At 40.1% G+C, this 72,089-nt stretch overlaps 1 protein-coding gene and 1 long non-coding RNA gene across 4 annotated transcripts; both read left to right on the top strand.

Moving 5' to 3' along the window:
• Positions 1 to 4,331: 4,331 nt before the first annotated feature.
• Positions 4,332 to 7,684, top strand: LOC122224808. Its single transcript, XR_006204945.1, has 3 exons — positions 4,332 to 4,536; positions 5,878 to 6,017; positions 7,018 to 7,684. It is a non-coding gene; the product is annotated as an uncharacterized LOC122224808 (long non-coding RNA).
• Positions 7,685 to 33,313: 25,629 nt separating this feature from the next.
• Positions 33,314 to 67,840, top strand: MDM1 (Mdm1 nuclear protein). Of its 3 annotated transcripts, XM_042947112.1 has the most exons (15): positions 33,364 to 33,608; positions 34,645 to 34,759; positions 38,305 to 38,672; positions 39,999 to 40,133; positions 44,622 to 44,789; positions 47,459 to 47,562; positions 47,644 to 47,743; positions 52,662 to 52,691; positions 53,037 to 53,212; positions 54,486 to 54,788; positions 55,545 to 55,657; positions 55,747 to 55,856; positions 63,160 to 63,412; positions 65,676 to 65,735; positions 67,008 to 67,840. In XM_042947112.1, the coding sequence occupies exons 1-15, from the start codon at positions 33,591 to 33,593 to the stop codon at positions 67,118 to 67,120; spliced, it is 2,166 nt and encodes a 721-aa protein (XP_042803046.1). In that variant the 5' UTR covers positions 33,364 to 33,590; the 3' UTR covers positions 67,121 to 67,840. The 3 variants fall into 3 exon arrangements, with proteins under 3 accessions (XP_042803048.1, XP_042803046.1, XP_042803047.1); XM_042947113.1 differs by lacking the exon at positions 52,662 to 52,691 and having other exon boundaries at positions 33,366 to 33,608; XM_042947114.1 differs by lacking the exons at positions 38,305 to 38,672; positions 39,999 to 40,133; positions 44,622 to 44,789; ... (8 more) ...; positions 65,676 to 65,735; positions 67,008 to 67,840 and adding an exon at positions 37,812 to 38,048 and having other exon boundaries at positions 33,314 to 33,608.
• The last annotated feature ends 4,249 nt before the right edge of the window (positions 67,841 to 72,089 follow it).

The following is a 72,089-nucleotide window of genomic DNA, read 5'->3' as shown; positions in this document are numbered from 1 at the left end:
GGGAGTGGCCAGTAACTAGGAAGAAAATTAGAAGAGAGTGCATAAATAAAGACTAAAAAAAGGGGGGGGGGGCACCTGGGTGGCTCAGTTGGTTAAGCATCCAACTTCTGCTCAGGTCATGAGCTCATGTTCAAGGGTTTGAGCCCTGCATCAGGCTCTGTGCTGCCAGCTCTGAGCCCACTTTGTAACCTCTGTACCCCCCTCTCTGCCCCTCCACTGCATGTACTCTCTCTCTCTCTCTCTCTTAAATAAATAAACATTTGAAAAAATAAGAGAGAGTGCTGTGCTCAGTAGCCAAGGGTAGAGGGTAGTTCAAGAGAAAGGAGTGCCCCCTCTCTCATGTATATTTTTACATAGGATATGTACATTTTTACATAAATATAGGGGCTTTTTCATTTATCATGAACACCACCTCATGCCCTTAAAAAAAAACCCTTCTACCTTCTAAAATATTAAAGTATTCCATGCCTATGGATGGAACCTACCAAAGAATACTCTTGCGTGTACATCTTGTATTCCTTAGATTCAATTTCTGAAATGGAATTACTGTAGATATGAGTATCTTTAAGGTTTTTGATACATGTTGTCAAATTACCTTTAAGAAAGGGTGTACCAAGGCTACCACTGTAGCAGCAAATGAAACCAAGTACTTGGCAATCACTGCTACCATTAAAAAAAATCTCTAGCTCTCTCTCCCTCTTCTGCGCTCTCTCCACATATGTATAAAATACTATCTATTCCTCCCCCCCCCCCGCCCCCCACCATTTGCATGACCTGATTCATTGAAGTTGAGCATGAGGCTTCTTGTGTGTAGTCTGAGTGATGACTGAGTTGATCCCTGCCCTCAAAACCTCCTTAAGTATGAAAACATGAGTATAAACATCATCCAAGTCAGCCATTCAGGGCAAGAGGGCTGGGGGATGGGGGAGAGGACTAAAGCTGGTTCTGAGCCCTTTTCTCGAGTGAGGGGTGCAGTAGATCTTGTCAGTAGTACTGGAGTTGGTGGGGTTCCCACAACTTGGGATGCCTCCTCCCTCGCAGCCTGACTTCCTGCGGGCGGGGCCTGGGAAAGGGCGTGGTTACTGAGAGGCAGAAGTAACTCTTCAGAAGCGCTGCAGTGGGAACCCAGATGTGCTGGGTAGTGGAGTCTCCGTTGCCCTGTGAACAGCCCAGATTGCTCAACTCAACAACAAATACGAGCCAGAGGGACGCAGGCAAACTGTGGCACACACAGTGTCCCTTGCTGACTGTGTGGAGCCACTGCAGTTCTGACAGGCCCGGTCCCTGCGTGGAGACCTTAAAAATCCTGTCTCGCCTTTCTGGTCATCTGCCCAACTGAGGCAGAAGGACCCTGCGTGTTGCGAAACTGCGGCAGGGCACGGCCTCTTTCTGTTGGTGTGCAGCATTGCAAAGGACTATTGCACCACGCTGTTATACTACAGATGTGGAAATTGTAGATACTGAGGTGATAGAAATCTTAAGAACATGTGGGGCATAAAGATAGGCAGAAAATGTGGATTGCGGCAATCTTGTATGTAATATTTCTCATTTCACAACTATGCCAATTGGAACAAGTTATCTTTTAAAAAAATGCAACCCAAAGGGGGTAAAAAGGCACCATAATCCTTTGCTTTCTAGATGGCACCAACACTTGTAATATTTTCTATAGTAGTTACGAAAGAATTCCTGAGAGACTTACAATCATGTAAATTATCACAGGCCCTAAATCCAAAGGAAATCATTCTGTGAGAAGCTAAAAATGAAAATGGAAAGTTTTCAATAGAAGTAAGACTGATATCCAGTCTTTTCAGATCTTTTACTTTTTCAATTATAAAATAATATATTTTTGTTATAAAACATTCGACTAATGGAGAAGGGCAAAAGTAAAGCTAGTCTTCTCTTGCTCCCTCAAACCTCATTCCCACTCTCCAGTGGTTTGGTATGTATTTCTCCAGAACTTTGTTCCTGCAATTACAAACATTCACATAAGAGTATATCACATGGCCTATGTATGGTATATTTATCAAACTGCTTGCATATAGTGTTCTATAATATGTACCCAAATATATCATTTAAACAGTAAAATTATGCTATACAAATTATGCAACTTGCTTTAAATTTTATTTAAATGCAATTTCTCTTTGCCTCTTGGCAGGCAGTTTAGTTTGATCTTTGCTTTATTAAAAAAAAAACCAAACTTTTCTGAGCCAAAGATTACCAAATTCATTCATTCAGCTATTATTTCTTGCCTACCAACTAAGTATCAGGCATTGTTCAAGGTGTGGGGAATAAATGAAGTGATAGGAATCCTTGCCCTTGTGGAACAGACACTTTAGTGGAGGTAGGTAGGCAGTGAACAAGTATAATACATGGTGTGTCAGATATGCTAGCAGGGCGTGTAAGGGTTTTGCAAAGGTAGGACAGGACTCAATGAAAAAGTGACATTTGTGTGGACATCTGGAGGGGAGTGGGGGAACGCCAGGCAGATGTCTGGGGGAAGGGTATCCCAGGGAGAGGGAATAGAAAGTACAAGAGCCCTGAGGAAGAAGGGGCTCGGCTTGCTCAGAAACAGTGAAGAGGCAAGTGTGGCTGGGGAATGGTGAGGGCAGGGAGAACAGAGGAGGTGGCTGGAAAGGACTGTATGGGCCTTATAGGCCATTTGGAGGCCTTGGGCTTGTAGTCTGAGGGGGAAAGGATGTCAGTGGGGGTTTTGATCAGAGCACTCATAATTTGATGTAGGTTGTAACATGATCCCTCTGGCTGCTGTTGAGGGTGGACTCTGGGGGCAAGGGCTGAAATGGGGAAACCAGTTAGGAGGCTCCTGAGACAATGCAGGGGAGTGAAGGTGAGCTTTGGGCCAGGGTACTGGGAGTAGAGGTGGTGACACTGTGGATTCTGGATACGTTTCCAATGTAAATGCAACAGGATTTGTTGATGGATCAGATGTGGGGTTAAGACAAAGAACAAAGTCAAGGATGACTTATCAGGACAAAGCAATGCATGGAGTGTCCTAATGACAGATTTTCTAATTAGCACAAGAAATAAAAACAACATAAGAGTATGGATGACAAGGGAGACCAGAACATGGAGACTGGGAGTAGCATTATGGACCTCCTTTCCTTTGCCTTTGCCTCCACATATCATGTGCTATGCCATGTATGTGTCTTGTCCATACTAGCATTTCTCAGCCTCTACCCTGAGAAACTCCCAATGGCGGAGGACAGTAACCTATTATTACCAGCCGTCTGTGCCAGTGCCCAAAGCTCATAATGCTTCCCACTATAAGCTAGGCATTACTTTAAAATGCCTCATATTTAAAAAAAATAATGTCAATGTTGGAATCTACTCCAAAATATCTACATGTTTGTGTTAATATACTCATTACTTATAAAGTAAAATTGCTGGTCTTGTATGATGGGTCCCTGACATACATCAAGAATCTCTAAGGAGACTATAAGGTTTTAAGAGGCTGCAGGTCAATGCCATTCCCAGTGTATTCCCAGGGGTACAGCCTCCCCAAAAGAGCTCACTTATTTATAAACTGGCTGATTCCCGACACACCTACATGTCCAGGACCATGTTGTATATGTGTGTTGAAGAGCAGGTGACAGGGGACGGGTACTTAATGCTCTTCTCACCAGCTTGGGCTTTTCCATGTCTACACCACAGTACAGGCCTTTCTTACAAATGGAAATACACTTCCTCCCCCCTTACCTTACAACATTCTACCCATCTTTGGCTTTTTAACCCTTTGAAAGCTTTCCTCAGATTTCATACCCTATTCATGGTAACTAATGTTATCACTTCAAGTGATAACTCATTCCAATTAATTCCTAGAACCCTGACTTTCTATGGGGAAGTATAGTATACGCGGGGAACAGCAAAACTTTGGAGTCAGCAAAGCAGAGCCTTGGAATTACATTTACTGAAGTTTTAACCCAAGGGCTGCCATTGTCTATCTGTGTGATCTTAGGCAACTTTCTTCATCTCTAAGTCTATAAAATGGCGTTAAAAGCAGGCCTGGCAGTATGATTAAGTGAAAACCATATATGAAGCACCTTGCACAGTGTATAGACATTTGATAAATGTTAGTTCCCATTCCCCCTTCACCTCTTAATTTGTCACCTTTAATATTCTACCCTTAATGGTTTTACGTTTTGAATTGTTACATGTTCTATCTCTGGAACTAGGCAATAAACTCTTATAGGTTAGAAACCACATTTTGTATTTCTTGACATCTCCCCAAAGCATCTATCATGGTGCCTTGAGCATGGGAGATGATTAATAAATATTTGCTGATAGACTGATTGATGGATTTCTTGACAAGGTTAAAGCAGAAGGACATTACTGCTCTCTGGAATCAAGCACAGAGCAATGAGCTCCAAAAAGGAAAATGAGCCTCAGCATCCACAGAGGAGGGTCACTGCTTAGTGCCTCTGGGAGACATGCTGCTGATGGATGACGGATGCCGGACGGCTCCGCTGTGTGGGTTGCAGACCCTGCTGCCTAGCTACAGAATGGTTACCCAGCCAGACGGTGAGATCCTGATAACCCTGCCACACCAAATTCATTTAGCAAAGCATTTCAACAGGCCGTCACTGGGGTACGTGGACTGATAGACTGCACAGCTGTTATTGTGTGCTTACAAGGGAAATTAGGAGTAATTAATGGGTTGGGGATCAATAGCAATATTATATTGCTGTGAATGATTTAATTTTCTGGGTTAAGAGGGATGCACAAAGATAGAATAATAGATAAAAACTACTACATTTCTTGGTTTATATAAAAGTTTAAATTTTTAGTTTCTCTTTACTTTTTGAAAAGATAATGCACATACGTGGTAACTCAGTACAAAATGGTATAAAATGGTTGTTCTCCAGAGGCAATCACTATTGTCTTGGGTGTTCTTCCAGAGATGATGCCCTGTGTGTATGTGTGTGTGTATGTGGTTTATGCGTGTGTGTGAGGGGGCCTTAGCTGGAAGTGTTCTTCTGGGTTTTTGTTTGTTCGTTTTTAGCTACAAGTAGTTTTAAGAATCCAAGAACTTCCGGCCAGTCTGGTATGTCTGTTTGGCTCATCCCTAAATCTCTGGTGGCAAGCACAGTGGCCAGCCCATGCAGTCCAAAATTCATGGTCAATAATTATTTGATCAGCTGATTATATCTGTTTTACTAGTTTTTAAAATGATTTACACTAGCCTTGTACATCTTTATTGTGAATTAACAAAAGACATACAATTTGACATGTCTAGGAAATAGAGCATCTTAATTCATTCTAATGTATTGGTATAATAATATAAAATCACTGATGCAGAAACTGCCTATTTAAATATTCTCCATTGACTGGAGGAGCTCTTTGGAAATATGTACCACCTGAGTTTAAATAAGGATTGGCTAATAAGCAAAAAAGGAGATTAAAAAATATTTCAGAACACACATGCAAATTAGTGTGGTTATTAAAAGTTGTTACTTTGGGAGGCTGTATACTTTTTAAATTGCCTCTTTGTGTTCATAAGCCACATCGCACTGTGGCTGCCACTACTTCTGTTATAGCCATCGCCACTACAGCCAATCCTACTCTTTATTTAATAAACAGCGTGTATCAGCACCGTGGAAGTATTTTACAGGCATTATCTCATTTAATCACATAGTAATATTGTCAGGTAGGTCCTAGTATCATCTACCTTTTATAGATGAAGAAGCTGAGGCACATAATGATTTCATCACTTGCTTATATTCACAAAGCTAATGAAATAGTGGAATGGGAATTGGGGCTCAGCTTAAAACCAGAGCACCTACTTCCAATCAGTACTTCAAAGTCATCTCATTTCGGACCAGAAATAGAATATTCTTAGTGACTATCCTTTCCTTTTGCCAGATTTAGCTCCAAATGACTTTTGGTTCTATCAACAAGTGAAATCCATCTTCAAAAAGACTGATGTTTTGTCAGTACTGTGGCTTTTCAAAAGATATGTGTCGGTTGCCAAAATCAATTCAAAAAGAGGAACTCCCCAAATGGTGTGTATCATTAAAATGAGTGATGAGCTTCCTAAGGCCTCCACTTTGAAAGGGGTAGTACCCACTCGTGTGAATACACAGGGTGTTTGCTTTAAAAAGGTCTGTCCTTGTATTTATTGTCATATCTCAGATAGTTAATTTACTTAAATAACAGGGAATTGGGGCAGTTTCCTGTTAGAGTTATATAATCAGAAAATAACAAACTGCCTATGTTTCTTCACATTTCGTCACTAGGGCTTTATGATCCAGATAGTCCTAGGCAAATCTGCACATTATGCAAAGTATGTCTTGCCACATCCCTTTCTTTCATCACTTCCCTTTAATTATTTCTCCACTCTCCTCTTTTCACTCAAAAATGCCGAGAATTCAGTGATCTTCAACAGCCACATATAGAGTCCTCAAGTTCAAGATCCCAACCTGTCCCATCCTTTCTGGGTGCTCTTTTCATGTGCTCCAAAATGATCCCTCTCTTTAGTCATCTGGGCATAATCCTATTTTCACAGAATATCCAATAGCATCGAACTTTTAGAAGAAAAGGCAGCAAAGTGTAAATGACTGATAACTCTAGCTAAATATAGAGGTACTGGCAGTAGCGCTGTTATTTAGTAAAGAAGCTTATTAGGTCAAAAGGAGTGTATTCATTTTGAATGAAAGATTGACTGAATACCATTCTTATCTTCCCTCAACTCTAATAGACCCACATTAGGACCTTTCTTGTCTTCCTTCATCTAATGCTAACCTGACATCTATGGTTGGACATTATTCAATGATGATTCCAGAGACCTATTTTCACTTTTGGAGTATTGTAGGGGCGCTTATTTATTTTGGTTGGCTAAGGATGGTTATAGACCCTGATGGGGGCAAGAATGGGGAGGGGAGTCTTCCGAGGAGACTCTCAGATGTGTCCATGAGAAATACATTGAATTTATTATTCTGGAGAGGAATGTTGTGAAGGTGGTGATTGTTCTTATTTGTTGTTGTTGTTGTTTGTTTTTAACAGGGAGAAACTGAAAACCTTAAATGGCCTTCACCTTGTTGCCTCTAACAACGCTTTGGACTTAGAGGGTGTCTGGTTCAACTTTTTTGCCAGTTTCAAAGTGAAATAGTATTTGGGGCATGCCACCTAGTGGCAACAGCTTTTGGTTTATTGCTCATTTAAGCTAGTAAACCAGTCTCCTAGGCTTGACAGCCACATGAGAGGCCATCTGGGTCATCCTTTAGCTTTTATGTAAGCAGGCAAGGATATCACCCTTTCTATGGACCCAAGAGAGAAAAGGTAGGCACCAGGGCTCTGAAGCCCACTGACTCCCCGTTCCGTGATGGAATTTGAATGTGGTGGCTTGCCTGGCTGGGACACGGCCCTGCATCCCCAGAGGCTTTTTGGCGGTCCCAGAAACAAATGCTTGGAAGAAGACAAGGCTCTTTCTGAGTCTTAGCCCTGACTTAACACATGTCCTCTCTCTGACCTCTTTTCCTCCCTCTCCCTTCCCCCCCAGCTCTTGGCAGCTTCTTCCTCTCTCCACATTCCCTGCTGCTTTTACTGCTTTTCTTCCATGGTCATGCTTTATGTACCCAAGAATATAATACTTTTTAAAAGTTATCATAGTTTCCTTTTTAAATTTTACTTTTACTTTTTCTTCCTAAAAGGAAAGGGGTTCATGCTTAATCCAGAACACTTGGAAAACAGAGAAAACCACGCACATAACCACACAACCATCACCGAGAGAGAATCATTGTTAACAATTTGGTAAAAATCCTCACAGCCCCTTTGTGTATGTGTGTGTGTGTGTGTGTGTGTGTGTGTGTGTGTGTGTGGTATGTTGTGTGTGTTTAAAAGCAAAAAACCAAAAATTATATAAATACTTCTTTTCACTTAGTAATAGATCATGAGCATTGTTTCATGTCAATAAACATTCTTCCACTACATGATTTTAGCAACTGCATTATAGGATATCCCAGGATTGTTAAATTTGAGGAATGTGAGAATGGTAGGGAATATTTTAAATCCATAGTCACATTCAGTTCATACTTTATCGAGCATCTATTGTGTTATGCTCCTGTACAAGGCAATTTTCATATTCATAATCACATTTAATCTTCACAAGATCCCTATGACCTTCTATGAAATATTGATGACATTTTGCAGAAGAGGAAAATGAAGGTCTGAGAAGTGAAGTTGCTTGCCCAAGATCACACAATTTGTAAGAGGGCACACAGGAGGAAAACTTTGGTCTCTGGATCTATAGTCCCTCAGCTACTTCCTGAGGTCCTCATAGATACTGAGTGTGAACACAGCTTTTCTGAGCATTATTCTCCCTGTCCTCATGATATTAATAGAGAGAGCCCCCTAAAAGTAAGTGTCAAAAGACTTGAGAGCCAACGCAGGAAATGTGAAATCGGGTATGAGAAAGTGGAAGGACAGTCACCTAGCGAGAGACCCCTGGATTTTCAAAGCCCCAGGGATAATCATTGTGAAGTGATATATACACATTATTCAATTTTGTTCTCACAACAACTCTGTGAAGTACATACCATTATCATATTTTAAGGTCAGGGAAGTGGTTGGCCTAAGGTCACCCTGCTGGTGGGCAGCAGAGGCAGAATTAGAACCCAGTTCGTCCACCTCCAAAGTCTTCTCCACTGATATACAAACTTGCTCTCCATGTTAATTAGTTCTACTAAGAATTTATAGTGATATGGTCATAGTGTCATGCCTGGCATTAAAAGTGTGTTTGAAGCGGGTTAAGGGAGAAATGAATGAAGGCGAGAGAGAGAGAGACAGAAGACTAAAGTGAAACGAAGCCCAGAAAAAAATATAAAAAGCCTGAGAGAGTGCCAGTTGCAATAAGGGGAAGATAGACTAGCAATCTTTGATGCAAGAAGTTTGGAAAGCAACACTGAGCTGTTGAAATGGTTGAAATTTCTGCTTCTTGTTTTGTAAGCAAAGAAGAAACCTATGAATGGTTGTTAGGAATGGTTTTTCCTCCATGCAATGCTAGTACACTTTCCAAAAATAATTAGCTCAAAATACATTACTTGTCCTGAAACCAATGAAACAGTCTTTCATATCAATTATGCTGTGACTTTACAGTGTCTGGTGAAAGACTAGCAGTGATACTACTTTTCAGGCACAGTGTTCATTTAAACTTCTCCTGTTTTGGTTTCTTAATCTCTGAAATAAAATGCAGAATACTCTCCACATCACAGGTGTTGTGAAAATTAGTGAAAAATACTCAGTGCTTGGGGAGTGATTTAAAAGGGATATGTGAGTATATGCTATTATTAGTTATTGTATCCTCATTCCTATTCTGAGGTCATGATGCTCTGATGGTTGACACTATTAGTCATTGCCATGGAAACCAATGATATATGCCATCTTTTTCTCTGTGGCTCTCTCCATCTTCCAGGCAGTTGTAGAGACTGCCACACACACACACAAAAGAGAGATTAACGCCCTTCCCGTACAATCTTGAAGTTCTTCGCTGTTTTGCAAACGCCTTCTCTACTAAACTTTTCCTTGAGTGCATCCCTATATCTCTAACTCCACCTTCCTTCTTATCCCCCCCATTCTCTTTTTTTTTTTTTTGATGTTTATTTATTTTTGAGAGAGAGAGAGAGAGTGAGCAGAAGAGGAGCAGAGAGAGAGGGGGACACAGAATCTGAAGCAGGCTCCAGGATCTGAGCTGTCAGCACAGAGCCCGATGTGGGGCTCAAACTCACGAGCTATGAGACTATGACCTGAGCTGAAGCCAGATGCTCAACCAACTGAGCCACCCAGGCACCTCTGTCCCCTACTCATTCTTATGGGTGTGAGTCTGGACAGCATTTTTTTCTATTCCTTTATTCTCTTCTACCTTGCTTTTCCTTTCCACCTTGCAGGTGGGGACAGTCTTTGTTGATTCAACAAGTTGTTCTTTATCCCAATTAATGTCTGCATGGAGAAGCCAAACCAACTTAAAGTTATCAGTTTTGTTACTACTGCCAATTGCTGAAGTTTCCATGTCTGTGTGGTGTTTTGCTCCAATTACGAAGAAGTCACCATAAATAGATAGCTCTAGCTGTAATTCTTGAAGAGGAGCGAAATCAAACAACACTAGTTACCCATCTGTGGGGTATTGGATGGATATTGTACAGGGTTGTCTCTATTAGTTAACATTTTATAAACGAGTTCAATTAGATTTTTAATAATCTGATATTCTTTATTCTTTTGAGAGAGATTTGGCACATGAAGACAAGACTTCTTATTACAACACTTAGTCTGGAGCAATGAAGCATATGAAATCCCTAGCGAGTATTTTAAATAAGTTTTTCCAGGTTACCAAGTAGCTTTTAGTTATCAAACTAATACAGTGAGAACTGACCCTACAGTAACAGAAAACAGTATCTCCCTTTGAAGAGAACATTCAGAACCAATGCTCTTGCAACTTTCTGCCAGTAGTCACTTTTTTCAGGGTTGAATGGTCCCCCTTTTTCCCTCCCCTCCTTTTGAGTCACTTAGGATGAAACATAGGAAAAGAAAGTAAGCTGATTTAATAGTTTTCCCATCCTCCGAATAACCCTGTTTACAATATCCTCTCTTCACTTCGGTTTCTCTGTCCCAGCAGGAGGCTAAGCTTCTAAGCAGGCTGACATCTTGCCCCCAGTAGCTGGGAGGACCCACAAGCACTACAAAAGTGGAGGAGTGGCTGGCCGTGCCTCTCTGACAGGGAGGAAGAACTGGAAGCTTGGCTGTGAAGTGGGTCCCCTTGAGGACAAGTATCCCTGTCTTTAAAATCTCTGCCCCTAGTCTGGTTGCAACTCCAGTGCAAGTGGGCCTGGATGTGTCACAGGGTTCTTTCCCAGTGGCCCCCAGTTGAGAGGGGCAGTGGGGGCTGTCGGGCAGTACCCGTGGTGCCACCATCCTGCACCTGGGTTGCCACTCTGGGGCTGGAAGTGAAAGCCCCGAGTTTAGCCTACCTTCCTCTGGTCGTACGCACCTTCTCTCTCCCCCCCTGCTAAGAGATCTTCTCACTGCTGGTTCTCATCCCAGATGCCAGGCTGAAGTCAGAACAAGCCGTTGCTTGGCTCTGCCATAACCCAGTATTTGCAAGGGGCAGATAACCAGACGCCAAGTAGGCTGAAGTCTCATTTGGTTCTTGTCCTTTTGCAGGCACAAAGGAACTAGAACGGAATGCATTTAAAGTACATCAGAGGAGGGGCGCCTGGGTGGCTCAGTCGGTTAAGCATCCGACTTTGGCTCAGGTCATGATCTCACGGTCCGTGAGTTCGAGCCCCGCATCGGGCTCTGTGCTGACAGCTCAGAGCCTGGAGCCTGCTTCGGATTCTGTGTCTCCCTCTCTCTCTGGCCCTCCCCCGTTCATGCTCTGTCTCTCTCTGTCTCAAAAATAAATAAACGTTAAAAAAAATTAAAAAAAAAATAAAGTACATCAGAGGACAGTAAGCCATTTGCTTCGTGGCCTCTATGGGAATCTGCCTTCTATGGGACAGGGGAGTGGTGGTGGCCCTTGCTTCTTCAGCATTTCTTACATTTACTTTCCATCTTCCTCACTGGAACGAACCTTGCAACAATCTGTAACGGGCACTGTAATTAAGTGCTTTACATACATTCCTTCATTGCATATGGACAATAACACTATTATTGGGTTGTTACTATTACCTTTTTACAGATTATGAAAGGGAACTTCCACAATCATTTGGTTTCGTAGCTCTGCTGCTGAGCTCAGGGCTTGTTACATTGAGACCTCAATAATGTTTGTTATGAAACTAGAATTTGACCAGGTCTAAGGAGTTAGTCTCATCATGATGAGTACCCTGGGCTGAGATCAATGCAAGTATTTTCCTCAAAAGTATGGAGAGACTGACTCAGCACTAGTCTCTAGGAATTCTCTGGGGCTACTTTTCCATCTTTGACCCCAAACAGGGCTGTAGAAGAGAAAAAAGTTTTCCTTAACTCTCTTAGAGTCCCTGGCTGGGTCTGAAAATTAAGCTGACAAAGATTAACAGGAAAGAAGCATACAGATGTATTGAATACAGGTTTTACGTGATGTAGAGGCCTTCATAAGGAAAGGAAGACCTGAAGATAACAGCTAGACCTGTGTATCTTTATTCTGGGTTTGAGGAAGAGTGGGCAGAGGTATAGAAACCTGATGGGTTAAAAAATATGAGGTAAATGAACTAACCTGGGGGAAACTTAGCAAGGCCTGTTTGTTAGGATTCTCCTGAACATCCCTTTGTCTTTGGAGATAAGGATGCTTCTCTCGTCGGGGTATAGGAAGGATAAGGATTTCATGACCTGTTTCAGGGGAAGAGTTGGGAGCAGGGGAGCTCAGAATGACCCTTTCTCAAACTCTTCCAGGTTAAAATATTCAATATGCTAAGATCCCATATTTGGGGATAGCATGTCCTGAACCCCATGAAGCCAGTCTTCCTTCTCTTTGTTGCTGCTTGATTATAAAGGAGCTGCAAAAATCTCCTCTAACTACTCTGTAATGCTCAGATTTGTCAGGTTCTATTTCAGCACACTCCAACATGTTGATATGTGTTAACTTGTAAAGAAGGTTGTATGGTCCAATACGTTGGCTAAATCAGGGAAGATGGTTTCTTTACTGTGGAGCTTCCTCCCACCTCTAATATGCTAATATGCATTGGGAATCTCCTAAAGGGGTCCGTAAATATTTCATCAATTCTAAGCAGTACTTTCCTCCCACATTTTATCATCTCTGAAGGTAGGACACCTCCTGGACAGGGGCATTTTACCATGGCTGTTGGCAGGCAGCAGCTGAGACCTGCTCAACTGTATATGCCAAAAGGTATGGAGACAGAGCAGTTAGAGAGACAAAGGTTCATTACTGCAGGATTAACCATTCCATATTTTCTTGCAAAGAAATAACCAAGTGCTTGATCGAACTTAAAGGAAGATATCCAGGGGTTGGGGGTGTATTTTGTTACTGAGATAGGTATAAAAGGATTACCTACCACGTGCCAAGAAAGCAATAAAACTGAAATCAGAACTGCCAAATCCCCAGGAGAGCCTGTGTCCTGCTTTGTCTTTCTTAGTGGTACCTAATTGATAGGATAGCTTTATAGATTTCATGAAATACGTTAGCGTGAAGTATTTCCAATCTTCTTTGAACACAGACTCTCATTTCCCCAGGAACGTCTCTTGCAACTAATGTTCTGTGGAATATAATCAAGCTAATATGTAGCATTTATGATTAGCTAGTCGCTATTTAAATATTTCACTTATATTAACCAAAGGAATTCTCACTCCCAGCTCATGATGGAGACACTCTTATTACCTCCAGGCCATTCTTTTCCCTATAGCAGAGTCACGATTCGAACCCAGGTGGCTGCAGAACATGGGTTCTTGACCACTATGACACCAAGTTTGGGAAACTCCATTCTGGCCACAGACTAGGGGGGTGGACAGAGTGCAGCCAATCTGACCCATGGTTAAAAAATGAATAAGTATCACGATCCCCACTGATTCTTAAAACATTTAGCAGAAATCTACAAGGAAAAAATTTTTTTGCCTGCTCTTTATTTATTTTATGAATGCATCATTACCTTTTGTATATGCCTAAACAATTTGTACTCACTCCAGGTTATGAAGATTTAGGAGAAAAGTAACTTTCGGTGGAAGACTGAATCATTGCAAGTTTAACTTGAATAAAATACCAAGAACAACTGGGATAAATATCGGCCCTGATTGAGGACATATCTGAATGCTCTGAAAGGATCCTGTACTTTACAGGTTGCTGCTCCAGTGAAAGCGAAGCTAGTGCTTCTCCCCCCCCCCCCCCACAAAGCTGTGTGTGTTGGGGTGGGGGAGGGACTTACACAAATTAGACCACTTTGTGCTACTTTCTCATCTTTTGACCAGCTACTATTTGTGAGATGAATTTCAGGGAGCCAGACGGACTTGCTGATAGATGTAACAATCTCTTACTAGCTCAGCCCCTAGGGAGAAGGCAGGTGACAGAATTATTTAGGCAATAAAATGAACCTGAGAATAAAAGGTGGTGTTCTTGCTTGGAGCTGCAGTGCTGTTCAGGTGCCATCAGCTCAAATTTCCCAGACAGGTGATCGTGAGGACGATTCTGCCTACTCCATCTCCTTAAGAGGATTTCAACTCGGTAAATAGACTTTTTCCAAGTGTGGGTTGCTTCCTGAGATTAGTTAGGCCTTCCTGAGATATGTCTGGCCTTACAAAAGCTGCAAGTGAATACAACAACTAGTACCTTATGTTAATTTAAGGAAATTATACTCTTCGGGAGACAAAATGCTGTTCAGTTGCTATTTATCTGTGCCAGTTGGGTAAGAAAGGGAGATGATTCATAGCCCAGTCCAATGGGACCAGTGAAAGGCTTGATTACACCTTGGTTCCAGGCTGTCTTGTGGAGCAAATGCTTTGACATTCGTGGGTTCCAGAGGAATGTAATGTAATTATTACACACAGCTCGAGATTTAACTTGGGTACTGGCTCTTATGAGAGAGAACACACAGGTGTTAGATCAGTTGTAGACAGTTACTGTTCATCATTCTGTTTTTTCTGTTCATCATTCAAGGGGGATAAAAGAAATGGATTCCACTTTATTTTTTTTATTTCTTATTTTTAATTTTTATTATATTAAAAAAAATGTTTTAATGTTTATTTACTATTGAGAGACAGAGCATGAGCACGGGAGGGGCAGAGACAGGAGGAGACGCAGAATCCGAAGCAGGCTCCAGGCTCTGAGCTGTCAGCACAGAGCCCGACGCAGAGCTCGAACTCACGAGCCGTGAGATCATGACCTGAGCCGAAGTCAGACGCTCAACCGACTGAGCCACCCAGGCGCCCCTGGATTCCACTTTAATATGGGAATTGTAGCTCCAAAGAAAATCAGATGGAGATGGATATCTTAGGGCAGCTGGCTAAATGGCAGCTATCTAACTACAAACAAAGGAGACATTACAATTCCCAGGGCTAAGAGAAAGTTAACAAAGGGAAAGTTCTAGTGCATTAAAATAAGTCATCCTTGTAGACAATAGCTGCTCCATGCATATATTCTGGTACATACCAATTGGTAATAAAATTTTGACAGCGTTCATTATGCTAAGTTTATAAATCAAGCTTCTGGGCTTAAGCAACAGAGACCCTCTTTGTTCTGAGAGGCTGCAAACTAGAAGGTACTTGATAAGAACGTGCTAGAAAGAGTCCAGCTGTTAGCTATTATCATTTTTCTTTTGAACATACTATTCAAGGCAGGTATAGTTACAAAGAGAGTATATGAGGGGATTAAAAACCATGGTTACATTAACGTACACCTATCTCGGGGGAACTGCACTCACTTTTCTTTCAATGTATGCTTCCTGCAGCTTCTCTGCTTCATCTGGCAGGCTGCCTTTGGAATCTGTACTGCCTCCAGTCACTTTCAGCAGTGTTGGAGGATAGAAGTCATTAAGGCAGAATAGATGCTAGGGGCAAGATAGCTAATAATGCACTTGAATGCCAGTCAAGAATACGTGCGGCAGCTGAAACATCCTTACACATAAATATTTTGCTGGGGGTAGAATGACATATAGATAACTACTGTCTCCAAGTGATGTTAATTATCTTTAACAAAATTAAATCTGAAGTCTTCCCCCATATGGAAATCATCTGAGCTTAGGAAAACATATTTGAATACCAATGAGGTGGTATAAAATATTATATTACGAGGTTTCTTCTCATTTCATTTTTCTAACCACTACTGCAAACAAAGATAACTATTTCAAGAACTTTTGAGCCAGGTTTGCAAGACTCTGTGTGGCATCTAGGGAAGATTCTCTGAAGGGCCAGCCTCTCACTGGGCAGAATTTTCTCAGGTAACAAGCCACACTTTTCCCTCCTTCTCTAACAAAAAGCCAGGAGGTACGAATTCTTACTTCTGCAACAGGAAAAGTGACTGATTTGTTCAACTCTTCAGCTCACCACATTAGTCTTGAGCTGCAGTCAAGCCACAGTCTCTCCTTCACACATGGGAAGTGTTGAGTGTTGGTGGGACACCCCAGCTTCGGGGGTTTTGCTTCCCGTGCCAGAATGCAGCTTGCTAGGCCAGCCATCGGCTCCAGCCTGGTCACGCTCTCTTCTGAAGGGTGAAGACCTAGGCTTCAGGTAGGTGCTGACGAGCTGCTATTGGTGGGGAATACTTGACTGATTTCCAAATAGTCACGAGTTAGCTCCTACAGCACTTCCCTATTTGTGTATATCCCAAACTGTTCCTTGTGGCAGGCAAAGAGGAGAAGCACGTGACTCTGAGGCACAGCATGTAACACGTGTCTCCTTCTAGGGCAGAGCAGTTGCCAATTTATATCGATGCTTCTTTCATGGACTGATGGCTGTAGTTGGGCAGTCTTATAACATGGGGATGGGGGGAACAGGGGTGGGACCGGATGTTTGTTTGGGCCTCTTCTGTGATTCATTTAGAATCAGAGAAATGAAGAAATCACAAATCGCATCTTTTTAAAAAAAAAAAACTTTAAAAAGTTTTTTTGAAGGAGAGAGACAGAGTGTGAGTGAAGAGGGGCAGAGAATGAGGGAGACACAGAATTTGAAGCAGGCTCCAGGCTCTGAGCTATCAGCACAGAGCCTGACACGGGGCTCGAACTCACGAACCATGAGATCATGACATAAGCTGAAGTCAGATGCTTAATGGACTGAGCTACCCAGGTCCCCCACAAATCACATCTTTTAAAAAAAATCTGATCCCTACTTATTCTTTCCCCCACACAACCCAGAAATACAGTTATTTTGTATCGCTGATGTGAGAGTGAGTCTTAGGATTTCTTTTCTTTGGGTCTTCCATGTAGCCTTTACAGTATAGTCTTCCTAAATTACATCTTACATTCCTTCATGTATTTGCAAGTGTCAGTAATCAATCATGGTCAAGTTCCTTAACCTCTCTGTGCCTCAGTTTCCTCAGTTGCAAAATAGAGATAATATTTCTGCTTTATAGAATTATTGTGAAGATTAAACAAATTGATATATGTAAAAAGCTCCTTAGATGACTAATTGGTATATAGCACAGTGTATAATATTATTATTATTATTATTATTATTATTATTATTATTATCATTTATTTTTGTGTTATCATCATGGCTTCCTGGTCTTTGTCACTGCTTTCCTAGGCATGTGGCAGGGAAGGGGAAGGGGTGAATCAGGGACACTGATGTTTAGGAAACATTACAACCTTTTAGAATCTTAAAACCTAAAACATATAAAAATGACATATATTTGGCACTTCATGGAATAATGTTAGATCTGTGCGTCTGAGAACTAGAGATAGCACAGGAAAACTTGAGAACCCATTAGAGAGGGAGAGAAACAAAGGAAGAATTGGTATTGTTTAACTGATGGTGATAGTGTGATCTCCAATAATGATATTTACTATGTGTCAGGCACTATGTGTTTTACACATATAAACTCATTTAATCCTCATGGAAACTGTGTGAGATAGGTACTAATCTTATTCCCATTTTATAAAGGATGAGAGGTAAATATAACCCCAAGTTTATACAGCTAAACACAAGTCATCTGATTCCAGTGCTTATGCCAGACCACCACTTTGCTTAGATACTCTTAGAAGTCCAAACTCTGATAGAAACCAAAGACCAAAATGAACAGTTGGGAGTCATCCACACAGGGGTGTTCATTGCAGTTATGGGAATGATGAGCTTTCTGAGGGAGAAAGAATGCAGATAGGAGAGCAGATGGCCAAAAATGAATCCTGGGGGAGGCCCCATGAGAAGTCAACCACAGGGAATGGTGCAGAGTCCCAGCCAGGGTACACAGATCAGAGAACAGGCTATGAGCTTGGCCTTGAAAGGACTGGTTTAGAGAGGGATCTGGAGAAGGAAATCACGGTTAAGGAGAGAAAGCTTTATCAGAGACCAGAGGGGGAAGCAACCAAGTTTTTCAGGGAAATGAGGAAGAAAGAACAAGGTAGTCAAATAAAGGGTTTGTATTTCTTTTTGTCTTTTTTTCCAAAATAAGAGGGACCTATTCCTCAAGAAGCTAGAGGAAAGGGGGAGAAGGCAATGTGGAAAATGCAAGCAATATATGTGGGGAAGGAAAGATCCTGTAGGAGTCACAAAAGGGGAATTTCAATGGCTTTTACTTCAGCTGTGAGGAGAGGACTATTGTACTGTCACGTCTCAGGGTTAGAAATGGACTTTAAAGTCTGGTTACTTGTCTGGCCCTTGAGATAGATGCGTTGTATTCAGGAGGATCAACTTGAATATGCATTTCCCCCTAAATTTATTTATTTAGCAAAGAGATACATGTGACATCTCCACTTGTAGATCTTGTAGGCATCTCACAATTATTAAGTCTGAAATGACCCCTCATTTCCTTTGCCTCTGGTCCTTACATGCACACCTTGCAACTAAGTTTCCCCTTCTATCCTTCTCATTGTTTAGGCTAAAAACTTTGGTTTCATCCTTCACTTTTCTCTTTCTCTCATATATGGCATCTAATTAATTCATCAGCAAGTCTTGTATACTCTTTGAGATTTATCAATAATCTGATAATTTCTCACTATCTCCACTCATACCACCCTTACTCTAAGCCACTGATAACATTTGCTTGCACCAGTGTGGTCCCCCTGCTCCTGTCTCACCTCCTTACAGTCTACCTTCCTCAAGAAGCAAGGGTAGTTCTTTAACAACAGCGTCCAGAACGCTGCGGTGGATTTTCATCTGTCTTGGAATAAAATCCAAAGTCCTTGCCATGACCTACAAGGTCATCACCTACCATTTCCCCACAAGCTTCCACTGCTCCAGCCACACAGGCATTCTTGAACAAGCCAAGGATTTTTTTTGTCTCACGGCCTTCACATATGCTTCTCCCCTATGACTTGATTCATTCATTCAACAAATGTGACTATGATAGTTGGGATACATTAGTAAACAAGGCCAACAAGGAAACTGCTTTTGCTGGGCTTACATTTCCAGCATGTCTGTATCTCTCACTCCCTCTGCTCAATTGTCACCTTACCAGAGAGGCCTTCCCTACTCCCTGGCCTAAAATCTCACCATCTCATTATTCCATATTCCTTTATCCAGGTTTATTTTCCTTAATGACACCTATCACCATCTGACACACGTCATTATTTGTCTATGACCTGTCTCTCCTAGTAGGATGCAAGCTCTTGGTAAGGACTTTGTTTTCATCCTTGCTGTAGTTCTAGAATAGGGCCTAGCACATAAAAGGTGTTTTCAGATATTTGCTGAATAATTAATGCATATGATTTTATTTTAGAAACTCATTTCAGTTCTGGGAAGATTTCTTGAAAAAATTTTTAAAAATTTCTCTCTCTACATTTTTTTCCTGTTTTTTTTTTTCTTCTATAAACTCCAATTATAATGTCAGCTTTTGGACCTCCTCAATGACTGTTGATTTTTATTGTCTTTTCTTTCTTTTTGATTTAATTTCCAGGAGATGGCTTCAACTTTATTTTATAACTCCCATATGGCATTTTAAGATTCTGCTATAATATTTTTAGTTGCTAAGAGTTCTTTTATGCTGTCCCATTGTTCCTATTATATTGGTATAATCATTTTACTTACAAGCTGGACCTAATAGGGTCATGCGGAAACCAACTTCATTCTTTCCTGTTTGTCCCTGTTAGATCCCATTCTTGCATACAGTCTTGGCATCCAAACTTTTTCAGTTACTCATAGATAGGGAAAAAAATCCCTTGGTTACTTATAGTCACAAGAACAGCCTCTGGTTGGGGTTTGTAAAGTTCCCTTGTAGTATAAAACTCCAACCCAGTTCTATTTTCCTTTCCTTCTGCCCCTTCTCCCCCCAAATGTGCCCAGCTGGAGAGACACACATACTTCTCTGCTTGCTTGTTTTACTTTGTCTGTCTCCTCTTCCCTATTTTGCAGGGCCAGGCTCAGAGGAGAGGAGATTAATGAAAAAGACTTTTTGTGGCTTGTGTAGCCTGTAATCTGATGATTTCCTCTGTGGTGGCAGGTGCACAATTGCTGGCTCTTCCCCCTGAGGGATGTTTTGGAGGTGTGCCCACTAAGGGCCTCTGACTGCAGCTCTCCTGATGTGGGCGGGGCTCCACCTCAAGAGCCACCAAGATCTCACCCTCAGCACCTGGACCTCTGACAGTCCACCTGCGGGTCACATTTCCCCTCCAGGCTATACTCATAGGTTGGAGCTCCCTCCCAGCTGTCCAACTTGGCCCACAAGGAAACTTTTTTTTTTTTTTTTTTTTCCCTACTGTGGGCAGAAGTGTAGTTGTTCCTAATGCACTCACTTCTTGTCATTCTGCCAATAAACCAGCAATTCTACCTGGAATCTTTCACCATTGTCTCCAGGCTGGAATTAGATAATAGCCATTCTGTTTCACAAAGTCCAAGAAACATTTGTCGAGCTCTTCAAATGTTCCCTTGAAACTCTTCTCACTCAGCTTGGGGTAGTGGAAAACATATTCTTCCCTCTCTCCCAAAAGGAGGGTTCAAGGTGTCATTGTGTTGGGCACAGTATGTAGAAAAGATGGGAGAATTAAGGAGTGCAGGGATTAATTTTTCTCCAACCAGAGGAAGAAATGAGACTTCTCAATGGTGTAGCTCCTAAGCTGTGGAACACCTGATACCTCGGGCAGCAGAAATGTCCCAGCTTGGTCCCAAAGGAGACTTGCATCCCTGACACATCACTTTAGTTCTGATATCTGTATCTCTTAACCACAGTGTTCTAGACTAGTTGAAACCTCTGCCTCTGGTACTCATGGAGATAGGAAATAATGTTAAATATTATGACAGATAATCAGTATTTATAGATTTTGAAGGGCCATTAAACAACAGTTGTTAAAAGTATGATCAAGAGAATCAGACAGACTTGGGTTTGAGTTTTAGCTCTGCCACCTATTAACATGTGACCTCAGGCAAGTTTATTGAACATCTCAGCATTTTAACTGCCAAAAAAAAATGTTAACAGTAACACTTGTTTCCTAGATATTAGAGTTGTCTGTGTGCTGCACTGCCTGATGGTAACTTGACACCATCAGCATTACTCCTATCTAAGGTTGGGAACAACCTTTCCCAGAATCTCCTTTCCTACGTGGTTCCAGGTTGGAGTTTGTGAAAGAGACTTTGAGTTTGTGACTTACGCAAGACTTGGAGGGCAAAAGTGAAGGGAGACCAATGTTTCTGGAATAATAGTTGCTACAGCTCATCAAGGCCTCACAGCCCTCTCTGTGAGCCCTCACTCCGTAGCTATGGCAGGAATTTTGGACATACCCCAGGAGCTGAGTCTCTCCATCCACACTCTAGTGCTCTAGACTCACACATCAGTGACTCTCCACAGCTCTGGCTGCCACCTTCTAGACCTTAAACCCTCCAGGCCTTCTCATATTTATGTAAGCTGTCATTTCTTTAAAAAATTTTTAAATAATGTTTATCTTATTTTTGAAAGAGAGACAGAGTGTGAGTGGTGGAAGGGCTGAGAGAGGAAGACACAGAATCTGAAGGAGGCTCCAGGCTCTGAGCTGTCAGCACAGAGCCCAAAGCAGGGCTTGAACCCATGAACCAGGAGATCATCACCTGAACTGAAGTCGGATGCTTAACTGACTAAACCACCCAAGCACCCCCCCTGTAAGCTGTCATTTCTATATGAAGCCCCTTATTCCTGTACCATTTACAGTGGCCCTGTTTTCCTGATTAAACCATTCTGGCACAACATATATAGGCTTAGGACATGTAACAAGCACTCAACAAATATTAGACAATAACAATAGTAATAAGTAATAGTAAAAAATAAGTAACAAGAAAAGGTATTGTTCATAATAAATTAGAGACTAGTTAGTAATGTTAGGCTGCGTGAGTTCCACTGTTTAGGAAAAACAACGATGAAGAGTGGTACAAAATGGTACAAAAGGGGGCGCCTGGGTGGCTCAGTCGGTTAAGCGTCCGACTTCGGCTCAGGTCACGATCTCACTGTCCGTGAGTTTGAGCCCTGCGTCAGGCTCTGTGCTGACTGCTCAGAGCCTGGAGCCTGTTTCAGATTCTGTGTATCCCTCTCTCTCTGACCCTCCCTCGTTCATGCTCTGTCTCTCTCTGTCTCAAAAATAAATAAACGTTAAAAAAAAAAATTAAAAAAAAAACAAAAAAAAAACAAAAAATGGTACAAAAGGAGATCATTCTTAACACCTAATACCAGGAACTACTAACATTTCTGTAATGTTCCTCAATTCACGAAGCATTTGCACATATTTCACTGCACTGGGCTAAGCTGAAGCATATATTGGAAATGGACACTTGTTTTCTTAACAATAAAAGCCCATGTTCAAGAGAACATCATGATTCAAATAACAAAGCAGCTTATGTTACATTGACTTGAAACATGGATTTGTTCCAGAGTTTTCTCTCATCACAAGAGAATGGAGTTGCCCTCTGGCTCATGTGCCCTCCAGTGTTATGGGATCACCAAGAAGAAGTAACAAACCCTAACAGCTGTCCATATAGTGGAAAGTTTAGCTTTCCAATCAATTTACTGAACACACACTTCATGACATGTACACTTGCTATTGTGCCGTATGGTAATCAGGCATAAATGGTAGCAGCCAGTTTATAAATGACTGTAAATGGAATCAATTTTAGGGAGTCAATATTTTTTTCTTTTCTTGGTTCACTAGTGTTGACAATATTTTTTTTCACATATTACTTTTTAATTTATTTTTTTAAATTTACATCCAAATTAGTTAGCATATACTGCAACAATGATTTCAGGAGTAGATTCCTTAATGCCCCTTACCCAGTTAGCCCATCCCCCTCCTAAAACTCCTCCAGTAACCTTATGTTTGTTCTCCATATTTAAGAGTCTCTTATGTTTTGTCCCCCTCCCTGTTTTTACATTCTTTTTGCTTCCCTTCCCTTATGTTCATCTATTCTGTGTCCTAAAGTCCTCATATGAGTGAAGTCATATGATACTTGTCTTTCTATGACTAATTTCACTTAGCATAATACCCTCTATTTCCATCCACGTGGTTGCAAACGGCAAGATTTCATTCTTTTTGACTGCCGAGTAATACTCCATTACATATGTATATATATTATATGTATAATTTATAATATATATTTACTTATATATTTTTAATATATAATTAATTGTGCAATAATATATAATAGTGCAATTGCTGGGTCATAGGGTAGTTCTATTTTTCATTTTTTCAGAAACCTCCATACTGTTTTCCAGAGAGGCTGTACCAGTTTGCAGTCCCACCAGCAGTGCAAAGGAGATCCTCTTTCTCCGCATCCTCACCAATGTCTGTTGTTGCCTGAGTTGTTAATGTTAACCATTCTGACAGGTGTAAGGTGGTATCTCATTGTGGTTTTGATTTGTATCTCCCTGATGATGAGTGATGTCAAGCATCTTTTCATGTGTCAGTTGGCCATCTGGATGTCTTCTTTGGAGAAGTGTCTATTCATGTCTCTTGCCCATTTCTTCACTGGATTATTTGTTTTTTGGTGTCGAGTTTAATAAGTTCTTTACAGATTTTGGATACTAACCCTTTATCTGATATATCATTTGCAAATATCTTCTCCAATTCTGTCAGTTGCCTTTTAGTTTTGCTGATTGTTTCCTTTGCTGTGCAGAAACTTTTTATTTTGATGAGGTCCCAGTAGTTCATTTTTGCTGTTGTTTCCCTTGCCTCTGGAGATGTGTTGAGTAAGAAGTTGCTGCAGCCAAGATCAAAGAGGTTTTTTTGCCTGCTTTCTCCTCGAGGATTTTGATGGCTTCCTGTCTTACATTCAGGCCTTTTATCCATTTTGAGTTTATTTTTGTGTATGGTGTAAGAAAGTGGTCCAGGTTCATTCTTCTGCAGGTCGCTGTCCAGTTTTCCCAGCACCACTTGCTGAAGAGACTGTCTTTATTCCATTGGATATTCTTTCCTGCTTTGTCAAAGATTAGTTGGCCACACATTGGTGGGTCCATTTCTGGGTTCTCTATTCTGTTCCATTGATCTGAGTGTCTGTTTTTGTGCCAGTACCATACTGTCTTGATGATTACAGCTTTGTAATACAGCTTGAAGTCTGGGATTGTGATGCCTCCTGCTTTGGTTTTCTTTTTCAAGATTGCTTTGGCTATTTGGGGTCTTTTCTGGTTCCTTACAAATTTTAGGATTATTTGTTCTATCTCTGTGAAGAATGATGGTGTTATTTTGATAGGGATTGCATTGAATATGTAGATTGCTTTGGGTAGTATGGACATTTTAACAATATTTGTTCTTCCTATCCAGGAGCATGGAATCTTTTTCCATTTTTGTGTGTCTTCTTCAATTTCTTTCATAAGCTTTCTATAGTTTTCAGTGTATAGATTTTTCACCTCTTTGGTTAGATTTATTCCTAGGTATTTTATGTTTTTTGGTGCAATTGTAAGTAGGATCGATCCCTTGATTCCTCTTTCTGTTGCTTCATTGTTGTTGTATAGGAATGCAACTGATTTCTGTGCATTGATTTTATATCCTGCAACTTTGCTGAATTCATGAATCAGTTCTAGCAGTTTTTTGGTGGAATCTTTTGGGTTTTCCATATAGAGTATCATGTCATCTGCAGAGAGTGAAAGTTTGACCTCCTCCTGGCCAATTTGGATGCCTTTTATTTCTTTGTGTTGTCTGATCGCTGAGGCTAAGACTTCCAATACTACGTTAAATAACAGTGGTGAGAGTGGGCATCCCTGTCTTGTTCCTGACCTTAGGGGGAAAGCTCTCAGTTTTCCCCATTGAGGATGATATTAGCATTGGGTCTTTCATATATGGCTTTTATGATCTCGAGGTATGATCCTTCTATCCCTATCTTCTTGAGGGTTTTTATCAAGAAAGGATGCTGTATTTTGTCAAATGCTTTCTCTGCATGTATTGAGAGGATCATATGGTTCGTGTCCTTTCTGTTATTGACGTGATGAATCACATTTATTGTTTTGAGGATATTGAACCAGCCCTGTATTCCAGGTATAAATCCCACTTGGTTGTGGTGAATATTTTTTTTAATGTATTGTTGGATCCAGTTGGGTAATCTCTTGCTGAGGATTTTTGCATCCATGTTCATCAGGGAAATTGGTCTATAGTTCTTTTTAGTGGGGGTCTCTGTCTGGTTTTGGAATCAAGGTAATGCTGGCTTCATAGAAAGAGTTTGGAAGTTTTCCTTCTATTTCTAATTTTTGGAATAGCTTCAAGAGAATAGGTGTTAACTCTTCCTTAAATGTTCGGTAGAATTCCCCTGGAAGGCCAACTGCCCCTGGACTCTTGTTTTTTGGGAGATTTTTGATAATTCAGTTTCTTTACTGGTTATGGGTGACAATATTTTTTAATGTGGGTTTTATACACCTTGAGGTAAAAAGGCAAGTTCTAGGCCAATTCCTCAGGTCCAATTCCTTTTCCCCTCGCTCCCCTCTAAGGTCAGGATTCCTGTGCTCCTCTCCAGCCCCAACTCCCACCCTTCCTTTGCCTGGGAAATTCACAAGCAGAATGTCCTGCTGGCCCCTGTATCTGGCTTTCCTAACCATTAGCATGGCACCAACACCACCAGATTCTCTGGAAGCACAAGGCTGTGGATGCCCTAATGCAGGTGCAAAGTGAACCACAACATGGTAAGATAGAGGAGACAGCCTAGGGAAGGGAAAGGGTACAGTGAGATTCAGGCCCAGTGTTTTGTCTCTGGGAGTTCTGAACCAGAACTAAGGGTACCAGTGCTGACAGGGACCCTCCTTCACTCTTGAAGATTTGGGGACTAAAACTCTAACAGCTGCATTGAGACTGGCTCCCAATAGGAACAGAGATATTTTTGCCTATGGCTTCAAATACGTGTTGTTTGTTAGGAACATTGATTGCTTAGTAGGAACATGCTTATGGTGATACACTTGTCCATGTTCCACTTTAGGGAAGGATAGTTGCCTCCTGTCTGTGTGCTATACTGTGACCTCCACTGGAGGGAGCTGCCTTACCCAAGGTCATGCTCTTTCTAGGGAAGCCCATTATATAGCCCAGCACAGGGCATGTCTCACAGGCTCTTTTAGTTCTGGACTCCCCATGGGGTTAGTTGAGGTTGTCAGGCCTGCTTTAAACCTGACTTCTACCCAGTCCTGCTCCCTTGCCCTCCCTTCCACAGATGTTGATCCCAAGGGCCTTCGGTAATAAACATTCAACACCTTCAACTTCATCTCAGGGTCCATTTCTTTCTCACAGAGCCCAGCCTGTAAGACTCTGTTTCCATGTCACCAATATTTGTCCACATCTCTATTTTGCAGTTGTCTCCTCTGCCATTCTCTTTGACCTCACCAATTTATACCTGGTTTATCCATTTACTGTCATTTTATAGTGTTTTAAGAGGGAATAGAGATAAATGCAAATATGTAACCTACCATTGTATTGGTCAGAGTTAAACTGCAGAGAACATAACTAATTCAGCTATTTAAAGCAGAGAGGGTATTTTCAGGGTATTCAGTGTTGAGGCAGATTTACTGAAAAAATAGACCTAAATTTTCATTCCTCCTCTATAATGTGACTTTGTGACTCCTCCCATCAAGGGTTGACTCTGTTTCCCTACTCTTTTTTTTTTTTTTTAAGTTTATGTATTTTGAGAGAGAAACAGAGAGAGCAGGAGCAGAGGAGAGGCAGAGAGAGAAGGAGAGAGAGAATCCCAACCTTGCACTGTCAGTGCGAAGCCCGATGTGGGGCTTGAACTCACAAACCGTGAGATCACGACCTGAGCCAAGACCAAGAGTCAGATGCTTAACCGACTGAGCCACCCCTGTTTCCCTAGTCTTAAATGTGGGTTGGCTGTTTGGCTTGCTTTGGTCAATGGAATGTGGTAGAAGTGATAAGTGATGGTGTGCTGGTTCTAAACCTAATCCGCAAGAGACCTTGCACACTTTGCTCTCCCTCTTGGTACCCTCCTATCCCATGAGAATAATCCAGGCTGACCTGCTGGAAGGTGAGGGAGCAATGATGAGTTTTCCTACTTGAGGTCGTTGGAGACCAGCCAGCTTCTAGTTTACCCACCAAATAACCACTGAGCAAGCTCAGTGAGGTCAGCCAAGCTCAACCTAGGCTACTAGAACTGGCCAACTGACCCAGAGAGTCATGAGCAATACTAAATGGTTATTGTTTTAAGCCACTCCTTTTGGGGGTGTTTGTTATACAGTATTATTGTGGCAATAGATGACTGACACAAAGTGCCTTACAGAATCCTTGGGAATGCAGAAGAGTAAATTCTAGAAGAGACAGAATAGACTCACTAATGTCAGGAAGTTGTAGAACCAGGAAATTCAATGCTAAGTTAATAATAAGCCACCTCTCTAAGCCCTGGCTCCAGAAATCTGTCACTGCTGTGGTGACCAGGAAGCTGCTGATAGAGCTACCTTTTCATAACCATGCTATTGCTGCTACCGCCATAACTTACTGCTGCTACCACCATAACCACAACAGTTGCTTATGCTTTGTCTTTCTTTCTCCCATCTAATTCAATTTATGCAAGTGCTTCTCATCAGCAAAATGTAAGTTACACCTGACCATCAGCTGCAAAGGGGTCTAGTGTCAAAGGGACTTTAGCTTTCCAGCTTCTGCAGTGCATGAGAAGGAGGCTGGAATGGATTTGGAGTGTCAGCCTCAGTATCTGCCACAGCTATGATTAACTCAAATGAAAAGGATTCCTAAAACTTATTCTGTAAGTTGTGCTCCATGATATTGAAACAATTTCTTTAAATTCATTGTGCAGTATTTTACAATTGGCATATCACTATACTGTCAAACATTATTAATTCAATTACTGGAAGCTGAGAGAATGAACCACATATACTAAGATTTTATGAACTCATTGCTCCAGCAAAACCCAAATGAATGTTTTAAGGGAATCAACAATTATTAAGTCACTAAGGAGAGGAAAACTGATTTATGTTCTGAAAAATTCTTAGTCCCTTATTGGTATTTGATATAGCGTTACTAATAGAACAGTGATTTCAGTAGGAATAATGGCAGGCATTTGGTCTTGACCTGAAGTTATTAAGGTGCCTATATACTACATGATAAAAGAATATTTCAAAATTTATTTTGGAGTAGGGTAGAGATTTAGAAGGTTCTCAGGAAGACAGTGGATAGTGTCCTCTGGTCTGACCTTAAGACATGACACCTGGTTTTAAGTGGTCAGAGAATTAATGCTTCCAAATCTACAGAGTTAGTGATTCCAGAAAAGTCTGTGTCCTTGTGGATACTTTCCTAGCGATGGTGACTTAGGACAATAATCACTGATGAAAAGGGAAGGCAATTTTTTGATAACAAAATCATTAACAGTGAAGGCGTTAAAATGAAAAGAATTATGTGCCTTCAAATTTTGTTCTCTGTGTCTTGTTCAGTGGAGGCACAACATGTTATTATGGTATGTGAGGCTTGCAGTGACTTATGCCTTACTAAGAATTACTTTCTTTATTCAGTCATGGCCTTGTATGGCTAGAAGTCCCTCAGGCTCACCAAAAAAAAAAAAAAAAAAAAAAGGAAAAAAAGTTCATGTTGTCAAGAGAACCTGGAGTCCCTCCAAAAGGTGCCCCATTGATTCAAAAGCCAGACACTTCTTTGTCAACAAAGGCATCCCACAGCGAAAAGTCTGGAGGATAAATTGCACTTGGCTCATCGGTAAGTCTTAATCACACACCCTGTTTATTTGATTCTTACTGAAACTAATGTGAAGTATCAGCAATTTTGCTTCTGAAACAGAATCCATTGATTTAATTTTGTCATTTTTCTTTTCAGTCGTGTAATCAGAAATTCATTCATGTGAGGAAAAAGCAGTTAAAACTTATGGAAAAATGCCAAAGAAAGTGGCTGTCTGACTGATTGCTTTTTGGCAGAGGCTGAGATCAAGATTTACCAAGGAAAGCCCACGTATACGACCCAAGAGGAAGTTACAGAGCTCAAGAGCATTACTAAGCCTGGAAACTGGAATTTCAGTTACCTTGCAAGGTATTTCAGAAAAAATCACATATATGCAAACATAAGGCTGATGCATCACTGTGTTGATTGTAGGGTGGTTTCTAAAACAGCTTTACTCTGATTTCTAAAGCAGCCAGGGAAAATAAGATGACAGAGAGCAAGTAACTTACCTTTTTGAGACCCAATCTTGAGCAAATGTTAGTTCTGGCCTGGATTCAGCTACCTAGGGCAGAACAAAAGAGAAAGAGAAAGGTTCTCTCGATCAGGTGTTTCCCAGGATGGAACTTAAAAGCAGCTCTCTTATCCTGTCTGCTCTTTAGTCTGCAGGCTTGGATCAAACTTTCTGGCACTAGATTTAAAAGCATCTTCAGAATACCAGAGTGCTCACATTTAGCCCCTTTCTTGAATCCTTCTTTCTATCATTTCCTGTGTTCTTTGTGTGTATGTCTGTTCCTTCATTCAACTGTAATCAGATTTGAAACGGGCTGTATCTTACTCTTCTTTGTATCTTCTTTCTTCAACCCTTTGATAGTATTTTGCTTATATGCAGTATATTTTTGTTTGTAAAATAAAAATATGGTTAGAGGCACATATAGATTCAACACAAATACAAGTTTGAATACAAATACAAATTCTCCAATGTTTCAATTGCTGCTTTGAAAATGATAGGAGATTGTTAGGTTTGTGGAGTGATTGACTTCTTGTTTTTAATTTAATGGGTAGTATATTTGTATTTCAAGTGCAAATAAAAGTTGTTTTTAAAGGATTTTGATATATTTTTGTCTCTAAAAGAGAAAACAGACCTATTGCAATATATGTAAATCAAAGTAAATCTAGAAAGAGTCAAAGGCGTTATTTCATGCGAAGAGAATAGTTGTAGTAGCTATCAATAACTTAGAGTCTCCATATATTTATAAGCTGTATGAAATGTTCTTCATCTTCATAGCTGCTATAATGGAGTTGGACTTATGAGTGAGGGAAAAAGTGTCTGTGAATGATAACATCATTTTTCTTCTTTCTTTTGTCTTTCTTTTATGCCAACTGATGGTATATTATACACACCTGTAACTTGCCTTTTTTTTTGAACTCCTTCCATGTTAGCTCATTAAAAAAAAATGCTTCTTTCTTTTAAAGGGTTTGATAGGTAGAAGTTACTGAGTTACTGTCTTTCACTTTCAATCTTACCTTTTGGGCTGTGCAGATCCTTTGGGTCCTGCTGACTAACTCCCTCTAGGTCTGCTAAGAGAGGACACTAGAGACCAGAATGCCTGCTTTCACTCGCTTTTTGCTCTCAGCAGCACCTTAATGATGACTGTTTTCTCCATAGTAGTAGTTGGTTCAGTCTCTAACTTTTTCTTTTCTTTTCTTTCTTTCTTTCTTTCTTTCTTTCTTTCTTTTCTTTCTTTCTTTCTTTCTTTCTTTCTTTCTCTTGCTCTCTCTCTTCCTTCCTTCCTTCCCTCCCTTTCTGTCATTCCCAGGGGCAGCTTCACTTTGTTCCCTGAGGCACCAGTACCAGCTGGGCAGAGGTCTCACCCACTCCCTGAGGCCTCTAGGGCAAACCTCTGTGTTTCAGTAACATCAACATTTCCCTTTGCTTTTCCAACCTCAGGGGTGTGAGCTGCTTTCTGGAATTACTATCCTGTTTCTCCTTTTAGCTTTTCAAAGTTCTCTAGTAACTCATTAACCAATAGTTTATATTAAGCTTTCTTTTTGGAAATGCCTCTGGTAGTTTCAGTTTTCCCAGCCAGACCCTGATGGATATAACACTTGACACCAGAAGCGGGTCCGACCCACCTGGACCTGCTGGGGTGGAAGCCCTAGGGAGCAGAGCGGCCTGCACTGTCATCTGGGCCTGCTGCATAGCCTGTTCTTGCTCTGGGCCCTGGAGGAAACACAATACATCTAACTAGTCCCCTGCAGATGGACATTTAAGTTGTTTCCAATACAGTAAACAACCTTCAACAGATAATTTTCACATATGGGCAAGTATATTTGTAAGATAAAGTTATAAAAGTAGAATTGCTGGGTCATAGGACTGCAAAATTGTCCTTCATTAGAGGTGGTACCAATTTAATCTCCCACAGATAATTAAGAGAAATCTACTTGCATGAGAAACAGAGACATCAACAAAGGGAAGAGGGAGCCAGGTATGACACCCTCGTCCTAGGAAGAGAGGCTTGGCTGTGGAAGGGAGAAGCTCATCTAGAATAGAAGGTCATAGAATGACATAGAATGAAACCTGTCACTTGAGGACTACTTTCTGGCCCAGACTCCATGGAATTCCCTTTGGAGAGAGGGAAGGCTGAAATACAAATGGAAAAACCCTCCAGGACACTTTGATAGTCACTTAATAGAGGGTAACACAAAAAGGAGAGGGAGGTGCCTTGTCACAGATCACCAGCAGGACTGGGCAGTCGGAGGACGCTTCATGCTGTGCCCAGTGGAGGCTCAGTACTCAGCACTTGTGGCTGTGGTGGCCAGCAGCAAGAGTGACACATGCAGATGTGTGGCTACTGAAATGAGAGGCAGTGTTGCCCTGCGTACTGTATGTGGTAGCTGTAAGCACATGTGAGACACCTCCCGGGACTCCCCCAAACACTAGGGTGGAACTTTGTAGGTGCTGGGTCTGCTTCTTGCAGTAGTAGAGAGTGGCAAAGCTGGTAAAACACAAGCTATAGGCTCATATACTAAGGTTGTCCCTTTTTGCATGTCTATGTCTTTGCCTCATAAACTTGAGGAGGCTTTCATTTAAGAATAACAAAGCAAAGTACTCTTCTTCCTGGAGTCCCTTTAGCACCTCTCAGCCAACCCCGGTTGTGACTCCGTTATTTTTCCCATCTGCCGCTCTTGTCCTTTATTCCCTTCTCAGCAGAGCCCTACTGCAGTTACCATGGTCCTTGTTTAGCAGACAGGCTACATTCTACATGCCTGCTTTTATTGACTTCGCCTCAGCCTTCTGTCCTAACAAAGCTGTATATACAACCAGAGCTGTGTTTTTCCTACTCTGTGCAATCTGGACTGTTTTCCTCAAGAGGACCTTCAGTTTATGTTCCGCTGTGTCTTGTTGGTGCCATTCTCAATTTACACGACAGAGATGCTGTCATCACCAATTAACATTTATCAAGGGCCCCCTGGATGCATGGCCACATAGGGGCTAATTTAATATTCTCTTTGTTTCAGGTATCAGGTGGCTCTTTCAAATGAATTTTTAAGTATCTCAGTGATGATGAAGAAGAACAGAGACATCAATTAGGATTCAGGAAGACAAGTCTTGATGCTTAGAGCATCAAGGATTGCTATTAATATTTGAAAGTTTAAAAGAGGGTATACTTTTCTTTAGTCAACAAATGACAAAAGTAAAGGCACTATTTTCATTGTTCCTGGAAGAAGCTGGGCAGTATTCCATTCAGACATCAGCCCTGTGATCGTCCCGTTTTCCTCTTTATTTCAGTCCTTCTAATCTCCAAGGGTGAGTCCGAATATTTCTTCCTGAGGCTTCTTCTAATCATCTCTGCCCTTAAGGACAACTCCCTCCTCCAACTCCTGTAGCCCTTATCATCATACCTGCCATTTGAAAATTTAGCACAATGATACATTATACATTATTGAATAAATATATGTTCATTCTCTGCAAGTATGTTAGAGAACTGTCAGGACAATTTATTTCTTTCCCAGCACAGTGTTCTGTCAATGGGAGAATCTCAAAAAATACTTACTGATGATGATGGCAAGTCTATTGAAATCAGATGCAATTTTATTTTTTTAAATGAATGAGAGGAGAGACAACGCTGAAGCTTTAGAAGCTGAGACTCACAAGCATCATTAATGTTTTCTAATATTAAGAGCTATATATACTTTTTTTTTTTTTTGCGGGGGCGGGGTAGTGGGAGGCAAAAACATCACTGAAAGTAAGCAGTTTATCTTTCAAGAGTAAATAAAATTTTTTTTTTTTTTTTGGCCTGCCTAAGCAATACTTCTTTTTAGCCTATCCCTTTTGATGCGACAGTAAGTGATGTAACATGGCTCTCAGTTGTAGGACCTGATATTCAGGAGAACAGACCTGAACATTCTCATTTCAGAAAAAGAAAACATTTCGGTTTCGTCACAGACTTGGAATTAAGAACACACCTTCATGTTTTCTGACGTCACGAAACCGGCCCAGCGAGGCCGGTAACATACGAATCCCACCGGCAGGTAGACCCACAGCCACACAACGACCCTCAATACCAGCAGCCGCTGAACTCTCCCCAGGACAAAGCTCCCGCGGGGCCCCACCCACCCGGTTCCGGGAGCCTCATTGGCCAGTCTTCCGCCCGCCATTTCTGTTAGTCGTCGGGATTTGTCACGGGAGGCGGGCGTCCCCCATTCGGGCACTGATTGGTCGAATCTTAATGACGGCAAGAAGTTCTCGGGGTCTCTATTGGTTCTTAAACCTCAGAATGGGCGGAGAAAGGCAGAGCGTAGGGGCTCAAGGAGGGAAGCGCGGAGTGCGCCGGCGCGTAGTCGGGGACGCCAGGCTGAGGATTTTGCTAGGGAACCGACTGTTGTCGCCCCGCCCCCTCGGGGCTTTTTGTCCCGTTAACTGTCGGAGTGGCGGGGGCTCTAGCGCCGAGCGACATGCCGGTGCGCTTCAAGGTGAGGCCGTGGTCTCCAGATCCGAAGTCTGCTGGGGGGGGGGGGGGGGGGGGGCGGAGTCGCGGCTGGGCGGGTGCCGGCACGGGGGCCGCGCTGGCTTTCTGCGCGGCGCTCCTGGGCCCCGCAATGCCTGTCAGCTCCCGAGCCTGCTTGCCAAGATCCTGAGGGATGCTTGTCTCCTCCACCTAGCTCCCTCTCCGCTCACACACATTTCCGAGTTGCAGTATGGAGGCGTTTGGTGGTGTTGAGAGAGATTGATTTTGGAGGGCACAGGGGAGTGGTGATGGAAGGAGGGCGCTTTGTAAAGGGATCTAAGGTGGCTTCAGATTGGAACACCTGTAGCCCATCTCACATCTCAGCCTTTTACCCTCCGCCCCCTACCTGCCCTTTAAAACTTTAAAGTGCCTATGTCTTTTAAAGGATCGAGAAATGGGACCCTGGCTAGGTAAAGATAGGGTGTAAGAAATATACAGTTTTCATATTGTGTGTAAGTTTCAGGTAGGTGGTAGGGGTCAGGGTCAGGCACCCATCAGCATAACAGTTGACCACATCCTTCCACAAACCCTGTTTTATTCTTTTATCTTAAGGGCTTGTATCCAGAATGGGATGGGAATTCGTCTTTGGTTGACTTTACAACATTTCGAGAGGTACTAGGCCTAATACCTGATACTGTGTACTCACTGCCAGTGTAATCAGTAAGGATAATTATAGCGATGGGGATTTAGATTGTCACCTGTTATCAGACAAGAGCTCAGGCTTTGGAATCAGACAACCAGCAAAAAGGTAGCTGCTCAGGGAGTCGGATTCCTGCCAGCATCTGCCTCAAGTGGTTGTGAGGATTAAAGGATAGAAGACGTGTGAACTGCTTAGCACAGGGCTGGGTAAATATTAGTTGTTATTAGGGAGCTCTTCTGTGTTTATCAATCTCCAGGCTTTCAACTCTTTTCATGGTTCCGAAATTATTTTACTGATGTCTTTTTTTTTTAAAACAATGTCCATTAATTGCGTTGTACTTAAATTTTATTTTGTATCTCAGGGGCTGAGTGAATACCAGAGAAACTTTCTGTGGAAAAAGTCATATTTGTCAGAGTCCTATAATCCCTCGGTGGGGAGAAGGTACCCATGGGCTGGACTTAGATCGGATCAATTAGGTAAGCTGAACAAACTAATAGTCGTTGTAACTTAAGTAAAGCTTGGGGTTAAGTTTGCAAAAATGATTAAGAATTGTGAAGCATTGTTCCATTGGTCTGGTTGACATATTTGTTTAACAGCTATTTACTGAGGGCTTGCTATAGGCCAGGACTATTCCCAGCTTCTAGGGACATAGCCTTGAATCAGACAAAGACCCTTAATTGTGGGCAAAAAAAGTAAACAAGTAACTCAATAAATAAACTAGGGGACTTCAAGTTGTTATAGGCTAGCATATAGATAACTTGAGGGAGGGGTGGGTTGGAGGGAAGCCACTTTAGCTTCAGTGGTCAAGAAAGGCCTTTCTGAGGAGTCATACTTGAGCTGAGATGGGATGGCTGAGAGCAGTCAAGCCTGGGGAGGTGTTCTCCCAAGGTCTTGAGGAAGGGAAACTTAGATTAAGTAGCTTGCCCAAAGTTCATAGCTAGTAAGTGGCAAAACCATGATGTGAAATCAAATCTGTTTTGTTGAAAGCCCATGAGTTCAGAGGCTGTATTTTTGTCATCACACATGTTTCCTCCTGGTATCCCAGGGAAGTCAGCCCTAGGCCAGGGTTTCCCAGAGAATGGTGCAGAGGAAAAGAAACAGAGTGACTTTATCCTACCTGCCTGTTTCACTGGCCCTCACTAGAATAGAAGATCTCGAAGAGCAAGGGCTCTGGTTGTCTTCCTGCCTAGTAGATGACATCTCCTCCAGTGCTTATGCAAACCAGTGTTTGAATGAATGAACGTGAGTTTGGACCTCCATTAGCTTTGATCTTGGGAAAATTTGACCTGTTTTACCAGGTGGGGTTTAGGAAGCCCATTGCACAGGATTGCTGGGAGGGATTAAATGAGATATTCCTTGTTAAGGGGCAGGTGCATATATACAGGTGAGTGCTTGGGGCCTCACATGTGAGCATGCTTTATGCATGGTATGTATGTCCCTCAAATATTAGATATTTGAAGCCAAGAAAAGAAAAGACGTATGAGAAATAAGCATAATTTTCCCAAGCCTGGGAAATTAGTAAAATGAGGAGAGGGTTTCTGGGATTAGATTTGGAGAAAAAAGGGAAAAGTGGGCTAGAGTCAGTGGCTCTTGGTTCCTCTAAAGCATCAGGATCCTTTGCCCAGAGCCTGACTTCAAACACTGGATGTCTCTGCTTCTTGGGCAAGATGGTGCTCAGTCCTCCAAATGACTCGAAATTCTACAAATTTGAGGCTCTATTAGATTAATACAAAATAAATCTTAAAGTATATATATCCCACTGATGGCCTGTTATGATACTGCGGAATTGGTTAACCAGAGTGTTGTGCATATAACATTGTAGCTTAGATCAGTTACATTTGAGGGTGGGTATGTTGAGACAAGACTGGGAGCAAAGCCACTTTAGAGTATGGTACATTATGAAAGCAGGAATGGTCTAGGGGAGGTATGTGAATGGGAAACAATTAGATTAGGGGGAGGGGCAGAGTGAGAACTTCAGAAAGGCAGGTGGGAGGAATAACAGCCATTTTACCTAGGACTGGCTGGGTGTTCTGTTAACAGTGTATTTTTTCCCCTTAGTGTATTTTTGCTGGTGCTCAGAGATTATGGCAGACCACTTGAGAATCTTCCCCTTTCATTTTGCTCTTCTACCAGAAGCCTCTCTGTGTTAGAACAGAGAGAAGTCTAGAGCAATGGTCTTCAAATTTTTGCTTTCATATCCCTTAAAAGTATTTAGAAAGTCTTTGCATCCTTTCACATTTTTTTAATGTTTATTTATTTTTGAGAGAGAGAGCGAGAGAGAGCGCATGAGCAAGTGCACGTGTGCGAGCGGGGAGGGGCAGAGAGAGAGTGGGACAGAGGATCCAAAGTGGGCTCTGTGCTGACAGCAGAGAGCCCTATGTGGGGCTCGAACTTGTGAACCGTGAGTTCATGACCTGAGCCAAAGTCGGTGCTTAACCAACTGAGCCATCTAGGTGGCCCTCACATTTTTAAGTTGACATTTAATTTTTTTTATCATAAGTGTAACAAATTCAGTTTGTAACAAAGTGAAATCAAAGGATGTGATTTCTGGCATATGGAATATCATGCATATGTTTCACTTACGTTCTGTTAAAACTTTGGAGCAGCCAATATAGCTGATTCACTTTACGGTAAATGTTCATCATGTAAGTGGTAAAGTCAGTCCTCATTGGCAAACTAATCAGGCAAATTAGAATTATTTGCTGTGAGAACAAAGTCTAACTTTATTTTTCAATCCCTATAAATGTGTTAACATGTGTTAACATATATTCATTTCACATGACAACCCTCTTACCCCCAAATTACCATCTAAGTTAGTTAGATGGGAAAAGTGTGAAGATGGGTAAAATAAGGCACTATTCTTTTGTTATTTGTCATCTCTGCCTTCTTTGCTTTGCTGTCAGGTACTCTCTCTTGGTAGTTATACTTTTTTGAATTGTCCCTTTGTCTTTCCCACCTACGAGAATTTTTTATTCCTTGGGGCTGGCTGAGAGGTGTGTCTTCCTTTTGTGAAGTGGGAAGGCGGGGGTGGGAACGAAGACTACAGACAGCAGGTGCAACTCTCAGGCAGACCAACGTTGGGATGTAGTGCATACAGAGTTAAGATCTGCAAAATGATTCCCTTACACGGCCCATTTCTGCTTATCCCCTAGAATGTCTCCATATGCCTCCAGACACGTATGCACCCAGTTTGAAGACCACTAATCTAAGGAAGTCTTGTAAGGGAGGGGACCCTGGGTTCCATGGCCAAATCATCCTTGACAGAGGCTAAAGAACTCATGCCAGATTTTCAGTCCACCTTTCCTCTCCTTCCCTCTAGTCTTATTCTTTCTTCCCCACCCTGCTAAGTCGTCTTTCTATTTAAAGAATGGCCCCAAACTAGGACAGTGTCCCAGTGGCTGTCATTCCACAGAGCTCCTCTTACTTGGGTAGAAGGTTAAGTTTTTTGGACATTTGCTTGCCAGACAGAAATATAGAGAAATAGTATCTTAGCTCTTGTTAAAAGGGTTCATTCTCTTTAATTCTCAGGAAATCAAGGCAAATGTAGAACCAAGATCCAGCATAATGACATCTCATCCCTTCTCACCTTGGTCTACTGTGCATAAGAGAAGCTTTGTGAAAAGTTCCAAATTTTGACAGTACCAGGGCCCATTGTTCTGTTAAGTAGCACAGGAAAGTAATTAGAAACGGAGGCAACATGTCCTGCTGGCTTTGCCAGGCCCGTCACGTTGCGATTCTAGTGACTTGTGTTGGGGTAACTCGAACATTGTGACCCCAATTTTTAATTTTTTTTATGTCAAAAAAATGTTAATACTTTTTAAAAGCAAAATTAAAGATTTTATGTTGAAGAACGAACTATACCTATTTTTTTTTTTATCTTGCAACTTTAAGGACATTGTGTGTATCTCACCTGGGATTTTTCAGTTCCATTTCTCCTCTCTTAAGTGTTATTAAAAGTTGTCTTTGTAACTTTATACTATGGTAGAGCTTTATGGCTATTTCTGTATACTGTATTTTGTAGGAATCACAAAAGAGCCAAGTTTTATTTCAAAAAGAAGAGTCCCTTATCATGATCCACAAATTTCAAAATCTCTTGAGTGGAATGGAGCTATCTCAGAGAATGATATTGTGTCACCAAAACCTGAAGCCACAGAAACAGAATTACAAGAAGCAGAACAAAAAGAAGATGTTAACCAAGAAAGAGTTCTTGCACTAGAAGCCTCCAGGGTTCCCAAAAGAACCAGGTCTCACTCTACAGACTCCAGAGCTGAAGGGGCTTCAGATATTGTGGAAAATAATGAGGATGTAATAGAAGGTCATATACCGGTTAATGAAAATGGGGAACTGGAGCATTCTACCAAGCTGCTTTCAGAAAATGTAGATAATGGGGTAGGTATATTCACAGTATTTCTTTTCAAAAGCATAGAATTCTTTGTAAATGTCATCATTTCACTAATACTACATTTTATGCTTAAAATTTTTCCATTGTTTTATTTTTTTAATCTAATGTCTTATAGAATAGTTAAGAGGCTGTTGACTTTAGTTATTATGAGTTCTATTTTTTTTTTTTAATTTTCTTTTTAATGTTTGTTTATTTTTGAGACAGAGAGAGACAGAGCATGAGCGGAGGAGGGTAGAGAGAGAGAGGGAGACACAGAATCCGAAGCAGGCTCCAGGCTCTGAACTGTCAGCACAGAGCCTGATGCGGGGCTCAAACCCATGAGCTGTGAGATCATGACCTGAGCTGAAGTCGGACACCCAACCGACTGAGCCACCCAGGTGCCTCTTATGAGTTCTATTCTTAATAGTTGCCAGTTTGTACTGGTTATACTAAGATATCTCTTCATTGGATGGGCAGCCTGCCTCTGGATTTTATTCATCAAATATCAGCACCAAAGTCCTAAGGGAGAGATCAAATTGAGACAGAGAAGGGGAGTAGTAAGCCATTACCTCTGGCAGGGGTGGTGAGCTGACTTCTACCTAGGCCCTTTTCAATTTCTTATTGTGGACACAAACAACATCTCACTTGACAGAATACAAAAGGAAGGGCAGTTCTGGCAGGATCTCAAAGATCTTAGAGTTCTGCTCTCCTATGTCACACCTGGCCTGTGGAACATCCCTGCAAGCACATAAGCATAGGCTTTGGGGACTTGTGCAGACATCTCGCTGCCTCCCACATTTTTCTCCAGTCCACTACCTCTTCCCCATTTCGTGTCCACTGTGGACTGGAACCACGGAGAGGCATTCAGAAGTGTTGGTGAAGAATCTGTGGCTCATTGCAAAAACCAGGGGGTACAGTAGAATCAAGGAAGGTGATGTGTAAGTGGTGGGCAAGGGAAGGGGTGTCGCAGAAGCAATGTGTGAATAAGGCAAGGTGCTGCTGTTTCTTAGTCATAGATTTAATTGTGAAAAATTGGTAGGAAGAGACTGAGAGGTGCTATCTTTTTCTGGGATGCACAATGATTCATTGACAATATTCAGAAAGAAATTTTAAATAGTTTAAAAGAGAGATCATCAATTAAAAAGAGTTTGCTGTACAACGGTGTGCATGTAATTAACAATACTGTATACTTAAAAATTTGTTAAGAGGGTAGATTTCATGTTATATGAAATATGTTATAATGTCTTTTTGGTTTTTGTTTTTACCACAGTAAAAGAAAAAGTTTGAACAGAAACTTTTAATGACTGTGGCTGGGGTTTTTCTTTCCCTAACAGTTGAATAGAGTTCTTCGGAAGAAAGCAGGACTGACTGTTGTTCCTTCACATGATATCTTGAGAAATTCTGAATATCAAAGGCAGTTTGTTTGGAAGACCCCTAAAGAAGCTGCTCCAGTTTTTACAGCCAATCAGGTAGTTGAATGGATATAATATATTTTTAAGTATCATCCTCTGATCTAGTAATGCAGATTTACACAGAACTAAGGGCTAAAAGAAATTAGGTACTTCTTCAGTGAGCCTGGAGGTAGGTTCTAGAAAAGTGAAAATAAGAGTTTTCCTAACATCCTTCTGTTACTTCGATCTATAGTAGTAATATGACACTATCCTAGGCCACTGATGGTCACTGTTGCCAGATCCATCACATACGCTAAATATGAGACAGGGTAATGAAGCATGAGGACTGGTAAGTTTTTGCATGCTGCGAGATTTTGTTTATTTAATAAAAAAATATTAAATTGCTTTTATTCTAAAATACTGTGTTTTGTTGACTAATATGTTGCATGTTTTCTGTCTGATAAGAAAGGCATAACTACCCTGAATATTTTAAGAAAATACAAAATATGTTAAAAATAACACAAGATACATAATCTTGTTTTTGTATCAAGTGAGCAGTAATAGAAATTGTCATTTTGATGACATTTATAAACTTCAAAAGCTATGATGGTACCTAAATGTGCTCCTAGATTTCTTTGTATCTTGTACCGTTTTTTGGTGCTCGACCACCATTACTAATAAACACTCAATATTTTACTACTGTCATCCTCTAGACAGTTTTTAGGCTTTTAACTCTCATTTATATTCTTAACCATCCTTCTGGGCCTGGGTAAGGAAATACTTGCATTTAGAATATCTTCAGAGGCCCAGGGCAGCCTAGACTTTTCTTCTTCTAGATCTTTGCATTTTCTTTATGAACACATACACATCCCTTCATACACCCTTATGGCTCATTTTCTCCTGTATCTCAACATTCGTTTGTAAACTTTATATACCCCTCAGGACTGAGAGGGTAGATTCAACAAGACAATAATATCAGTCCTCTTACACTAATGTAATAATTCTAGTGATCCTAAAAATTGTGGCAGCTTTGGGCTTACTTGTTATTCAGGTTTCTAAAAAAACTGTGAAATTTGTAGAACATTTTAGAAGCATATAAAATAGCTAAGGCAACGTATGTCCCCTTCATGAACCCAGTAGAGGATCAGTACTTCTTTTGTTGGCTCACAAGTGTTCTTGGATAGTAAGTGTGTGTATCTACAAAATCACTCCCTGAAAATTGTAGCTGTTCAGTTTTTGTAGAACATTTCATCTTTAAGCTAAAGCTAATTCAAATCAAAGCCCCATTGACAGCTTTTATATATTTCAGTGGAGACATTGTATAGAAAAGCCCTTTTTATAGGACCAAAGTATAATATAAAATAAATCATTAGCAAACCTTCACTGGTAGTTTTATTGCTTTCATTAGTGGGAGTTTCAGAGAATTTGGGGGGAAAGTAAATGCTCTTTGTCAATTCAAAGTATATCATTTTCAGGGTCTGTGGATTAAAGAGTCCTGTGACAGAAATTTTCAATGCTTGTTGATAGGGAACTTCTGAAGGAGCTATTCAGCTCTATTTTATCAAACACCTGTTTTCTAAAAAGATGTCTTATATTAATATGTAAAGGAGTCTGAATAATTTTTGGCAGAAAAGTCCTTGAGGTTATACTCGGGAAAAGATACTCTGGATTTGATCTGTATGAAGATGTGTTATTCAGCATTGCAAAGCTATAATATACCTTATTTGTGGTCCACATCTTTTCCTTTTGCTTTCTTTGTAATCAGTGATAATATACCATAAAATAGAAACCCTATTATAAAATACTAAGGATAAAGGGAAACATTTAGAAACAGAAACATCATTATTACCTGATTTTTTCCCCTTGCATTGAGCTAAAAATAAGCAAAGGAAAAAAAACAACAACAAAAGAACACATCAGATATTCACAATGTTAAGAATCTTCTGTTTTTTGGAGGAAGAAAAAAAAAATCATGCCAAGGAAGGAAAAAAAACCTGGTAGAGCTGACAACAGAATTGCCTTATAAAGTGAATGTCTATGTTCACTTAAATATGCCAGTTGTACTTATCCCATTATCAAACTGATGGGAGGGAGGAGTAGGAAACTGGGGAGAAAAGATATGGTTCATTATCTTTTTGGCTTAAACATTATTTTTATTATAGTAACTATTATTCACAACATAGTAGTGAGTGTAGAAAGTTGATCTTTGGGTTTTTTCCCAGCTTTATTGAGGTATAATTGACAAAAATTATATATTTACAGTATGTAAATAATGTTTTGATGTACCTGTACATTGTGAAATGATTAACAAAATCAAGCTAATTAACACATTAACACCTCACGTAGTTAGCTTTTTGTATGTGTGTTGTAAGCTCTTATCCCCTTAGCAAATTTCAGGTATTAACTCTGTTAGTAGTATTAACTCTAGTCATCATGTTGCACCTTACATCTCCAGAGCTTATTAATTCTGCAAACTGGAACTTTGCACCCTTTGACCAGTATCTCCCTGTTTCTCCCACCCCCTAGTTCTGGCAACCATTATTCTACTCTCTGCTTTTATGAGTTCCACTTACTTAGATTCCACATATAAGTGAAACCTGCAGTATTTGTCTTTCTGTGCCTGGCTTAGACTTAGCATATGTTCTTCAGTTTCATCCATTTTGTGGCAAGTGACAGAATTTCCTTTTTGAAGGCTAAATGATATTCTTGTGTGTGTGTGTGTGTGTGTATCATTTTCTTTATCCATTCTACCATTCTTTATCCATTCCTATTGGTGAACCCTTAGGTTGATTCCATATCTTGACTAATGCGAATAATGCTGCAATGAACATGGGAGTGCAGATATTTCTTTGAGATACGGATTTCATTTCCTTTGGAAATCCACCCAGAAGTAGAATTGTTAGATCATATGGTAATTCTATTTTTAATTTCTTTACGAATCTCCATATTGTTTTCCATAATGGCTGTACTAATTTACATTCCTACCAACAGTGTACAAGGGTTCTCTTTTCTCCACATCCTTGCCAACACTATCTTTTGTATTTTGGATAATAGCTATTCTAACAGGTGTGAGGTGATGTCTTGTGGTTTTGATTTATGTGTGGCTGATGATGAGTGATATTGAACACCTTTTCATGTACTTGCTGGCCCATCTCTATGTCTTGTTTGGAAAAATATGCATTCAATTCCTCTGCCCATTTTTTTTTTGTTTGTTTGTTTTGATTTTTTAAAATATTTATTTATTTTTGAGAAAGAGAGTGTGAGCAGGAGAGGGCAGAGAGAGAGGGAGCTACAGAATCCAAAGCAGGTTCCAGGCTCTGAGCTGTCAGCACAGAGCCCGACGCAGGGCTCAAACTCATGAACCATGAGATCATGACCTAAGCCGAAGCCGGACACTTAACCGACTGAGCCACCCTGGTGCCCTGGACATGGCTTTGTTTTTATAAGAGGACTTAGAACAGCTTCATTCCCCTGAGGAATGTGGAGTAGAAGCAGATTTAGGCAGGAGTATTCAGACCCACCCCCCGGACTGTGGTAGGTAAGTGGGGTCATCAGTCCCTGAGATGGTTGCTTCTAAAAGCAGGAGGAAGAGACTAGATTTCCCTGGAGGCTGCTTTTTGTTCCCAGGCGGGGAGGACTATTCTCCAAGGAAGACCAGAAAGAGAGGCTGAGAGTGGCTCAGGAGCCCAGGAGGATGTCGAAGGCCCCTCTTGTGCCCAGCAGTGTGGGCAGGGCTTTGGCACAGGAGCAGAAGTTCAGAAGCCCCTCCTGGGGGCCGGCTCCCCAACATTCCCGTCTCAGGGCCTGCCTTGGGCCTGGCCATAGGGTGTCCTCAGACAGCGGCATCTGTTGACTGGGTCCCACATGAGTTCTTGTAGGACAGCCACATGCTCGCCAGGCAGAGGAAGGTGGCCACAAAACCGAAGATCGCTCCAGCTACCAGTCCACTCTGGCTGTAACTCTTGGAGGCTGCCACAATGGAGGCGATTAGGAGGAGCGGGGTACCGATTAAATAGTGCAGAAGTTAGGGTCCAGTTTCATCCTCTTGCAAGTGACTGTCCAGTTTTCAAACAACATTTGTTGAAGTGATTATACTTTCCCAAGTGTATATTCCTGGCTTTTTTGTTGTAAATAATTGTAGATGCATAGGGTTATTTTGGAGCTTTATATTCTGTTCCATTGATGTATGTGTCCCTTTGCCCATTTTCAAAATCAGATTGTTCTCTTGCTAGCAAGGTGCTTCGGTTCCTTATATATTTTGAATATTAACCCCTATCAGATGTACTATTTGCAGGTATTTTCTCCCATTCCAAGATTGCCTCTTCACCCTATTGATTGTTTTCTTTGCTGTATGGAAACTTTTTAGTTTGTCTATTTTTGCTTTTGTTGTTTTTTGGATGTTAATTAGATATATGAAATAATACGAAATTATAAACAGTCTTATAATTTCACTTTTTTGACATCCTATAATTCAACTTTATATATGAAATTTTAAAGCAGTTCAGAAACTAAGTTTTGTGTATTTAACCAACAAGAAAACTAAACTACAGTAATTTTTGTTTTAAGGTTTTCCACAATAAAAGCAAATTTGTTCCACAATTCAAAGGTAACTCAATCATCCATGAAACTGAATACAGAAGAAATTTCAAGGGTTTATCTCCAGTGAAAGAACCAAAATTAAGAAATGATTTGAGAGAGAATGGAAATTTTGAAACAGTATCTCCTGAAAAGAAGGTATTCATAACTCTTTACTTTAAATTTTTTTTTTTTTAATGTTTATTTATTTTTGAGACAGAGACAGAGCATGAACGGGGGAGGGTCAGAGAGAGGGAGACACAGAATCTGAAACAGGCTCCAGGCTGTAAGCTGTCAGCACAGAGCCCGACGCGGGGCTCGAACTCACGGACTGTGAGATCATGACCTGAGCCGAAGCCGGACGCTCAACCGACTGAGCCACCCAGGCGCCAATCAACTCTTTACTTTAAACAAAATAACAGACTTATGATTTTAGACTCTACTCATTATCTTTTACTGAATACCACCTGAGAATTTGGGTTTTAGCTAGTTTATTCATTTGTTTGTCCATTAAGTGCCACATGTTCACTAAGCACTTAGTGGGGGCCAGGCACTGGGTAAGTACTGAAAATACAACGATGACCACACTAAACCCCACACAGGAGACAGAGTTGTAACTAAATAAATGTAATATGTGACAAGTGCTTAGCAACACAGAAAGTAAGTCTGCTATGTCTAATAGCAAATGATTAGCCTTATAGTGATGTGAGCTATAGGAGTAACAGTAGCGATAGAAACACACACTTTAAATTAAATAATGGAAGTCAAACAGAAACATGCATACTTACATGTATTTTGTTTGTTTTATTTAAAGTTTATTTATTTATTTTGAGAGAGAGAAATAGAAAGAGAGTGAGCGGGGGAGGAGCAGAGAGAATGGGAGAGAGGATCCAAAGTAAGATCCAGGCTCTGAGCTGTCAGCACAGAGCCTAATGTGGGGCTTGAAGTCATGAACTGTGAGCTCATAACCCGAGCTAAAGTCGGACCAGGCACCCCTGGTCCGACCAACTGAGCCACCCAGGCACCCCTAGATACATGTATTTTATTTTTTATTTTTTTAAATTTTTTTTTTTCAACGTTTTTTAATTTATTTTTGGGACAGAGAGAGACATAGCATGAACGGGGGAGGGGCAGAGAGAGAGGGAGACACAGAATCGGAAACAGGCTCCAGGCTCCGAGCCATCAGCCCAGAGCCTGAGGCGGGGCTCGAACTCACGGACCGCGAGATCGTGACCTGGCTGAAGTCGGACGCTTAACCGACTGCGCCACCCAGGCGCCCCTAGATACATGTATTTTAAACCAAAGCTTTAGCATGCCAAATTACAGCCAGCCTAAATTGGATACTGTATTACAATTCTGTTTGTGGAAGTAAGTTTTAACTGCTAAAGATAACCTAGAAATCACAAGCAATCAATAAACAAGTTTTGAAACTACTAGATCCGGTTGGTTTTTTCAAGTATAGCTCAGGTTTGGTTCATTTATAACAATAAAATTTATATCCTTGGCTACAAAAAAATTTTTTAATTAACAAACATGTAAATGAATAAACTTGACATTACCACCTATTAAACAATGTTTTTACATTTGCCTTTGATATTCTAAATCCACATTTTATTGCGTTGCAGTAATTAAATATAAGGTTCCAATGAGTAAGTTACCAACCACATTGTTTTACTGAATAACTTAACCCTTTTTTTTTTTTTAAATGTTTGTTTATTATTTATTTTGAGAGGGAGAGTGGGCGTGGGAGGAGCAGAGAGAGAGAGAGAGAGAGAGAGAGAGAGAGAGAGGGAGAATCCCAAGCAAGCTCCACACACGTGCAGAGCCCGATGTGGGACTTGAACGCATAAACTGCGAGATCATAACCTGCGAGCTAAAATCAAGAGTCAGATACTCAAGTGACTGACCCACCCACGCACCCCATAATCAACACATACAAACACTTGCCTCTATTTGAACTATAGCTATTTAAGTTACAGATTCAGGTTAAAATGATTGTAAATTATAGGTAAATGGGATAGAAGTCCTATTTTTAAATCTTCTGGAATGCTATAACTAATACCTTGTGGGTTCTAAACATAGAAATTCTATGACTAAAAGTAAATTGGTTTATACATATATTTGTTTCCATACACACACATATATACATATTTTTGGATCTACCATAATGGGGAGATTATGGGGTGCATGGGTGGGTCAGTCACTTGAGTATCTGACTCTTGATTTTAGCTCGCAGGTTATGATCTCGCAGTTTATGCGTTCAAGTCCCACATTGGGCTCTGCACGTGTGTGGAGCTTGCTTGGGATTCTCCCTCTCTCTCTCTCTCTCTCTCTCTCTGCTCCTCCCACGCCCACTCTCCCTCTCAAAATAAATAATAAACATTTAAAAAAAAGGGTTAAGTTATTCAGTAAAACAATGTGGTTGGTAACTTACTCATTGGAACCTTATATTTACTGCAATGCAATAAAATGTGGATTTAGAATATCAAAGGCAAATGTAAAAACATTGTTTAATAGGTGGTAATGTCAAGTTTATTCATTTACATGTTTATTTGTTAATTAGAAAAATTTTTTGTAGCCAAAGATATAAATTTTATTGTTATAAATGAACCAAACCTGAGCTATACTTGAAAAAACCAACCGGATCTAGTAGTTTCAAAACTTGTTTATTGATTGCTTGTGATTTCTAGGTTATCTTCAGCAGTTAAAACTTACTTCCACAAACAGAATTGTAATACAGTACCCAATTATACTTTATAACATTTATGTTTTTGCCCTAATGTATAACATATTTTAAGCATAAAATGTTTAAATTATTTCCATTTTAGTGTAATAAAACAGATGATCCTTTAAAATTAGAAGCAGAGATGGAATCAAAAGAGTCAAACCAGCCTAAAAAGAAGCTTACTCCTTGGAGACATCAAAGGCTTGGGTATGTATTTTATAAGAAAAATGTCATGGTATTTAGAAGATCAACATGGTGAAATATTTACTCTCCTTTCATTTCTGTTAGGAAGGTGAATTCTGAATATAGGGCAAAATTTCTGAGCCCAGCCCAGTATTTATACAAAGCCGGGGCTTGGACCCGTGTGAAGGAAAACATACCAGATCAGGTGAGTATACATAAGCTCAGTATGCCCATGTTTTCTTTGAGCCTGTATCCCAATTTAATTCCACAATGAGTTTCATTTAGTAATAGAGACTACAGTTTAAAGATATGTGATATAATAGTAGCATTGGAAGTATCAGGAACTTAAAGTTGTATGTTAGGATATAATTTATCAGTGTGTTTACTGTTTTTTTTAATATCAAATAGCTCCTTTTTCAACTGGAGATTTTTATTAAAGTCTTTAAAATTTTTTTTTATAATCCAGTATTTCATTATGTTTGTAGAATTGTAGCGTTGTAGTTTTGAAAATAAGATCCAGACCTCTACTCTCTCAACTGAAGATAAATTTTCAGGATTAGTTTGACCGTGGCATCCACTGGCAGTTTGTACTATTAGAGTCCATCAGTATCTGGGAGGGGTGCCCTGTGCTGAGAGAGGTTTGCGTTATAGTGTTGGGGTACCCTGACATATGGGAGCAATTCTGAGGACCGAAAGGAAGGTTTGAGGGAAAGGGTAATCCTAGAATTGGGAAGTGCCTGTTCAGCACTAGCTTCTTACAGTCAAAGGATGAACTGTGGAGCTTTTCTGGTTATTGTACAGTTACCATCTTTTAAACCACATCTTGATGGTTTCCTGTTTTTTTCTGTGTGAACAAGCAAAAGTAAAATAGTTTAGACTTCAGTAAACACCCCCTCTCCCATCATTGGGAAGAGAGAGATCATTTGGATGGGGAATGAATCTTTTATTCAGCCCCGTACTTGAAACCATGGCTAATGGTTATATGTAATGAGCCTCTGGAAGAAGGCATTGGCACTTCGAGCTGCTGGCTCTTTGCGCTGGCACCTCCCAGACCAGCGTCCTGGTGAGACTCCTGTACCCCGCATGTTGTTTCGGGAGACCACTTGGTTCCTTCCACCATGGCTGCTCCTCGTGCTGTCTCCTTCCCTACTGGAGAGCGGCTCAGCAGCAATCCAGGCAGAGTAAAAGGCAAATCTTGAAGCTGTTCCAGATATTACTGGGGATATTCATATCCTAGTGAAATAAAGTTAAAAATATAAGAATCGAGAGCAGGCATGATGGAGCAAAAAATTGAGTCTGTGAAACCCTTGAACAGTTTATGGTCATGCCAGACCTTGGCCAGGAGCTCTGATGGGGAATGAGGAAAAGCTGGGGGCAAAAGCAGAGCACAGAGTGTGGCCATAGGGGGCTAGTGTGGCCAATTAATAGGTGTAGGCCACTGACCTATTGTATTTAGGGACTTCACTAGGTTGGGCTCATGAGAGGCTCCTTGTTTTAGAAAGATTATCTCTCAGTCTCTGAGACTTCTTTAAATTAAGATGAGTTGGTATTTAGGCCTCAGATCTAAAAATGTAGTGGACCAAGAGGATTGTTTTGTCTGGAGTCACGATAAGGTGGTAGTCCCTGTCCTGCCCTGATGGAAAACGGCATTTTTGTTGACATTAACTTAAGAGCTGTCATTTCAAGGTTTCCTATTATAACATCTTGGGAAGGTGACTTTTGGGCTTTTTAAAAAAGCTTATTGTTAATGGTGGTTGTTAATGTTTAAATCAGTGATACCGTTTTGCCTAACCTGTGTGGGCAAAATAATTCAAAAAGTGAATTGGAGTTAGTAAAGAATATGACATTTAGCTAAATCTTATCACTGATGTTGATAACCATTTCAGTTGATCAGGTCATAGATATTTAATATGGGCCATGTTTTACTTAAATCTTAGATTTTATTTTTAACCTGAAGACATTTACTTATGTGTCTGCTTATGAGATATCTAAGCATAAGGTACTCCTTCACTTCCCCACTTCTAATGTTTCATGGAGGAATATTATTCACACTCTTCAAACGCATTTGGACATCAGTGACTTTATTATCATTAGAATGGTAACTTTGAGTCCTGTTATAGTTTTCTAGTTCATATATCGTTTTCATTTCCTCCTGTGTTGTTTGAAATATTAAACTTTTTGAATCTATTTATAGTCTAGTGCCTCGGTATTTTATCTTAAGATCCAAGTACCTATTCATATAACATTAGGGTGTTTGGTTTTATTTGTCCAGTGGTTGTATATTTATTATCTCCATTATATAACCACTGGCACTGTTGCTTTTTGAAATGCTCACTTAAAAGATGGTTTTTAATAATAACCAACAGTTGCAATTGTTAGGTCTCATCCTTACAATAACTACTGAATCCGTGTTACATTTCTTGTTTCTTGTTAGGTGATCTTCTAATCATCCAAACTTACGTTAGCTGAGATGTTCTTTTCTAATGTGTCTTTCACAAGTGTGTCTTTCACAAACTTTATTTCAAGATAAAGTTCCACATTTGAGAGACGTTCTGTAATTTGACAAACATTGTAAGGACAGCTAGGCCTAAGATGACTCATTTTGAGGGGGATGATTTTGGGGAAAAATTTTTTATGCTCTCAGTTTTTTGAATTTGAATTTTCGGTATATAAATTTTAAACAACTTAGTTGAATTCTTATTTTGGGAAAAGAAATTCAGAAATGAAAACATTCTACTTACAGCATTTATATCCTAGATGCTGATGGTGTTTCTTGACCTGGAAAGGGATATGTGTGTTGTTTTAATTGAGTTTAATTAAGTTCACATCCTTTTTAGTGCCTCTGCTTGTTGGTTGTAGGTATTAAGTTCGTACCATTAGTTTTCTTCTCTTTCTTGTAGAACAACTTGCTTTAGGAAAGATCAGCTTTCTATTTTTTCATCTTAGTTTAGGATCATAGAAGTTTAAAGTTATGTATTTGTAAAACACTATAACATTAGCACGAAGATTATTAATAAAGGTTGCTGACAAAGTAAATTTCAATTACTGAGTTTTGAATGTCAGTGAAAAATAGAACTGAATAAAGTTATACAGAATTTCCATAGTATCTGCTTTTTTAAAAAAAAATCTGGTTGACAAACAAAACTGGGTCACTGTGCACATGGAGGGGCTATTTGTCCATCGCCTCGTTCATCAAGCAGTAGGCCCTCCCACAGGGATGGAATACAGCCTTCTCTGCTGCTCCTTCCCAGCCCACCCCGCACTCAGTGCAGGACCGATGGAGCCCCTTTTGAACCACTTCTTCCACTTATATCTCTTTTGTGTATTATAGCATAGACCATACGAATATTATGATGATAACGTATCATACAGGACGAGGAGGTCCGCCTTCTCTATCAAACTGTGAGCACACTGAGTGCTGCAGGGACTTTCTTGTTTATCTTTGGCTACCAGCCATCCAGCTCCAGCCGAGCACTTAGTCCACACTCAGATCAAGTTGTGGAATCAATGTTTAAATGCTGCACATTCCCTCACATTGTGGAGTTTATAGATTAATGGGGGAGAATGATAAGAGAAATTAACTCCACTAGAATGATAAGAGAAATTAACTCCACTTATTTCTAGAATGAAATAAGTACTAATGGGGATGTGCATGAAGAGCTTTGAAGACAGAGGAGGAAATTGTACTAAAGCTTGAAGATTGTATCATGTAGGTGCTGGAGCAGCTGTGAAACATTTGAAGCATGAGAGGACTTAGTAGAAATAAAATCTGGATTATATCAGGGCACTTTATAACAAGGCCTCTGTGTATTCACAACACCCTGGTGAGGGGGGACCTGGCTGACTCAGTTGGTAGAGCATGCAACACTTGATCTTGGGGTCTTAAGTTCAAGCCCCACCTTGGGCGTGGAGCCTACTTTAAAAACAAAGAAAGAAAACAGCAACACACCCTGGTTAGTAGTTCAACAGACAAAAACTATACGTCTCAGTTCTATATGTTAAATGCAAAAACTAGTAATTTTCTTTAAAGTTTAGGAATTAACAGAAATGATAAATGAACATGGCTCAGTTTTTCTTGGCAGTGAAGAAAATATATTTTCAGTTATCCTTTAGGAATGTTTCAGGTTTGGTTCATTAGAACAGTGAGACTCTGCTGGGATTATGTGGTTTCTTATGCCACCGTGACAGGTGCTGTCCTTTGCTTTGGCTACTTCCCTACAGATGTAACACTTTCATCCCTTTGCATTCAGTAGTGTCTCCCTGAGGAACTGAGGATGTGTTTCTTTGGTTACTTTTTTTTGCAATGCAAAGTTTCATTATTTGCTTTTTTGCCTGTAAGTGAAAGATTATAGCAGACGGTATCTGGATATCCTTTTAATGCTATTATTCCATCTTTATGATAGGAAAAATTATTGAGTTTTTTGAAGAGTAAATAAAGATTATTTTAAAGAATTTTAAGCTGCAGCTTAATTTTTTTTCATTGTGGAATTGAATTTAGGGAAGCCAGCAGGTGGCAGTATGACGTATAACATGAAAGGGTTTCAAAGAGTATAGAAGGCTCCTTTCCATTTGAACAGATGTTATTTGCATTGTAGGGAATTCGCATTACCTTATAGTCCATCAGAACATTTTTTTGTATTGTCACTTTGATGAATATATTATAATTGTTATTTTGTGGGATATTCTTTTATGTAATACATTTTTTAAAAGTTGAGGTTTTGCTGATGCCAAGGGAATTTTCAGGAATTTGGAGAGGGAAGCTTCATAATTCTCTCACTGCCGGCTTCTATAGTAGGAGCAGCTGTTGTATAAAGCCAGGAAATAAAGACAGGGTAGGGGTTCCTGGCATGTCACTACCCTTCCAGAGGTGGGGAAGTAGGAATAATAATTAGGTTACCTGTTATTGATAGCATTTCAGCCATGCAAGAATGTGGCTGGTTTTCATGGTAATATTAAGATATCTTACTTAGTGAATTAAATATTACCAAAAATAATAAAAATATTGATTGACAAGTTTGTTGTATATTTAGAAGGAAGAATAATAAGGTATTTCATTGATTCCCATTAATATTCAACTACGGCATTAACCTGTCATTAAGTATGTTTCTGTATTCCTCTCCTAGGGTTCTCTAAATGCCATGTGGTATGCGGAGGTTGGTTGCTTTTGAGTTTTTAAAACCTGTAATAATGCATAGAGTACTTGTGTAATTTCAGTTGAAATAAGAATTAGGTGTCAATATTTTTCTTAGTTGCTGCAAATTCTTCCTGCCTGCTGGCCTGAAATAAAATAACTGCATTGTGCTTTAGCTTGACTGTTTTAATTTCTGCTTAAAATGCACACAGTCTGATGAACGTTTGTGGCTTTTTTTTTTTTTTTTTTTGCCTTCCTTTCTCCTTGGTCTCTGGCTGTATTTGTGCAGTATCTTTGATAAGCTACATGGTGGTATTTGCAAAGGAGCATTTAAAGTAATACACAGTGTCTCAACTCTCCTGCATAGGTTAAAGAACTCCGAGAGAAGGCTGAATTTTATAGGAAACGAGTTCAAGGAACACATTTTTCTCGGGACCATCTGAATCAGCTTCTGTCTGATAACAACTGCTGTTGGGATGTCTCCTCAACCACAAGCTCAGAAGGAACCATTAGTAGTAACATTAGAGCTCTAGATCTTGCCGGGTAAGATATGTTCTTTGTGGATGGTGAGAAAGTATATTGTAACTTAGGTAGATCACGGAATTCTATAGGTAAGTGACATGACCCCTCAAAATTGGTCTTCTGGTTAAATGGAGATATGCCAGCCATTTATTACATTTCATTATTACTAGTTTATTCTCTGTGAGAAGTAAAGCTGTGTGTAAATAATACATAATGTAAATCTGGAAGGCTGGATTTTATAATATTTTTTAACAAGAGTAGAATAGGGATGATTATACAGTGATGGAAAAGAACTTTAGAAAGTAACAGGAAGGAAAGGTACCAACAACAATAAAAACCTAGACAACATAAGCTAGTAGTACATCCTATAATCATTCATTAATGGATTTCTGTGGTTAATACGACACTTAGGCCCTGATTCTATGGGCAAAGTCTCTGCTCTTTTGGGTTTTAAAGTGAAAATTATTTAACTATTTATAAAAGAAATAGCATATTGATTTTTGGCAAATAAAATCATTTTTAGTTATTATAGTAATATAATTATATATGCCAAATTGAACTATAAGTTCTAATTATGTGACATCCTCTTTAAAAATTCATTACAAAATCCATTCTGTAAGAATGTCTTGAAAACACTTATCAATCTGAAGTATAAAATTGGAATCAGTTTGATCTACAAATACACTTGAATTTGTGCATAAACTGTAACTGAGTAACCGAACAAGTTAGACCATGTGCAGTCCTTGCTTGTGTGTGTAAATGCCAGTCAAGGGAACACATGTGACTGTTGTCAGCAGCGGGACAGACACGCCTGTGTGAAGGTGGAAATAAGAGAAGATACGTAGGTTTTATTTTGGAGTATTGTACTTTATTTTTAAAATTTGCTTACTTTTTAAATGTTTTTATTTTTATTTTTGAGGGAGAGCGTGTACAAGCAGGGGAGGGGCAGAGTGAGGGAGACAAAGGATCTGAAGCAGGCTCTGCATGGACAGCAGAGAGTCCGATGCAGGGCTCGAACTCATGAACCATGAGATCGTGACCTGAGCAGAAGTCGGACACTCAGCCGACCGAGCCACCCAGGTGCCCATGGAGTATTTTAATAGAAAGTCCAAATTGTAGCTTTAGTTTATTATACTGTCAAATGAACTCTTAATTAGGTTTCTTTCTTCAGTATCTGGGCAAGGTAGTACCTGTGGGACATAAAGTTGTGAACGCTGGAGGGGAATGACAGACTCACTGAAATGAGTATAAACTTAGAAACCTCAAACTCCAGTTTGACACTTTTGTTCTGCAGAGATCCTACAAGCCATAAGACTTTGCAGAAATGTCCTCCTACAACACTGGACGAGAAAAAGCCTGCCTTGGAAGAGCAGCCGCAGAAAACTACCACAGAGAAATTGGGCGTGTCAGATGCTCCCACCCTGCCCGTTAGAAGGCGCCTGGCGTGGGACGCAGAGAACACAGATGAAGGGGTGCAGAAACAGCCGAGAGAGGAGGAGGAGGAAGAAGAAACAGAAAAGGACAGGCAGGTTCATAACGGAGAGCTGGAGAAGGTCGAAGTACCGGAAAAATCTAAGGCAGAAAAGATAAAAGAAGGGTGAGAGTTTTAAATTAATCAGTATATGGAAGCATTATGCACACGGTTAATATTTTTTTGTTTTGTCACCAAGTATGGTGGTTTACACTCTTGGTTTTATGACTAATAAAGAGCAGATGTTACTTTAATGTCACAAAGCAGACATTTCAATTTATAATTTGATTCACTCAGGTATTTGAGTCACCAGTAATTGGTAGTTGAACACTTGAACACTGAGCTACTTGGGGAAGAAGCAGTTAGGGTTGTTTTCATTTATGTCCCACTAATTATGATTTGGCAGATTTGTAAATGTGTTTGAGGGAATCGCTTTCTTTGTGATTTAAGAAAATAGCTGATATTCTTTAACATCAAATGTTTCACCAAAAAAGAAAGATAATGTTTTGTAATGTTAAAATAAGCGATATCTGCAAATAGCTAATTGTTGCTGATTTATGTGTTAATTGCTTTGGGGAGTGGTTCTCTACCACTGGTAATGGTGCTTTTTGTCCATCATCCAAATCCCTTAATCATTCTGTCATGAGTTTTGCACCTAATGGGAAACTTAGGAGCTGATTTAATGGAAGAATTCTCTGGTCTATTGCTGCTGACTTGCAGTGACCTTCTGTCTTTTCCAATATTCAGTCCCTCTTAACGGCATGTGTTTTTAGAAACAGATGACCCTATAAATTTTGTTTTATTATTGCATAATAATGATAAAATATTTTTAATCCTGTTTGCTGGGGGGAATGCATCATAGTAGATTGTTTGGATTTGTAGGTCAGATTCTTCTTCTGTATCTTCTGGAAAAGGAGGCAGGCTTCCTACTCCAAAGCTGAGAGAACTTGGTGGAATCCAGAGGACTCATCATGATCTCACCACTCCAGCTGTTGGTAATGGGCAAACGCTGTAGTTCTTATCCTACCTGCTTTTTCGGCATGAGAATTTAGTTTGAGACTTGTCGTCTTCTGCATTTTTCTAGGTGGTGCTGTTCTAGTGTCTCCATCTAAAGTGAGGCCTCCAGTCCCAGAACAGAGGAAAAGAGTGTCCCCTCAGGATGGCTTAGAAACTGCAAAGAATGATTTTAGGAAGGTAAATATTTATATCTTGGGGGAAAAATATCTTTTTAGGAAGCGATTATTTTAGTCACATGTAACGAATGAACGGTAGGTTCAGATTTTAGAAAATTCTGTGCATTGTATGTGGAGGTGATGCTATTAATGTGCTTTTATTAAGGCAAAGGCCTTGAATTATTTTTTTCTGGTAGTGGCATTCTACTTCTGCTGATGTGTTTTTAAATCTTGTCAAATGTGACTCAGCAAGAAGAGAGAGAAGAGAAACAGTACTTTTTATTGAGCATCTACTGGGTGGCAGTTGTATTTCAAGTATGTTCCAGGCACTGTTTTAGCACTGGAGATATAACAGTGAAAGAAGCAGGTGCAAATTCTGACCCTTATTGAACTTCTATTCTAGTGGAGGAGAGAGACAATAAACAGGATAACTAGGTAAAATACAGAGTATTTTAGACAGTGGTAAGTACTAAAGAGAAAAGTAAAGCAGGGGAGGTGAATACAAAGTAGCCAGGGAAGTTCTTGCTGAGAGGGTGACATTTGAGCAGAATCTGAAGGTGGTGAGAGATGGACCCATATGCATATGTAGGCAGGCATTCTAGGCAAAAAGAACGCAAGTGCAAAGTCCCTGAGGTGATCAGGTGCCCGATTTCTTGAGGACTGGCCAGAAAGTGAGTGTGGCTGAAGCAGAGAGCCAGAGAGAGTGTGGGCAATAAGTTAGGAGGCATCATGGGGGGACTAAACTGTGTAGGGCCTTGTAGTTCACAGCAAAGACTTTGAATTTTATTCTGAATGAAATCGGAAGTCTTTGGAGGGGCAGAGAAGTGATATGTTTTGACTTAGGTTTTTCCATGTGACTCTGGCTACTGTTTGGGAACAGACAGTAGGAATGCAAGAGCCAGGGCCTGAGCCTACATAGGAGTCAATTACAATATCCAGCCAAGAGGTGATGGTCGTTTGGTTCATATGGGTAGCAGTGGAGGTCATGTGATGAAGTCTGATTCTGGATGTGCATTGAAGGTATAGTTGACAACATTTGCTGATGGTTAAGATATGGCATGGGAGAAAGACAGAAATCAAGGATTCAAGATTTTTGGCCTGTGCAGTAAGGATGAAGTTGCCGTTTACCTGAGATGGGGAGGACAGTGTAAGGAAAAGGTTTGTCAGGGAAGATGAAGAGTTCTGTTTTGGACATGTTACCTTTGAGAAGCTTATTACAGGTACAGGTAGACATGTTGAATAGGGAGTTGACTTTCTGAGTTTGAGGTGTGGAGGACAGGTTGGGCTACGGATACAGATTTGAGTGTCTATTGTACAGGTGCACAGGTATGTGAGGGCTTGAGACCGGGGGAGGTCATCAGGGGAGGTAGGTATAGAGAGGGAAGAGTATGTGTAGACAGGTGTCAGCCCTGGTTTTTTGATACTGGGAAGTTGAGGAGTAACCAGCAAAGAGAATGATAAGGAATAGCCAGTGAGGTGGTGAAATAGAAGACTGTGGTATCTGGAAGGTGTCAAGGAGGAGGGAGTGTCAGTGCTACTGATGGATCAATAAGATATGAGAACTGATGATTGGATTTAGCAACATGGATGTTATTGGTGACCTTGACAAAGGGCAGTTTTGATGGTGGGGAGGGATAATTGTCTAAATGCAAGTGAGTTCAAGAGAAAGGAGAGGAGATGAATTGGAGGCAGTCATCACAGACAACTCTTTTAAGAGTCTTTTCCGTGAAGGGGAGCAGAGTAACAAATGGCAGCTGGGAGTGAGGTCAAGATGAAGGAGATAACAGCACATTTATGTGTTGACAAGAATGGTTTTAAAGAGAGAAAAATGCAGGCCCAGCCAGCAACTTTGCCCCTGTGCACTCAGTGCCTACCACCACTTGAGATGTTCCATGGGATCTGGGGGAGAAGTGGAAGGGTTGATTGTAGGCACTCTGACAGCTCCTTCATTGTTACAGAGGAGGCAGAATATGTGAGCACTGCTAATAAAATAGGGAGATGTGCTGGGAGCTTTGGGAAAGTCTCTTTGGATTTTTTTCTTTTTTTTTTTTTTTTTTAACGTTTATTTATTTTTGGGACAGAGAGAGACAGAGCATGAACGGGGGAGGGGCAGAAAGAGAGGGAGACACAGAATCCGAAACAGGCTCCAGGCTCTGAGCCATCAGCCCAGAGCCCGACGCGGGGCTCGAACTCAGGGACCGCGAGATCGTGACCTGAGCTGAAGTCGGACGCTCAACCGACTGAGCCACCCAGGCGCCCCACTTCGGATTTTTTCTTGGTGGCACATGAAGAAATATCCTCACCAAGAACAAGGCTGGGGATGAAGAGGTTGGAGGTTTGAGTAAAGAAAAGAAATCATGAAGTAGTCTTTACAGAGAGTGGGAGAGGGAGTAGGCCAGGGAAATGTGAGATAACGCAGGGCAACATAAAGGGCCCATTTTAGGCTAGTGGTCACGGATTTGATGTAAGAGCAGTCGTGAGGGGTTGTGTGTTTTTCTCCAGCCATGTTTGGCTACAGAGGTGCAGGATAAGTTAGAGAGTTGAATTTAACTGGGGTTCATGTTTTGTCAAGGGAGTAAGACAAAATGAGAAAGGGGGTCAGGGAGTTAAGGTACATGTAGGGGAGTGATTATAATGATTGGCCATGGAAGTTGAGTTGGTTAGAGCAGGAAAAATAGGACTTGGGAAGGTAAGGCACAGTGCAGAGGTGACAGGATCAATGAAAGGTCTTGGCCAACTTAAGGACTTGTTGAAATTGGAGTACCTAGAGGGAGTAGTTTTAAAGTCAGGAGGTGGTAGTCAGAAATTGGAATTGTGGAGAGGTTGCAGTTAGCAGTAATGACAAGGCTTAACATATAATCGTGGGAGTAAGTGGCTGAAGTAGGATAGAGAGCATTTAGAGAAGAGGTTGCATTTCTCCAGGGGATTTTCCTGATGCCTGTTCATGAATTTTCAGAGGTATGGCCCAGGGGAAACTTTTTAGGTGTTGGGGAGAGGTAGGAGAGGGGATCAGAGCCTAGTTGTCCCCAAAGCCCAGTACCGAAGTCACCTCATAGCAGGTACCTGTTAAATAGGTGTTGACTGAGTATTATTAGAATGACAGAATCTAAACCAATGTGTATACGTTGGTTTATGACAAAAGGAATACAGAGGACTGATCAGAATCAGATATTAGGAATCGCTTGCACCCATGGGCTGTTCTGCACCCCCAGCACTCCCTCTCATCCCAGGATCCAGGTTGCTACCTGGAAGGTGTGAGCTTCTAGGCAGCTTTGCCCACACAGAGTTGACTACCCTCAGCTAAAAAGAGTAGCCTTAATCCATATTGGCAACTGGATTTGTATGTAACGTTTTCATTTATTGTGGAATTAATTATTGAATAGTTAAATTAATGAAATAGAATGATACTGCTCTTTAATGCCAATTTCTACCTCATCATGCACACAATATAGTTTCCAATAAATCCTTTCCAGTATTCAATTTCCCTCAATATCATTGTACATCTTTTTAATTATAAGAATCAGAATGTTTATAATATCCAGAAATTTTTTTAAATTTTTGTTTTTTCAACGTTTTTTATTTATTTTTGGGACAGAGAGAGACATAGCATGAACGGGGGAGGGGCAGAGAGAGAGGGAGACACAGAATCGGAAACAGGCTCCAGGCTCCGAGCCATCAGCCCAGAGCCTGATGCGAGGCTCGAACTCATGGACCGCGAGATCGTGACCTGGCTGAAGTCGGACGCTTAACCGACTGCGCCACCCAGGCGCCCCTATCCAGAAATTTTTTTAATATTAACTTTTAGTGACATTTAATTGTGGGAGGGTTATGGGGCAGCAGCAATTTGGGTAACTTAAAAACATGGGGATGATCATAATAGCTAGCATTAACTGAGTGGTTAACTATGTTCTAGGCCCTGTGCTAAGTACTGTATATATATTAACTTAAGTCTTCATAATGACTCCAGGAGGTTGGTATTGTTATTATTCTCATTTAGATGAAACTGGGGAAACACAGCTGCCAATTGGTGGGGCAGAATTTAGTCCCAGGGAGTCTGTCCTCAGAGCCCACGTTTTTAACTCCTAAACAACACTGTCTCACAAAATTCAGAAAATTCTCATGGTATTGGTTTAATTGTCAAGGACCATTTTAACGTCTTATAAATGATATTAAAAAGCTAAGTGTGTGTTAGCTCACTTTATTCATTCATGCAGCAGATGTTACTTATCTGTTTACCCACATGCAATAAAGATAGTGAGCAAAAATAGACATGGGGGGGTGCCTGGATGGCTCAGTTGGTTAAGCAACCAGCTCTTGATTTTGGCTCAGGTCATGATCTCTCGGTCATGAGATTGAGCCCTGTGTCAGGCTCTGCATTGACAGCATGGAGCCTGCTTTGGATTCTCTCTCTCCTTCTCTCTCTGCCACTCCCCGCCCCCCGCCCCCTCCAAAATAAATAAAGTTAAAAAAAAAATAGACATAGTTCATGATCTTATGGAACCTACAGTCTGGCGAAAGAGATACACAGTAATCAAAGAATCATACCCCCCAAAAAAGTAAAATTAAAACTAATAACAGTTTCAAAGCAGTATATAGTGCTATTTTGAAAGGAATTGGCCTAGTCCTGGAAGTCAGGAAGCTTCTTGGAAATCAAGGATGCTTCTTAGAAGAAGTCATAATTGGGTTGAGATACTGAGGAAGAGGAAGAGTTGACCAGGTAAAAAGGGTGGGGAGGAGAAGTATAGCATGTGCCAATATCCTGTGGTGAGAAAGAACATAGGGTTCTAAGAAACAAAGGTAAGTATAGTGTGTGGCAGGGAGTAGGTCAAGATGAATCTGGCAAAGATAGCAATATTGAGAATTTTTATCATTATCTTGAGAGCAATGGGAAGTCACTGAAATATTTTAAAGACCTTTCGGCTGCCATGGAAAGCAAGAGTAGACTAGTTACCCTTAGAAGGTAACTGTGGTAGTCTAGGTAGGACAAGTTGATAGCTTGGACTGAGGAGGGTGGACATTGACAGAAGTGGATGAAACTGAAGAATTGTGAATAAGGGGAGCAAAGTCAAGGCTTGGTGCTGGGTTGGATAATGGTGGATGAGAAACCATGAATGACTTCTAGGTTTCTGCCTTACTTTGTAGAATTGATAGGGGATGCCGTGCACTGAGTAGGAGAACTTTGGACAGAAACCATCTTTGGAGGGAAATATCAGGAATTTCACTTTCACTCACTCAATTTGATATTTAATGTGCTCTTACTATGTGTCACATACCATTCTGGGATCTGGGGATTCTTTGGTAATCAAGACAAAATCCCTGCCCTCATGGAGCTTACATTTTCATTCTGAGAGACAGATGATTTTTTAAAAAGATAATTTTAGGTAGTATCAATGCTGTGAGTTAAATAAAACCACAAATAACCTCCAAATCATGGGTGAGGTTGCTTTACTATCAGGACAGGCTATCAGGACAGGCACCTCTGCGGAGGTGACAATTTAACTAAGAACTGACTAATGAGGTATGTGCCCAGGCAGAGATGAGCAGAGATTGTTTTCCTGTTTGAAGGAACAGTAAGTACAAGTGTGTAACAGTGAGAGTTTTGAAGACCAGTGTGACTGGGGCCTAAGAGGGAGGAGGAGAGGTAAGAAATGAGATTGGGAAGGGAGGGTGGGTGAGGTGTGGGGGCGTGATTCTGATGGCCCGGGGAAGCCCTGGGAGGGTGTAAAGCCACACAGCAAATATCTGGTTTACATGATAAAATCACTCTGGCTATTCAGTGCAGAATGGGCTGTATGGGGTGGAGGGGGAAGGAGGCCAATGAGAAGACTTTAGCCTCAAAAACAGATTGCAAAGTCCATTAAATTATACCTGGGAACCCCATGTTACAAATATTGTAAGAGAGATTTCATTCAGGCCTTTTAAGCAGTAGCGATTCCAATTTGACAGAGATCTCAGATTCTGTGTATATATGTAGAAAAAGTAAATCAGAAGAACGTTTTTCCTAAGTGATACTTATAGTTAAAAAGGGAAGCAAGAGGAAGATTTGTGGTTTTATTTTAGATCTTGATGTGAAAAACATGTATGTTTGTTGGATAAGACCCCAGGCCTCTCCACTTTGAAGCAGTAAGCTCTCTAATTACAGAAAAAGATACCAAAGGTCAGAAAGCATTGTTTTGAATATTGCATCAATAAATCCAAAGTTAGTAAATAAAGGCCACATTTACAAGAAATAATTAGGAAAGTTTGGAACTGTGTTTGATTTTACTGGTTCGCATTCTTCTAATAAGGAAAATTCTACAAGGACTTTTAAGATAGTGATACATTATCATTGTGGAAAATAGAAGATACCAGCTAAAAAGGAAATCAGTGGTGTTCCATCTACTATTCAGGGCAGCCATATTGAATTTTTGAGTTCTTTAGGTGTATAGTGTATTTGTTTATTATGCTGTAGGTAAGATTAATCTATTTTTTCTCACTTGGCAATGAATTAACATATTTACATATCATTAAATATTATGATCTAATTTTTAATAGCAACGGGATATGCAATGTATAGTTATGCAGGCTGTTTATTGTTGAAAGCAATTTTTAAAAAATTAGATGCCTATAGTTATTAATTTTTCTGTTTTGAAAAAGTGCTGTAAAGAAATCCGTCCTTCAGCTACATTTTTGTTCATTTTATCTCTTTTTGTATAAATACTCTGCAAGTATTATTGTGTGACCAAAGAACACAAAATTTTAAGGATTTTTCTATGTTTTGCCAGCAACCTGGGAAGATTAAACTCCCAGGACTCTAGGAGAGTGCCGGTGTTTCCATAGTCTTGTCAGCATCAGTATTAAAAATAGTGTGTTTTTGACAAAAAAAAATGTAATCTTTGTAATTTGGTAAGTGAAAAATTAGTGCCTTGGTGCTTTTAGTTTGAAATTATTTGATTACTAGTGAGGTAGGGTATTTGTGCTATTTGTAATTTGTCTATATGAATTGCTTATGTATATCCCTTTTCTACTTTTTAATTGCCTTTTTCTTACTACTTTTAAAGAAATATCTATGTAGCAATGGTCATTCATTGTCAATATATAGGTTGTATATTTTCCTCAAATTTGTGATTAAAATTTTTTGTAATGTTTATGTATTTTTATATAGCTAAATATATTTACCAATATTGTTTGTTAGGCATGTAAAATCTTCCTCACATGGAGGTTACATAGATTTTTTTCATAATTTCTCCTACTGCTTTTGTGGTTATATTTTTTGTGTATTTAAAGATTTTACTTATATATATACAGACACATATATGTATCTTTTTTTTTTTTTAATCACTTAGAAAGAAAGTCGTGCTATAGCCCTCCTGACTTCTCCAGCTGCTGGTATAAAAACAGTTGATCCCTTGCCTTTGAGGGAAGATTCTGAAATCAATATCCCCAGGCGTGCCGAGGTAGCTCTTCCAGTTTCAAAAATTCCAGAATATCCAGCAAACACACCTGGGCAGTCTCCTTCCCCACCCTGTGCTCCATCCTACTGGCATCCCTCTCGTCGAATTCAGGGCTCTCTCAGAGATCCAGAATTTCAGCATAATGGTAATTATTTTGGTTTTTATTTTTTGTCTTTTAAAACAAAAATGTTATCCTGATGGGTACGAAGGCTTAAGTATGTACTGTATGTTAATAACTTGTGTTTATTATCTAGGGTTTTTTAGTTAATGTAACACATTTCTTTAAATAGGAAAAGTCCCGGGGCGCCTGGGTGGCTCAATCGATTAAGCGGCCGACTTCGGGGTCCGTGAGTTCAAGCCCCGCGTCGGGCTCTGTGCTGACAGCTTAGAGCCTAGAGCCTGCTTCAGATTCTGGGTCTCCCTCTCTCTGACCCTCCTTCATTCATGCTGTGTCTCTCTCTGTCTCATAAATAAACGTTAAAAAAAAATTTAAATAGGAAAAGTTCCATCTCATCTTTGGAACACCGAGCTGTGCGGCAACCCCAGTACTTTTGTAGCAGCGTGAGGTTTCCTCCAAGTTCTGTCTTTTCCACAACAGGCAGCCTACTAGATGCCAGTAGCACCGCTTCCCCTGGTGTGACAACTGAACATGTCTTCAGACATTGCCAAACATTGCCTAGATGAGAATTCAAGGTCATAAATTGGTTTCCTTTAGTTTTATTAGGCATTGCTCTGCTCTTTTCTAGCTTCCACTTTTACTGTCGAAAAGTCTTAATGCTCTTATTTTATTTTATTATAAAATGCTTTTAAATGTTTATTTATTTTTGAAAGAGAGAGAGAGAGAGAGTTAGTGGGGAAGGGGCAAAGAGAGAGGGAGACACAGAATCCAAAACAGGCTCCAGGCTCTGAGCTGTCAGCACAGAGCCCAACGTGGGGCTTGAACCCACAAACCATGAGATCATGACCTGAGCTGAAGTCGGACACTTAACCAACAGTGCCACCCAGGTGCCCCAGTGCTCTTTTTATTTTTGATCATTGTATATGGATTTTTTACCCCCTGGCATCTTTGGGGATCTTCCTTTTACCCTTAATGCTCTGAAATTTTAAAGCAGGTGCCTTCGTTTTGCTAGTACTCAGTCAACTTTTTCAGTCGGGGAGCCTGGTTCCTCACTTTCTTGAATTATTTCATCAGTAATTTCTTCCCCTCCATGTTCTGACTCCTGTTTCTCTGACACTCCTCTTATTCCAATGTTGGCCATGTTGAACATGATCTTATTTTCTTATCTTACCTTTCCTATTTTCCATCTCTGTCTTTTTATTTTAATTTGAGAGGGTTACTATTTATTTTTCACCCCTTCTGCGTTTTAAGAAATTTTTGCTATATTTTTTAATTTCTAAGAATTTTTTAATTGTATATTCCTTTTATGTAGCATTCTGTTCTTATTTTATGGATGTTTTATCTTTTTGAAAAGATAAATGATATATATAATTGCCCTGTTTTGAATATGGTACCCCCGCCCTCAGTTGAACCTGGTGTTCTTCAGTCAGAGCAGCTCTGATAAACCTTTAGAGAGGAAACCTCCATTCCTCTCTTGTGAGAAAGGTCAGTTACCCAGCCGTGGAAATATAAAGAAGGATTTGGCAGACTAATTGTTTTGTAAAAGACTTCAACCAGTTTCCTGGTTCAGGCTTATCTTCACTCCAACTTTCAGGGGTACTTAGTACTCCTAAACTTGAGCTAGGTTAGGAGAACAAATTGGTTGCTTCTTGGATTCTTTCTTCTGCTGACTTAGGATTCAGCTTAGGTATGATGGTAACAAACACACTGCTTGTCTAAGCTCTTTTTTTTTTTTGAGAGGGAGAGAGAGCATGGAAGCAGGGGAGAGAGGGAGAGAGAGAATCTTAAACAGGCTTCACACAGCCTGAGAGCCTGACTCAGGGCTCAGTCTCACGATTGTAAGACCATGACCTGAGCCCAAATCAAGAGTCATACACTTAACCAACTGAGCCCTGCCGGTGTCTCATATACTCACTGCTTTTCTGTTTGCTTTCCCGTTTCCAAAATTTTGTTGTTTTCTTATCTTCATTTTTCTTGTCCTGTGGGTTTAATGTCATTCTTGTAAATGTGTGTTGTCCCATCTCCCATCTTTAAACAGAAGCCTACTGCATTTCTTTAAAGTTAGAATAGATCAATATTATTATTGAAAAGAATTCTAGAAGTTTTCCATTGCTTGTTTACATATTTGCTAAGCACGTTATAAATTGGTGAATGGCCCATTGCTAATAATTTCTATCAAAGATATAAAATTAATAAAAGTTTTGACCATCTTTCACTAAGGTTTTCCTATAAACAAAATATACTGTTACATGGCTCTGAAGGATGATTTTTCTGCCTTTTTTTTTTTAAGTGGGAAAAGCAAGGATGAACAATTTCCAGCTGCCTCAGCATGAAGTCTTTAATGACGAAGGTATTTCAATAGTGAAATAACATCAGATCCAAGTATGAGGTTTTATTATATGGTAGTTGATAGTAGTATCATGATTTTAACATTGGGTTAGCACTTTATAGTTTACAAAGTACTTCTGCAGATATTATATCATTAGATCCATGAAACCCTGTGAGGGGGGATAAAGTTATCCCCATTTACAAATGAGTAAACTGGGACTTAAGTCTTGAAAAAAATTTTTAGGGCAAACAGATGATAAGAGAGTGTACCTTGCATCACACCTGAGGTCAGTACTCTTTCTTTTTTTCCATCCTGGCTGGCTGTGGGCTCAGGAATCCAGTCTAGCATTATATGTATCATTTTTTCCAAATGCTCAATTTTCAATTATCAATTATCAAAAGAAATATGATTAGGGCAAATGGACTTTTTTTCTTGTGTTGTATTCATTCTGAAAAATTCATTTGCTTCTAATAGTGGCAGCAGGAATTTTGAATTCCTGATGTGAGCAATCAAAGTTACTATTTTAACTCATTCTAGGATGTATGAAATTATTGAATTTATAAATTTTGGATTTGAAAATAAATTTGAATGAATACTTTATATAAGTTCACATAGGAACTGACTGAAGATTTTCACATTGAAGATTTTCTCTCCTCTTAACAAACTTGGGACTTTTTTCAGAATTCAGTGAGCCAGAAATCAAGTTATTATGTTTTGAAATATAAATATCCAGACACTTCGAATCCACCTCTGTTTTCTTCTTAGTTGAAGAATAGCGTTTACAAATAATCTTGTAACATATTTGCTTACTCAGAATGAGGAATTTCTGTCCTAATGAAGGGTAGCATATTAAAGTCAAACATTAAGTGAGATTATTTAGGAAATGTGAACATTAAGTACTGTGTTAAGGTATGGCATTTTGTTTTTAAAAAGCTTAAAAAAGCTTTTTGCTCAGAAGAGCTGTGCTTTTTAAAGTAGGGCAAGACAGTATGATGATGAATTGTTTCCAAGTAATACTGAAATCACAGGCCATGTGTTTAGGTAATGTCATTGTGGGATTTCAGGAAGGAAACAATGCTCATTTGACACGAAAGTGTTTGATTTCTCAATATGGTAAACTTGGGAAATTGTGGTGAACTGTCTTGAAAATGTTAATATCTTTTATTTTAATAATTTTTTCTGACAGAGTCAATATTGACATCACAAAGCCTGATGCTTTTAATTTTCTGTTCACGTTATAAAACATTGTGTTTATATTAGAGATACTTTCTGATTATGCTTTTTTCATTGCAGATGAAGACAGATTATCTGAGATTTCTGCTCGCTCCGCAGCTTCTAGTCTCCAGGCTTTTCAAACTCTGGCACGAGCTCAGAAAAGGAAGGAGAATTTCTGGGGCAAAACATAATTACCATATATCTAGTTGAGTTGCCTAACAATCTACGGAACCATTAGCATAATTTTTCCTTATTGCTTTACTATGTTAAGACTTTTAAAGTATTTGGATTTTTTCCCCACATTTCCTACTTAAAAAGAATTGTTTGAGTTTTCAATAGCCAATTCAGTTTCCTTGGAAAATTTTAACACTGGTTCATACAAATTCAACCTACAGAATTCTTTTGACACCTATCCCAAAGTACAAAGACATAGGTTTCTTCACATGTTCTAACTTTTGTATTAAGGGTAGCTGGTAAAATTGTGAATTTTACCTATCCAGAGGATATTCTAAAAAATAAAGTGAAGTAAAAATTAAGATCTAAATGTGAAGTATATGTTCCTTGATTATTGGCTCTGTGTATCTTTATAGTCTGTAGATGTCATAAGATGAATTTGTTCTTCCCGTAACTTTTGCTGTAGTATTTCTTTTTATTTTAGTACCTTCTGTATGTGGTTGCAGTGTTAAGGCAATTGTACTTTAAATTGAAAATATGAGCTGTATATATTTTTCTTATTTATGTAACAAAGTTTGCTGAGAGAATATGTATATTTTTGATCTTTGTGTGTATTCTATTTGTATAAGGACTTTGGCTTACATTTGAATAATGTCTCAATTTTGAAAAATTATTTGTATAATGGAGAGTTAAAACTTTGTAGACATTTTGAAATAAAAATTGATCAAGTATTTTAATTCTTTTTGTTTGAAGTGTTTCAAGTGTTTGGCTTCTTCAGAAAGTTATTACACATAATAAACAATTAGTAATAAACAATTACCTTTTAGAAACATTTTACTCATAGCAAGTTAACTAAATGTTTTTCTTCTTTTACAGCTGTCAAAATGCAACAAAACTGTGTTCACAATAATTTTGTATGAATATAGGAAAAATACAAGATTTCCAAGGCAGACTCATTTTCAAAAATTTAACACATACTTTTTGACTATTCCTTCATAGGACATGTTCTGTTTTCCTAGTCTTTACTTAATCTTGCAAATCATAATATATCTAACTTCCTAAAAAATATGAATTTCATAAATATGACATGTGATGTGTACAAGACTACATACATACAAGGTACCGAAGGTAAAATATATGAAATATTCATGCCCGTTGGTTAGAAAACAAATGAGCAGTTTGTTTTAAAGTACTTAATTTGGTCAAAAGTGCTTTTGCAAATCCTTGATTCACAATAAGTTTATTAAAGATCTTACATTATCAGGTTATAAATAATTGGGCATACACATGTTTGCCTACATCTCACTGACGTTTGTTGATAAAAAAAGTTTTTAAGGCACTGAAGATGGAAATAAAAGTTAGAAAGTAATGTGTAATTGGATTTTAGAACACAATCATTTGGATTCTATACACAGGTACTGAGGCATATTAGCTGTAAAATAAAGTCGGAACATACTGTGTCTCTAGAAGCTTAGGGGTATCATCATCCTCTTCCTCTAAAGTTGGTTAGTTTGGTTGGTTAGGATAGAATTTTCAATGACTGATCACTGATGTATGGTAAAGAAAGGAATGACAGCTAGCTTGCAGGGAATGTGTATCTAACACAGTGCATCTTACCCAAGGTACACATTGTAAAATATGGGTACATCTGTTGGAATAAGTCACACCACATGAACTTGCTCTGTCAGATGTTAGATGGATTAAGGTATGGTTCTGATGAGGCTGAGTTCATTACCCCGCTCTGGGTGACAATTTAGCATTGTAGTATACTGCTGATTGCCTCTTAAAAGCCCTACGCAGTGGCCCTGGGGAGAGAATAGTGTTGAGAGATTAGTCCTGTTTCGTCGCTTGTACTGAAAACAGCTTAAAGGATAGGCATTTGAGTTGGTGGGTAAGTAGTTTTAGTTGTGTGAGAAATATTCCATGAGATGTGCTGACATTTAGGAGTTGGCACTGTTAATTCAATTTTTAAATCAATTTTATTTTGGCATACTTTTATGTACAATAAACAGCGATCGTTAAGAATTTACAGCTCAGTGAGTTTGGAAAGAACACATACCTCTGTGAAACCACCCTACAACCAAGATACGTTACTACGTTTCCATCGTCCTAAAAATTTCATTTCCCTCTGCAGTTCAATCCTTCCTTCCACCTCTTATCCCAAGGTGATTGCTAATCTGCTCTGTCAGGATGGTTTGTAAGAACTGTGTATAGATGGAGCCATCTTTTACATTGCTTTCACTCAGAGTGTTTTTAGAAGTCTTCTATGTTTTGGGGCGCCTGGGTGGCTCAGTCGGTTAAGCGTCCGACTTCAACTCAGGTCACGATCTCGCGGTCCGTGAGTTCGAGCCCCGCGTCGGGCTCTGGGCTGACGGCTCAGAGCCTGGAACCTGCTTCCGATTCTGTGTCTCCCTCTCTCTCAGCCCCTCCCCCGTTCATGCTCTGCCTCTCTCTGTCTCAAAAATAAATAAACGTTAAAAAAAAAAAAAAAAAAAAAAAAAAAAAAAAAAGAAGTCTTCTATGTTTTGATGTTTATGTTCCCTTTTAATCCCTTCACCCCTGGCGGACTTTTGGATTGTTTGCAGTTTGGGACCATAATGAATAAAGTTGCTGTTAATAGTTACAAGTTTTTGTGTGGATATATGCTTTCATTTCTCTGGAAAATAGGTAATTCGGTTTTTGTTCATCCTTCATATAACTTCTACTTTGAGTATACATGCAAATCAATATGTTAAACTGGTGGTTTGGCCTTTTTGTCAAAACTGGTACAAGCTAGACTGGGGAGCAACCATCAGAATCGCAATGGAAGGTTTTTGCAAAATGCACACACCTGTGCTTCTGTTCCTTCTCCCAGCTTCACCCCAGATGCTGAGATTCTCATGCGTCCCTGGTTGAGAACCCAGATAAAAATGCACAAATATGCATATATGGTAGGCTTTGGATGTTCATTTCTGGTATCACTTCTGGATCTCTTTGAAAAGAGTCTGAACTCCATATTAAGAACTTTTGAAAGCTGATTTTGAGGGTTAAGGAAAAAGAACATGAGAAATATGCTTAGTACATGGTAGGAAATGTTACCATGATATTTAAGCACAAATATCTTCATTTTTCAGATGGGAAAATGCTATTAGGTAAAATGACTGGGCCAAGACCTCATATCTGGTTAATTAAATCTAGGCATTCTTACTTGAAATCTACCTGTACTGCCTACTTTAAGAGAGTTTATGTTAAAATTTTGAGTCCTACTGTGATCACTTCTCTCTCTGATTCATTTAGGAGTTACCTTTTCCATCTTAGAAGATCAATGAAGTGTCTACCTTTCTGGTCAGGAAAAAGTATGAGGGCATTGAATTATTGTACAAATGGATTCAACCAGAATGAAAGTGAGTCAATATGCAAAGCAAGTTTGCCCTTCTATAGAGCAGGGGTGTGGTTGGCTACCCAGGATGCTCAAGGATGGAGTATCTACCTTTAGTTGTAGACACCCCAAAAATATTTATCCTGACTTCTGGAAGCTTATAAAAGGGACAAATCATCTAAAATGGAAAGTGATCCTAGAATCATTTACATTTGTTCTTGGAATATGTTTTTGCTACTTTTACATGAATTGGTGATAGTCATGTTGGTGTTCTCAGAGCTCAGTCTTTGTCCAACTGACACCATTACTCACTTTCCCAAGATGAGTCAGTTGTGCAAAGGCTGCTCCAGGCAAAAGCACAGTCTCTATTCATTGGACTAGAGTTGTGCTCTGCCAGGCCTGGTCACGTGAGAAGCCAACCTGCTCCTCTAGCTTACCTCTTGGATGAAAAGCAGGCTGGGGTTATTATCTTCAGCTCTGTTCCAGTAGACTTCATGCCAATGGTGATCCTGCACTCTGATTTGACTGTACGGGTCTTTCTCCTAGGGTAAGTAGACACATAGAAAGACCCAGCCATTTTTCTTCCTCTCAGGTTGAAAGCCAAGCTTCCTATAACCCTACTTCATGTTTCATTCCCCGCTTGGCCCTGCAAAGCTCACTAAGGACGGCAGCCTCTCTCAAGCAGAGGGCAGCTCCCCCATAGTACTACCCTTGCTTAATAAGGCAGGTAGGAGGGAAAGAGTAGTCATCCTAAAGGTGGTCTCACCTCTCTTTCACTAAATGCTCCATCCACTAGTCCCATCCATGGTTTCATTATGCTCCAAACCCATATCAGAGTGTGTCCTTGGACACTGAGTGAGAGATGAGAACTGAGGTGCCTTTGGAAGTCCGAGCATGAGGCCAACAGGTAGAGTGATGTTTAGGGAGACTACACCAATTTGAATCGCATTATGGGCAATCTAGGTAATATCGGAAAATTGTTCAGTTTCCCCCCCATTATTATCCACCCACTAGTACGTTGGAGCTGGCTTTGGGGCCAATTGTTAAATATTCAGAAATATTGTGAGCAGGTTGTTCATTTGAATTGGCTCTGGGGGGAGTATTTATACCATGGAAATTAGCAAATGCTATAAATTAGGACTTCCTCCCCACTTACCCACTGGAGGCAGTTTCAAGCCCACCACTGCAACCACTACACCAGTCTCTGATTTTCTTTCCATATCATTTGCCTGATAGAAAGCAGTCTACTTCAGAAAGGAGAAGAGGCAGCCCAAGAGAAGTGGCTATAAACCATTCACACCTTCCTTAGTTAATAAAGACAAATACCACATGATTTCACTTATATGTAGAATTCAAGAAACAAAACAAATAGAAAAAGAGATAAAACAAGAAAACAGTCTTAAATACAGAGAACAAACCGGTGGTTGCTAGAGGGAAGGTAGCGGCGGGGGGGGGGGGGGGGGGGGGGGAGGGCGGGGCGAAAGAGATAAAGCAGATTAAGAATACACTTATCTTGGGGCACCTGGGTGGCTCAGTTAAGCGTCCGACTTTGGCTCAGGTCATGATCTCACGGTTCATGAGTTTAAGCCCCGCATCCGGCTCTGTGCTGACAGTTCAGAGTCTGGATG

Source organism: Panthera leo, chromosome B4, assembly GCF_018350215.1.
Source record: "Panthera leo isolate Ple1 chromosome B4, P.leo_Ple1_pat1.1, whole genome shotgun sequence".
Taxonomy (NCBI): domain Eukaryota; kingdom Metazoa; phylum Chordata; class Mammalia; order Carnivora; family Felidae; genus Panthera; species Panthera leo.
Note: the sequence above shows the minus strand (reverse complement) of the source record. Positions and strands in the feature narration are given on the sequence as shown.

What these genes read in the sequence shown, in the direction of transcription:
- MDM1 (XM_042947112.1), top strand. An exon ending in CAGAAAATGTAGATAATGGG is followed by an intron (nt 38,673 to 39,998) that starts GTAGGTATATTC and finishes TTTCCCTAACAG; the next exon opens with TTGAATAGAGTTCTTCGGAA. An exon ending in CAGTTTTTACAGCCAATCAG is followed by an intron (nt 40,134 to 44,621) that starts GTAGTTGAATGG and finishes TTTTGTTTTAAG; the next exon opens with GTTTTCCACAATAAAAGCAA.